Here is a 71,415-nt window from a genome sequence, read left to right on the forward strand (position 1 = left end):
GTATCATATATACTCAATAAATGCTTATTAAAGAAAAAAAAGTAGAGTGGGAACTTGAACCTGTGTCATCTGTTTTCTCTTGCCAATTCCCCTGTTCTTATTAGCTCCAATCTGGTGATTGTTACTAGTAAAGGTTTTAGGCGTAAATTGATTTTTCTCCTGGAATTTTAATTCCGGAGCCTCTTACTTTGTTTCCTGGTGTGTAAAAAGTACTTATTACTTTCATCAATAAAGAAATACAAATACATCAATAAAGAAAATACAAATGTGAAAGCATTTTGTAAGTTGTAAGCCACTGAGCAAATTTACATTTGAAGGCTAGTTAGATCGGCATTTTTTCCTCTCCAGTTAGGGGAACTACACTGAATTGGTAAGTGAATTGGTGAGAGACTTACCTTTGTTTCATTCACAGTAACTCTAACATATTGTTGGCTAAATGAGGGGGGTTCTCTAAAAAGAGAACAGTGACTGGAAGAAATCGTGGGACTAAGTCTTATAATTTGGGAACATTAGTGGATTCACAGTCTAATCCCAAAACCTATTTGACCTAGCTCAGAGAGGTATGAAGGAGTCTCCAATGTGTGGAGTATCAGGAAGGATCCACTAACCCTGGTAGCTGTTTACATTGATCAAAGATCCAACAAGGATTTCCTTCATTATGTTCAGGGTCCCACCACTCATTCTCCCGGATACAGAGTATTGGGAACAGAGCTTTCTCTCTCTCCTAAAAGCCCAGTGCTGTTTATTTGTATAGTAACATATACCTGGCATTCCTTAAGCTTTCTGTGTTATAATGAACTCAACAACTTCAAGGATACTCAATTGTTAACTTATAGAAAACTCCCAACTACTTAGAGCATGGCATTCAAGACCTTACACAACGGTTCATAATCTACCTTCTTTTTTTTTTTTTAAAGATTTTATTTACTCATGAGAGACAGAGAGAGAGGCAGAGACACAGGCAGAGGGAGAAGCAGGCTCTATGCAGGAAGCACGATGCAGGACTCAATCCTGGGACCCTGGGATCACACCCTGAGCCGAAGGCAGATGCTCAACTGCTGAGCCACCCAGGCATCCCATAATCTACCTAATAGTAACTTCCACTGTTATCAGGAAAGAACATTCCCCTCTAAATTGGTCTCCTCATTCCCTCCTGTGCATGTTTTATTTTTCCACCTGCACAACTTTCTCGTTGTCTGTGCTGTCCTTTACTGTTAGTCACATATGGCTAGTACGTGAAATGCAGCCAGTCCAAACTGAGATGTGCTGTTAGATATCCCCAGATTTCAGAAATCTAGAAACGGCAAAATGTAAAATATTTCGTTAATGATGTTTAAATATTGATTATAGGGACACCTGGGTGGCTCAGTGGTTGAGCGTCTGCCTTCAGCTCTGGTCATGATCCTGGAGTTCTGGGACTGAGTCCTGCATTGGGCTCCCCAGAGGGAGCCTGCTTCTCCCTCTGCCTATGTCTCTGCCTCTCTCTCTCTCTCATGAATAAATTAATAAAAATCTTTAAAAAATATTGATTATACATTCAAAAGTGACTATTTTGGATATATTAGCTAAAATACATTAAAATAATTTTTTAAAAAAGATTTTATTTACTTATTCATGAGAGACACAGAGAGAGAGAGGCAGAGACATAGCCAGAGGGAGAAGCAGGTTCCATGCAGGAAGCCCGATGTGGGACTCACTCCGAAACTTCAGGATCACACCCTGAGCCAAAGGCAGATGCTCAACTGCTGAGCCACCCAGGCCTCCCAACATTAAAATTGATTTCATATTTTTTACTTTTTCATGTGGCTTCTAGAAAATTGAAAATATATGTGGCTTGCCCCGTATTTTTAAATATATTTTTTTTAATTTTTAAATTTATTTATGATAGTCACAGAGAGAGAGGCAGAGACATAGGCAGAGGGAAAAGCAGGCTCCATGCACCGGGAGCCCGACGTGGGATTTGATCCCGGGCCTCCAGGATCGCGCCCTGGGCCACAGGCAGGCACCAAACCGCTGCGCCACCCAGGGATCCCTTGCCCCGTATTTTTAAATGGGCGGTGCTCTGCTAGATCATCAGCCTAGCTTCTTAAGCCAATGTAGAACAGGGCCTACTATTCAAACTCACCTTTGTATTTTCTCACTCTAAAATAATAAAAGTGGGGACGTCTGGGTGGCCCAGTGGTTGAGTGTCTGCCTTTGGCTCAGGGCATGATTCTGGTCCGAGGATCGAGTCCCACATTGGGCTCCTTTCGAGGACCCTGCTTCTCCCTCTGCCTATGTCTCGGCCTCTGTGTCTCATGAATAAACAAAATCTTTAAAATAAAACTGAAGGATGATAGAAAATTGTACTTGTGGGTTTATACATTGAAAGCAGGCTGTTATCAAATCAAAGCTATTACCAATCAGCTGACAGCTCAAGAAAAGAGTTTCTGCCAAAGACAATTTGCTCAGTTAAGTGTTAGATAACTTTTTTAGGGATCCACACTAAAAACCCCATGCCTGTGAATTTCATCTTTATCCCTCCTGTTTTTCTTCTACCTCTACTCACTAAAATATTAGCCTTTCCTGTGAAATTTTTCAACTTTGTTTACTCTCAGTCCGTAACTGTCTTGTTCACTTTACTTTTAAAATCTGTTTCCGAGTAGTCTCACAGCGTTTCCTATCCACATTCATTCCATTTTATATACTACAACTAAAATCATCTTCCGTAATTATTTTTGCAAATATCATTTTTTGCTCAAAAACTTCTATTTTTCCTACACTGCTGAGAGGAAGAATTCCTTCACCTAGCATCCACGTGAGGCTTTTTCATACCTTAACTCTTGGTATTCTTCATAAAACCTGAGCTTTAAACTTTTTTTTTTTAAAGATTTTATTTATTTGACAGAAAGCACAAGCAGGGGGAGTGGGAGAAACAGGCTCCCCACTAAGCAGGGAGCCCGACGTGGGGCTTGATCCCCGAACCCCAGGATCATGACCTGAGCTGAAGGCAGATGCTTAATCGACTGAACCACCCTGGCCCCCAACAACTGAGCTTTAGAGCAACTAGATTTGGTTTATGTAAAACACCTAGAACCACTTAGAACCAATGTAAAGGCTATGTTTTAGTTATTATCATCATTACTACACACTTTCATTTGAGTATGCCATATGCATTTCTACCTCTGGAACACCGCTAATTCCTTTTTCACTTGAATACCTCTATTGCCAAAGGGAAAAGGAGTTATTTCAACAGTCTGTGAGTGACTGGAACAAGCTAATTGTTACTCCTTGAGAAAAAACTTATCCTCCCTACGATGGACAGCAACTCTGAACCCTTATTTAACTATGAAATGTAATAAATTTAAGACTGGATGAAACCTAAATAAAAGGTGGTATTTCTTTTATACAATAGATGATAAACTTATGGAATGCGGTATTTAAAAAAACAAAGCGTGAAAACATATAGATGGGTTCTGGATTTAGGGCGACCTAAACTCGACCCTTCAACTTTGGCATATACTAGAACAACATGGGATGCTTTCAAAACTAATACAGATACCTGGGCCCCACTCCACAGAGTTACTTAATCTTTAATGGTAGGTTCTGGGCACACAAATTTTTTAAAAGCTCCAAGGTACTTCATAGACACCTTTTCAAAAGCTTGGCAGGTGATCTTCATGTGCACCTACATCACATCCAAGAATCATTGGTTTAATCAAGAGAAACAATTGGGTTAAGGAGGTTTGGTAATATATTTTCCCATGTTCTCGTAGTGCATGTTTTTGAAACAGAAACAATACTCAGAGAACTGATTTGCCCTGAATGACTTATAATGTTTATAAATAGTATTCTTAAAAGCAAAAAACAACCTCTCTTCCCCACCTTTCTACAAAACCCTCCTGCTGCAGGAAGTTGAGTTGATTTAGGGGATCAGAAAAGAAAAAACACATATATCCCAAATGCCACACTTGGTTTTTATCTAAAAGCTTGTCTGTTAGCCTGGTTTCTATTTATTTATAAATTTCAAAACAGAATTACTTAAGTAAATATATATTTAACGAGGTACAATATTTACAGCTTACAGATTTGACAACGCAAAATTATTCACTTAACGTGTGAAAAAAGTTGACATTTTAGTATACAATAGTTCAAAAATTTCAAAAACAACCTCACCTCAAAAATATTTTACACCAATTTTCAAAAGTGCTATCTTCACAGGCTCACTGTATGTCAACAACCCAGTTAGGTCACCAAATCTCCAAGCAGGAAGGAACCAGTAATCATACCCAGAAACAGCACTTTTCGTACCATTGTAGAGGGTGTAAAAATCTTGGGTCTTGAAACCCTATAACAAAGCCCCTTTTACCCTCCAATCCTGTGACAGCAGATCTTGTAGTTCTCCCTCATCATCGCTGTCAATATTCTCCTCTTCCTTTTTCTGCAGTTCCTTTATAGTCAGAACCTCTTTAAGCTTATTTTTTATTTCATCCTGGCGATTCCGAAGCTTTTCCACCCGACGGTAACATTCTATCTGCTCATCGATCTCCCCAATTTGCCGGTCCAACCGTCCCTCCTCATCCTCTTCAGCAACTATGGCTTCGGAAATGGTATTGACTTGTCTCATGGCCTTCTGAAATTCGTCCCACTCTTTGTCCATTTGATCCTTTGGGGCGTCAACCTTTCGTACCCTTGCATCTATCTCAGGGTCGTCAAAAAAGCCTTCTGGTAATGCTTCCGCTGTGTTTTCTCTCCTTTCCACTACTTTTTCGTGTATTTCTGCTTTTTCAATTGACCCTGAATGAGGAATTAAGGGGGCCTTGGGGGGATTTGTATCCGAGAAACCGCTTGGCAGCATACTACTTGTTGCCTCCCTCGGGGAGGAAAGCGAGTGGTCCTTGCCCTGTGCGTCGGGCGGCTGCTTGCTCGAGTCCCCTCCTTTCCCGCCTCCTCCCTCTTCCTCCTCCTCCTCCTCATCCTCATAATCAGGGAGTAAACCGAGTCCCGAAGCCTTACTGAGGGTCGCTCTGGTGGATTCCTTCCCTGCTTTGTCAAAGTTGGTGGGCAAAGCGGATGTGGAGGGTTGCACCTGAGGCAGCGGGGAGGCCTTGAGTCTTTTGGCCTCTTGGCCATCGGCGTCCGGCACCTTCCTCTTGGCGGACTGAGGCGCTGCGCTGGAGGACGGTCCCTGGGTGGCTTCCCTCGCGCCTTTCAGCTCGGCCACTTTCTCCCGGTGCTGCTTTCCCAGAACGTGGGTCTGCCACAGGAGCTCGCTCTTCACCGGCGTATTACACAGGGCGCAACTCAGCTGCCCCAAACGGTTGTACTTCGCAAATGGAGATTCTATCCGTTTCCGGTTGGTGCTCAGACGCTGCTTCTCCTTCATCAACCGCCGCAGTTCGTCCTGATTCACAACTCGCTTCCCCGCGGGAGCGCGAGCGGAGGCGGAGGCGGAGGACGCCATCTTGGCGCCCCGACCCGAAGCGATTGCGGCTTCCGTGCGGGCGAGGCCTGGCGACGTCACTTCCGGTCCCGGCGAGGATTGGCTGAGGCTCCGGCACGGGCTTCCTCTCGGGATCCCGGCTGAGGCTGTTACTCCCTGGCGGGTGGCGCGCCGGGTGATGCGATGGCTGCGGTCAAGGCGATCAACTCCAAGGCTGAGGTGGCGCGGGCCCAGGCGGCCTTGGCCGTCAATATCTGCGCCGCCCGAGGGCTGCAGGATGTCCTGCGCACCAACTTGGGGCCCAAGGGCACCATGAAAATGTGAGCCTGCGGGCGGTTGGAGCGGCGGTTAGGACCCGGAGTTGGCTCGGCCCGCTCGGGGCACACGTTCCGCCGAGAGCCTGGAGCCGCAGGAAGCGCCCGTGGGCCCGTAGTCCTCGTTGTCACTCCTGCGCGGAGGGCGCCCGTGGCCCGGGGCGGGCGGGCGGGTGCGACCCCCCCCCCCCCCGCCCCCGCCTTCCGTTAACGCTCCCGTGCCCCTGGTCTGGTCCCTTCGAAGCGCCAGCCGGGGAACTCCCCTGCGCTTTGACACTGTGTGTCTTTACTTGGGGATTTGTGGGGCCGTGTCGCAGCCGTAAGGGCACAGGCCTTGGGCCCGGCGGTGTGGGTCCAAATCCAAGCTCCCTTCCAGCTGTCCGCCCCTAGGCAAGTTGTCTGAACGCTCTGTGCCCACGCTGCTTCCGAGCCACCCTTTCAGCATCTCTACGTAGCATCACCATCTTCTTTAGAAGAGTGAGGAAAAGAGAACAAAAATGTTTAGGAGAGAGAGAGACGTTCTAAGAGGAGTAAGCAGAATTAATATAAACGGTAAAAGAGGGCGCTTGTATACTAACCGGATGCTGGGAACCCAGGTGATGAAGGGGTGGTACTTATGTGGCATATAGGCCAGGAATCCTATGATAGGACTGAGGGAGAAGGAGAAGCCTCCCAACAGGTTTTTTTTTTTTTTTTTTTTTTTTAAGGCTTTGTTTATTTATTCATGAGACACAGAGAAAGAGAGAGAGGCAGAGACACAGGCAGAGGGAGAAGCAGGCTCCATGCAGGGAGCCCGACGCGGGACTCGATCCCGGGACTCCAGGATCACGCCTTGGGCCAAAGGGAGGCGCCAAACCGCTGCGCCACCCTGGCTGCCCTCTCAACAGATTTTTGATCAGAGCCTTGAAAGATAAGTTAGAGTTCACCAGTTGGAGAAGGGACTAAAGTCCTAGTAACTTAAGGAACAAGAAAGCCCAATGGTGTAAATCCAACAGAAATGAAAACAAACATGATGTGTAAAAGGGAACCACAAGATATCATTGGCAGGTATGGCAGGAAAAACAGACATAAGCCAGAGTGGGAAAGGTGAACTACCTCATTGCTAAATAGTCTGGATTTTACCTGGAAGATGATGGAGAACATAGATTTTTTTTAAAATTTTTTTTTAAATTTTTATTTATTTATGATAGTCACAGAGAGACAGAGAGAGAGGCAGAGACATAGGCAGAAGGAGAAACAGGCTCCATGCACCGGGAGCCTGATGTGGGATTCGATCCCGGGTCTCCAGGATCGCGCCCTGGGCCAAAGGCAAGCGCCAAACCACTGCGCCACCCAGGGATCCCAGAACATAGATTTTTGATTAGGGAGCTGATAGGGTCACACTGTGTTTTAGAAAGATAAATATAGTGTGGAGGGTAGATTCAAATTCAGAGATACCAGGATGCTAAGTCCAGGCTAGAGTTGTTGACGACAGTGGACGTGGAGAGGAGGGAGTAGATTCAAGAAATATTTAGGTTGTAAAATCAACAGAACTTGATGATCTAATAAATGTGAGGGATGAGGGAAGACACTAAGTTGAGTGAATGAATGGTAACATTTCACCAAAATAAAAAGCTTGCAGGAAATTTACGATTTTGTAGTTTGTAGATTTCCAAGTATCCTTTTTTGACCAAACTGCTGTTCATAACTCATCAATTTCTCTCAACTTGTAAATGCTCCATTTCGAATGAAATCACTATAGCAGTCTATATGGGGAGAAGTGATTCTGTAGGCTGCACATGGTGGTGATTACCATGGTAGTGCCACATGGCACATGGGAAGTTTTGGGACTCAGTTCTTTTTTTTTTTTTTTAATTATTTATTTGTTCATGAGAGACAGAGAGAGGCAGAGACATAGGCAGAGGAAGAAGCAGGCTCCATGTGGGGAAGCTGATGTGGGACTTGATCCCAGGACCCTGGGATCACAACCTGAGCCGAAGGCAGACACTCAACCACTGAGCAACCCAGGTGCCCCGAGGCTCAGTTCCTTTTATTAAGGACAGTGAATGGCAAGAAATGAGAATGTCTTGCTTGACTCTTGACATATGAGGTTAATAATATCACTGTTTTCTGAACAGGCTTGTTTCTGGTGCAGGTGATATCAAACTCACCAAAGATGGCAATGTACTGCTCCATGAGATGGTGAGCTGACGCTGCTGACTTTAATAAATCTTAGTAAGCCTAGAACATAGTACAAATTGTATATGTTTAAACCAAGACTGTCACTTAAGTACTGCAGTCATGGGTTATACTTGTTTGGTTAAACCTTAATAAAAGATGATTTTGGTGTTTTTCAAATCTTTTTACAATTCAAATAATAGCTTAGGGATACTTCCAAATTACATCTTTTAAAGGGTTTTTTTTTTTTTTAATATTTATTTATGAGAGACACACAGAGAGAGAGACAGAGGCAGAGACACAGGCAGAGGGAGAAGCAGGCTCCACGCAGGGAGCCCAACGTGGGGCTCGATTCCGGGTCTCCAGGATCGCACCCTGGGCTGAAGGCTGCGCTAAACCGCTGAGCCACTGGGGCTGCCTAGTTACATTTTTTTTTTTTTTTCGTTGTATCTTTTAAAGGCACTGAGTTGTAATCATGAAAATATAAAAAAGCCTTTGCAATTTTAGTAAATATATTCATCTTAGAGATTGAAGGATTTGATCTCATTTTGGAAATGTCATTGCATTCTGAAACAAAGACCTTTTTTTTTTTTTTTAAAGATTTTATTTATTTATTCATGAGAGACAGAGAGAGACGCAGAGACACAGGTAGAGGGAGAAGCAGGCCCCATGCAGGAAGCCCGACGTGGGACTGGATCCCGGGACCCCAGGATCACGCCCTGGGCCGAAGGCGGGCGCTAAACTGCTGAGCCACCCAGGGATCCCCTGAAACAGACTCTTAGAAAACGTTCAAACCTCATTAGTTTTCAATTTAAATAATTTGATATTGACATTTATTAAGCATTGATAATAACAATTTGTGAACTTGTATAATGAAGCTTTTTTTTTTTTTTTAAAGATTTTATTTATTTATTCATGAGAGAGAGAGCGAGAGAGGCAGAGACACAGGCAGAGGGAGAAGCAGGCTCCATGCAGGATCACACCCTGGGCTGAAGGCAGCGCAAAACCGCTGAGCCACCCGGGTTGCCCTGAAGCTTATTTCTTAATTTTAGTATTGGCCCTTAGATTATCTTGTTTCATTAGACCAAAACTCATTCTCTCTTTTAATCTGTTGTTTAGGGCAGCCCGGGTGGCTCAGCGGCTTAGCGCCACCTTCGGCCCCGGGGCGTGATCCTAGAGACCCTGGATCGAGTCCCACATCTGGCTCCCTGCATGGAGCCTGCATCTCCCTCTGCCTGTGTCTCCTCTGTGTGTCTCTCATGAATAAATAAAATCTTAAAAAAAAATAATCTGTTGTTTACATTTTCCAGCAAATTCAACACCCAACGGCTTCCTTGATAGCAAAAGTAGCAACAGCCCAGGATGACATTACAGGAGACGGTACTACTTCCAATGTTCTAATTATTGGAGAGTTACTAAAACAAGCTGATCTTTACATTTCCGAGGTATTAGCATTTTATAGAATTCCTATTCATTTGAATGGGGGAATTTTTTCACTACTAAAATAGTTTAATTTTAGAGGGCAAAAGTAATTTTTATCAAGATACTTTTGGACAATTATAAAAGGAAATAATAATGTGCTTTTTGGCCAAAATAATGCCTTTCATTGGAATTATATCCCACTTTTTAAAATGAAATATTTAGGATATATAAGTAAAAAATTAGCCATGTAACCATGAATAATGGCCTTAAAAAGAAAACATCATTGATAATCTTGAAACTAAATTATACACCTTTTAAAAAAAATAACCGGAGAAAAATAATTGAAGGTTTTCACATTGTGAATTTACCTATCTTTCTAATTTTATTTTTCTTACATACCATCTACTCTAGCCAGACTCCTTCAGGCTACTCACAAGCCTCTGAAATCACTACACACATTTCTACCTCAGTGCCCTTGTTCAATCTGTATTCTTCTCTTGGTGTTACTTATCTGTCTTCTCTAATTAAGTATTTGGATTTTTCTTTCTTTTAAGGACTATTTTAGCAAAGCATTACCTGGTCAAAGTCCTAAAATTATTACTTCTTGACGTTTCATTTAGTATTGGGAATTGCTAGTAACTCAGTACCTGCAATGTACCTCATTTAGGATTCTTCTGGCTGTAAGCAATAGAAATTTGACTAAAAGTTACTTAAACAATAAATAATCTCCCATGACAAAACTTCCAAGGTTGGTTGATTAAAGAATTCTATTAGTCATCAAGTACCCTGGTCCTTTCTGTCTCTTAGCTTCTCCGTTTACATTGCTGTTTCATGATAAGGCTTATTTCTATCCTGATTATAAGACTGTCAGAAGAAATTAGGAATACCAGCATACTTTAGTAACACTCAACACGAGAGGGCAAAAGAAAGCCATTTGCCCAATTATGGAATATAAGTCCTTCCTTTATAATATGATTGGGTCAACTTTGGTTTGTGTCCATTCCAAATCAATAACAGGTTTTCAGGGAACTGACTTAATATAATCAAGATCCACCCCCAGAGCTAGTACAGAGGGTAGCTTCCTTTGAAGACTGGAGGAAGAGATACCTAAACAAAATTAGGGTTTCTTAGGGAGGAAAAAGTTTGGGAAGGGGGAAGTGCTGACAGACATTGACAAAATTATGAAACTGTGGCAGTATAGTGATAGAGCTAGGCACAAGATATGATAGAAACATTGAAGAGGGAAGGGTATCCTGAACCAGCACTTTGGAAATTGGTGAATTAGGAGGCACTTTCTGAAGGAGTAAGATCTGGGCTAAATCTTTTTTATTTTTATTTTTTATTTTTGAAAGAGAGAGAGAGAGCATGAGCATGAGCGAGTGGAGGGGCAGAGAGAGAAGGAGAAGCCGACTTCTAGCTGAGCAGGGTGCCCAATTAAACTGGAATAATCTTTACATTGTGTTTTATGACATTGCTACTTTTAGAGCACAGGTCAGTTATTTTGTAGAAAGTCCTCAGTTTCGATTTGACTATTTTATCATAATTAGGCTCAGGTTATGAACTTTTCGCACATATACCATACAAGTTCTAAGGTGTCCTTAATGCATTGTATCAGGAGGCACATGGTGCCTATTTGCCCCATTATTGTGTTAAAGTTTGGTGAAGGTGGTGTCTGTCTATACTTTTCTCCAAACCAGTGCTGGTTCTTTTCCTCTGTATTAAAAGGAGTTTTTTCTTTTGTGCCCATTCAGAAGGGTACCATATAACAGTGTGTCATAATTTTTGGAAATAAAGAGGACTTTTGTAGTTTTTTCTACTGGACTTACGATTTTTCTGTAAGTTTGAGGTTGTTTTAAATATGAAGCACTGAAAAATTACTTTTATAGATTATATACATAAACATATTTAGTGGCATTAATGTGGGTAATATTACTTTTTCTGGATATACCTATTAATAGGAGAAGATGATTACTTTTACTTTGGATGACTTACTTTATAAATTTTAGTTTTATGTTGTTATAATAGGGCCTTCACCCCAGAATAATAGCTGAAGGATTTGAAGCTGCAAAGATAAAAGCACTTGAAGTTTTGGAAGAAGTTAAAGTGAACAAGGAGATGAAAAGAGAAATCCTCTTAGATGTGGCTAGGACATCTCTACAAACTAAAGTCCATGCTGAATTGGCTGATGTGTTAATAGAGGTATGTGACTAAACTTTTGCATTCAGAATGAGTATAGAACGTGGTGATTTCTTTTTTCTGTAAAATAATCAACCATTGCATGTGGTTCTTTTGAACATGAAATAAAATATGGAAGACAAACATTTATAGACTTACTTAGAGACTAGACTTGATTGGTCAGAATAGTATGTGTAATTTTTTTAAAGTATCGTATTAAACCTCTTTTAAGTTAACATGTAAGTTAGGAGGAGTTTGGTTGCCTGTGAGTCATCTTGTGTGGATGTCATTAGGGTGATATACTGGTCTCTTAAACCTAGTGGTCCATATTTATTATGTGAGGTGACACATGAGGAACTTGTTAAGCTTACCACTTTAATGAAGCATGATTAATCTGATAGATAATATTCACATCTGGGAAGTACATATTTGTTTTGTTTATTTCTAAAGGTAACATATATGGAATATAAGGGCAAGACTGAGTATTTTGAGAAGGTTTTTATCAGATGGCTATCATTTGATACCATCACTGTTCCTCAGCTTAGTATTTTTTGAAATTTGAATATATAGGTTTATCAGGAATGACAAATTCATAACCAAAATCACAAGACATTGACATGTAAATCAGAATGCTGTCTTGCTAATTTACTTTCAGAAATATAAATGACAAATGGACTGGAATACCTGAGTTATTTCTGGTTGATTCCCCTTACTAATAGGAAAACCTACTTGGCAAATCAGATTAAGATCAGATAGTTTCTTGCTCAACGGAGTTCATACAAAGACTGCAGTATTTTCTCCTGTTGGGAGTACATATATCAAGTGATCCAGAATCTTCATGTTATCTGGTTAGGGCTCCCATTCTCTTCTGGTGTTCTAGAAACACTGATATTATCCAGGGGTCTTTGTCTTTATTTCCCATGAAGCCCCAAGACTAAATACCATGTGATCTCAAAGTTTTCTAAGGTATAGCTGTTTGCTTTATTTATATTTTAAGATGATTACACTGTAGCATTTAATTAATTGTTTTCATATTACTTTCTGAGCTAAAGAATAGTATATATTGCACCATGCTTCTCAAATTGTATATCCTTGGGGATATGTGGCAGAATAAGTAGGGCATGTCTTTCTAGAATGTCAATTTTACTTTACAGTTTTGGGGGAAAGCATTGCTTTACTACATTAAAACGAATGTACATTATGGCATGATGTGGAAACTTTTCATGATAAAGCACAAAACTTAAGAAATTCCATATTGGTATAGCCAGCAAATTTTGGCTCTTACCTTAGATTACATTTCCCTCTTTTCCTTTAATATGTTCTTTGGTGGAAAAGTTTGAGTAGTGTTGATAGTAGAAAGAGTAATAGGTTGACAGTTGAAGAGAACTGAATTCTAGTCCTGGCTTTGCGACTGTCTTTTAGACTGTTTTAAGACAGCAACTTTTGGGGCATCTGGGTGGCTCAGTCAGTTGAGCATCTGCCTTCAGCTCAGGTCATGATCCCAAAGTCCTGGGGTTGAGCCCTATTTTGGGTTCCTTGCTTAGTGCGGAGCCTGCTTCTTCCTCTCTCAACCTCTCCCTCTGGCACTCCCCCTGCTTGTGCTCTCTCACTCTTGCTCTCTCTCAAATAAATAAATAAAATCTTCAAAAAAAGGAAAAAGGACTGTAACTGCATTTGACAAGAGAGTGTAAGCTAGCAGGGTGGGGATTGGGGTTGCAGAGGGAGAGGGAGAGAGAATTCCAAGCAAGCTCCACGCCCAGTGCAGAGCCTGATGTGGGCTTGATCCCATAGCCCTGAGATCATGACCTGAGCTAAAATCAAGAGTTAGACACTTTACCGACCAAGTCACCCAGATGCCCCTAAGACTGTAAATTTTTTTTTATTTCTTGAACTTTTATTGGAGTTTACTTATCTGTAAGATGGAGGATTTGGGCCTGATAATCTCTGAAATTCCTTTAGGCTCTAAAGTATCCATTGGTATTGGTTATTATTAGTGTCCATGATAGAGTGGCCCTCTTTGGCCTTGCCCTGTATTTTGAGATATGAAGCCCTTTATCTGCTTAGTCTGGTGATACTTGAGTCAGTGGTTCCTTTTAGTAGACCACTAATTTACTGTTCTCATTCGCTTCTCTTTCAGGCTGTTGTGGATTCTGTTTTGGCTATTAGAAGACCAGGTTATCCTATTGATCTCTTCATGGTAGAAATCATGGAGATGAAGCATAAATCAGAAACTGATACAAAGTAAACCACATAAACTTTGACAATCCATAGATTCTAGAATATTTGGTTTAATTCAGATATTTTTCGTTAATTTCCTTAGTTACTTTTATTCAACATGAGTCTATTAATTCAATATATATTAATTGAATATGTACCCCGAGCCAGTCATTATTTTGGGTGGTAGGAATGAAGAATAAACAAAACAGAATTTCTTTCTCCAAGAAGATTATGTTTCTAGTTGAGGGAGATAGTAAATCCATAAGTGATAATAAATGCTGTGAAGAAGGTACAGTGACTATGTGAGAGCATGTGTGTGATTTTACAACGTTAAGAAAGGACCTTGTAATAGGAAACTAGAGAGCAAAGGAGGTATCTGAAGAAGTAAAAGGAGCTAGCCATGTGTGTATCTGGAGGAAGAGTGTTCTAAGCCAAGGGAATAATGGTTGAAAAGGCTTTAAGGCACAAGTGTGCTGAGATGTTCCAGTGTGCTTGGAGCACAGTAAGAGGAAAAAAGGATAGGAGATGAAATCATAGAGGAAAGAAAGGCCAGGCAATTGACATTGTCAGAGTATGTATGTACTCAGGGTAGGTAGCACCTTGTTGATTTTGGACTTAATGACTTTTAAACATTTTATTATGGAAATATAAACATATAAAAAAGAGAGAAAAATATAGTGAACTCCCACATACCCGTTACCCACCTTTATCAATTTCAACATATAGCCTATCTTATTTTTCCTTTTATTTCCCTTCTATGCTCCTCTTTCCTCCCTCCCTCCTCCTTGCCCCAAACCTGGATTATTTTGAAGTCAATCCAATACATTTCATTTGAAAATGCTTTCTTATTTATTTTAATATATATATGTGTGTGTGTTTGTGGGTATCTTTATTACTTATTTCTTGAAGTTTTACCTGGTTTTTCTTAAATTTGCCGTGGCACTTTCTATGGTGTCCTATTCCCGGCAGATCTTTCCAAACCTGCCTTATATTTTTTTAAACATATAGTTCATATCTGATAATTACAATATTTGAAGTTTTGGCTTGTCTATTTTTTGTGTTTATTCTGTTTTGTTGGTTCTCACTAATTGTATTTTGTTTCTATATGTGCCATTCATTGTGTTTGAAAAAAGTATTTGTAGAGATAATTTGAGACCTAGGATGAAGGTCCATTTTTGCATAGAGGGTTTGAATTTGCCTCTGCAAGGAGCCCAGGGAATATTTTATTTTATATTTATATTTTTTAAAAATGGGGCTTGAACTCATGACACTGAGATCAAGACCTGAGCTGAAATCAAGAGTCCAGATGCTTAACCACTGAGTCATCCAGGTGCCCCAGGGAATACTTTTTTTAAAAATAAATTTATTTTTTATTGGTGTTCAATTTGTCAACATATAGAATAACACCCAGTGCTCATCCCGTCAAGTGCCCACCTCAGTGCCCGTCACCCAGTCACCTCCACCCCCCATCCACCTCCTCTTCCACCACCTCTAGTTCGTTTTACAGAGTTAAGAGTCTTTCATGTTCTGTCTCCCTTTCTGATATTTCCCACTTATTTTTTCTCCTTTCCCCTTTATTCCTCAGGCAATACTTTAAATTAAATCCACAGCTTGGGGGCTTTTATTTTATTATTTTTTTTTTTTTTGCTTTTTGTTTTTAATCTCCAACTAATTCTTTTTTTTTTTTTTTTTTTAGAATATATTTATTTATCTTAGAGAGGAAAAGAGAACACATGCACGTGTGAGCAGTAGCGGGGAGAGGGAGAGGGAAAGAGAAACCTTAAGCTCTCCCTTTATGCTCCCCACTGAGCATAAAGCTCACTGCAGGGCTTGATCCCAGGACCCTGAGATCATGACCTGAGCTGAAATCAAGTCAGGTATTTAACCAACTGAGCCACCCAGGCACCCCTATCCAGTTAATTCTAACTGCTGGTTGGTATGAAGGCTGCTTGCTTAGTTCATCCTTCTGTTTTATACCCTGAGTATGTACCCCTTTGGGGTTCCTACTTAATGGGAAGAGCGTCTCCTATTAGACCCCCTACCTTGGATGAGCCCTGAGCTTTCAATTCTGTCCTCTTTTCATTGTATGAGCTTATTGAAAACAAAGCTCAAATGTTCCTGAAGTGTCTAATGACTTTAGGATAAGAGTGCCTGTAGTTCTTTTCCTATCTCTTGGAGTTTATGTTTTATTTACTATTTTATAGCTCTTTAATGTTTTTGAGTTTTTTTTTTTTTTAGGGATTTGAGCGTGTGTGTGTGTGTGTGTGTGTGTGCGTGCGCACGCATATGTGCCAGTGTGGGTGGGGTGTAGAGGGAGAAGGAGAGAGAAAATTTTAAGCAGGCTGTACACCCAGTGCAGAGCCTGTTGCAGGGCTCAATTTCACAACCCTGAGATTATGACATGAGCTGAAATCAAGAAATCAAGAATCAGATGCTTAACCAATTGAACTACCCAGGTGCCCCAGGGCTTTTGTTTTTAACCCAGAATTTTTAGTTGGTTTTATTATTTTTTTAATATATATATTTTTTTATTCATGAAAGACCCGGGGGGGGGGGGGCGGGTAGAGAGAGGCAGAGACACAGGCAGAGGGAGAAGCAGGCTTTATGTAAGGAGACTCCAGGATCATGCCCTGGGCCCAAGGCAGGCGCTAAACCACTGAGCCACCCAGGGATACCCCTTTAGTTGGTTTTAGTAGTAGGGTTGGTCCAAATTAGTCTGCCATTGCTGAGGGCAAGAGCAGTTCTTGATTTGTATTTCAGAAGGGTCTCTGGTTGTTGTAATATAGGTGAGGGATGAAAACAGTTTAGATCAGAGTATACTTAGAAGAAGGAGCAATAAGATCTGTTGATGGTTCAACATAGAATGTGACAGGTAAAGAGTCAGGGATGTATCTTGGGTTTTTGCATGGAGCAGCTGGAAAAGGGGAAGTACCATTTCTTGGGATAGAAAAGACTGAGAAAAGATTTGGGAAGGGCAGCCCTGGTGGCTCAGGGGTTTAGCCCCGCCTTCAGCCCAGGGTGTGATCCTGGAGACCCTGGGTCGAGTCCCATGTCGGGCTCCTTGTATGGAGCCTGCTTCTCCCTCTGTGTTTGTCTCTCTCTGTGTGTCTCTCATGAATAAGTAAATAAATAATCTTTAAAAAAAGATTAAAAAATAATAAAAAATTAAAAAAAAGATTTGGAGAAATAAGAGTTCAGTTTGGGAAATGTTATGTTTTTATGTGCCTACTAGGCATCCATGTGGAGATGTTAAGTAGTGAGTTGAAATGTGTCTGAAATTCAGAACAGAGGTCTGATCTGGAGACAAATTTGGGCGTCATCCATGTGTAGATGACTTAAAGCCTATGAGAGGTAATGAGATCACCTGGGAAGTGAAAATAAGTAGAAGAGGAAGTTTAAGGTTGAGCCATGAAAACTCCAAAGTTTAGATATTGAGAAGACAAAGAGAATTCAGCACAGGAGACTAAAGGGTGGTCACTGGTAGGAGGAAAGCCAAGAGAAGGTAGTGTCCCAGAAGCTAAGAGAGGAGTGTTTCAAGGGGATAATAATCAACTATCATATGCTGCTGAAACTTTGAGCCAGTTGTTATGGATTGAAAAATGACCATTAGATATAGAAAGCATTTAATGTTTTTGGTGGCTTAATGAGAACTGTTTCAAAAAAGGAGTGAGTGTGAACGTCAGACTGAAGGTGGGATTGAGAGGGAAGGGTTAGGGAAGAAGTGAGGATTTAAGTTTACACCACCCTAAGGAGGTTAGCAGAGAAATGGGGCAGTAGCTAGAAGGGAGTGTAAGAAAGGACTTGAAGGAGAAACATTGTTTTAAAGATGGGGATTACCAATGGCAAATCTGTAACCTGATGAGAATGCTCCTGGAGGCAGGAGGAATTGATTGGCTGGGAGGAGGGGTTGGATGGGGAGTGGGGACAATGCTGGAGCAGAGAGGAGAAATAGAGTACACAGGTGTAGAGGAGCATGGACAGTTCATTCATAGGAATAGGAGGTTTAGGTTCAAGTGCAGGTGGATTGGTGGAGTGATAGGACAGTATTTTTATTTTCTCAAAGCAGCAAGGTCATTTGCTGAGAGTCAGAGGGGGAAGTCAGGAGTTGAGTAATTAGATTAATTTTTGTAGTTAGATTAAAATCAGTAGTTAGATTAAAATTTTGAAAACTCCTTATAATTACATTTACTTAAAAATTATTTCTTTATTTTAATGTAGAACAAATACTGGTTATAAAAGATTCATAAGTAGAAATGCTATTCCATAATTGGGTATAAATGAAGTTTTAGAGGTTATAAAAATATTTACTCTTAAAAGAAAATTTGGAAAACAGGAAAAAAGCCTCTCCCACCGTCAAATTATCTGTATTTCTACCACCCAAGCATAACTTTACTCCAGGTTCCTTTTATTTTTTGTCAATAGCAAGGTGCTTATTTTTTAAAAGAATAGATATAATCATTCTTTATAGGTAGTTTGTTGTTCTGTGTTTATCAGCTACCTCTGTAAATATTTTTCCATGTCATTACATTGTTTTCATGACCACCAAATAGTTGGGTCATTTATTTGCTGAACAATGCCCTATTGTTGCACATTTAGCTTAACAATTTTTGGTTGTTCCATATAATTATTTTGAAAAAATGTTCCTAAGGAACTCATTGTATGCCCACTTTTCATTACTTGACCAGCTGTGTCATATGTGTGAGCCACATAATTTACAGAATAATTCTGGGTTGACTTTTCATTGTGACTTCACAGTCATACTGTGTTAAAGTAGATTTTCTTTTCTAATTTTACTAATTATGTGTTAGGCTTAAAGTTGGTGCAAGGAAGCAATGTGTGTTCTGATAGTTCTATTACAATTTTAAGAATACAATCCTTATTTTATAATAATTTAGAGTGTATATTCAGAGTAAGAAACATTACATATTTTTAATAGATTGATCAGAGGATTAGTTTTGGATCATGGCGCCCGTCATCCAGATATGAAGAAGCGAGTGGAAGATGCATTTATCCTTACTTGCAATGTGTCACTAGAATATGAAAAAACGTACGTGGCAGTTACTCTTTGTAAATTCTGAAATTGTATTTCTAAAAGTGTTTTTAAGTTTAGTTAATTTAGAGAAGGAGAGAGTGGGGGAAGGACTGAGGGAGAGAGAGAGAGAATCTTAGGTTCTGTGCTGAGCATGGAGCCTGACACAGGTCTTGATCTCAACACCCTGAGATCATGAGCTGAGCCCACACCAAGTTGGATGCTTAACAACTGAGCCACCCAGGCACCTCCTAGAAGTGTTTTTTAATCTCTTTCTTCCCTCCGAAATGTTTAGTGTAAACTCCTACCTTTATCTCCTTTTTCCTCCACTGTTACTAGCTTGTTTTTATTCATCTTTTATTTTATTTATTTATTTTTTAAAATTAATTTTTATTGGTGTTCAATTTACCAACATACAGAAAAACACCCAGTGCTCACCCCGTCAAGTGTCCGCTTCAGTGCCCGTCACCCATTCCCCCCCACCCCCCACCCTCCTCCCCTTCCACCACCCCTAGTTCGTTTCCCAGAGTTAGGAGTCTTTATGTTCTATCTCCCTTCCTGATATTTCCCAACATTTCTTTTCCCTTCCTTTATATTCCCTTTCACTATTATTTATATTCCCCAAATGAATGAGAACATACACTGTTTGTCCTTCTCCGATTGACTTATTTCACTCAGCATAATACCCTCCAGTTCCATCCACGTTGAAGCAAATGGTGGGTATTTGTCGTTTCTAATTGCTGAGTAATATTCCATTGTATACATAAACCACATCTTCTTTATCCATTCATCTTTCTATGGACACCGAGGCTCCTTCCACAGTTTGGCTATTGTGGCCATTGCTGCTAGAAACATTGGGGTGCAGGTGTCCCGACGTTTCATTGCATCTGAATCTTTGGGGTAAATCCCCAACAGTGCAATTGCTGGGTCGTAGGGCAGGTCTATTTTTAACTCTTTGAGGAACCTCCACACAGTTTTCCAGAGTGGCTGCACCAATTCACATTCCCACCAAAAGTGCAGGAGGGTTCCCCTTTCCTCTACATCCTCTCCAACATTTGTTGTTTCCTGACTTGTTAATTTTCCCCATTCTCACTGGTGTGAGGTGGTATCTCATTGTGGTTTTGATTTGTATTTCCCTGATGGCAAGTGATGCAGAGCATTTTCTCATGTGCGTGTTGGCCATGTCCATGTCTTCCTCTGTGAGATTTCTCTTCATGTCTTTTATTCATCTTTTAGAGAGGTGAGCTCTGGTTTCTTTTATAAGACTGCTGAAGAGAAAGAGAAATTGGTAAAAGCGGAAAGAAAATTTATCGAAGATAGAGTACAAAAAATAATAGACCTGAAAGACAAAGTCTGTGCTCAGTCCAATAAGGGATTTGTTGTCATTAATCAAAAGGTGAGAAAGTTCAGATTTTAACTATTTGTAAATGTTTTTCAACATTTCTTGGAGTGTGGTCTGTGGATTCTGAGGCGTCCCTAAGACCATTTCAAGGAGTCCTTGAGGTTAGAATTATTTTCATAATAATAATAATGCCTTTGACATTGTGTCCACATTTGCAATGGTCATGCAAAAGCATCGTTAGGTAAAGCTACTGATACCTTAGTACAAATCAAAGCAGTAGTACCAAACTGTTCTAGTAGTCATACATTCTTTATTGCCACACTACCACACATTTGCTGTTTTTTTTTTTTTAAAGGCAGTTTCTTTTGAGAACGTCTTTTGTTTTTAAGGATTTATTTATTTATTTGAGAGAGGATGAGAGAGAGTGCATGCGAGTGCAGGAGAGGGGCAGAGGCAGAGGGAATCACCAGTAGACTTTCTGCTGAGTGTGGCTGACATGGGGCTCAATTCCATGACCAGGAGGTCATGACCTGAGCTGAAATCATGAGTCCGATGTCCAACCAACTGAGCCACCCAGGTGTGCCTATTTGGGAATATCTTGAAGTGGTAAAACTTACTACTTTTATTAAATTCTGATCCTTAAATATGCATCCTCTTATAATTCTGTGTAATAGAGTATGACATCTGCATATCTAAATAGGATTGTCTTGGGGCATCTGGGTGGCTCAGTTAAGTGCTCCCCCCTTGGTTTCAGCTCAGATCATGAGATTGAGCCCTGTGTCAGGGTCTGTGCTGAACTGAGCATGGAACCTGCTTGGGATTCTCTTTCCTCTTCCTCCACCCCTCACCCCTGTTCATTCTCTCTCTCAAAAAATAAAAATTTAAAGGTATGGTTGTTTTGAGGGAAAACTCTTTATAATTGAACTAGCCACTTTTTTCATGGAATGCCATTTTTACTTTAAAAAATAATTGGCAGGGACACCTGGCTGGCTTAGTCAGTAGAGTATGTGACTCTTGATCTTGGGGTTGTAAGTGCAAGCCCATGTTGGGCAAAGAGATTACCTTAAAAAAAAAAAAAGAATAACTGACAGAAAAACTGTGGTTTTTTAGACATGGCAGGTTTTTCTGAAAAAGGAAGAAGCGGTTCTGTCACTTCAAGGAAAACAACTGACGGTATTTGTTGCCAATAAATTTGAGCTTCCAATCCAAAATTAAAATTTTGGAAAATTTGCATTTGCCACTGTGATCTTGACCACTTTCCAATACCTAAAGGATTTTTCTGTTAATATTAGTGGTGATATCAGCAAATGTGATATTTTTGATGCTATATATCCATGAAATGTATCATTTGGAAGCTCTGCTTAGCATAGCGAACCACAAAAAAACAAAAAACAGTGAACCACTGTTTTCTAAGTGACTAAAAAATATATGATTTAACAAAGTCATTCATGGGTGAATAATACAAAGTGTAAGATAGACAAATGGATTTTAATATGAGAGAGTATGAAAAGTTTATTGATAGGTTCCATATTTCACATTGAAATTAACCTTTAAGACTTTATTGAGTTGTGATACAGTATCAAAGAATATCCACATTCATCTGAAAAGGTTAAAAACATTCCTCTGTTTTCTAGTACGTACCTATGAGTCCCAAGGTTATATTTTAACCTGAACAACATATCATAGCAAATTGAATGCAGAAGTGGAGAGGAGAATCCAGATGTCTTCTATTAAGACAGATATTAAAAAGATATTAAAAATGTGAAATACTTTATATATTTTTTTGCTTAGGAAAGTAAAGTACATTTTCACTTAAAGATGTTCTTTATGTTAATATGAAATGGGTTTCTTATTTTGAATGGATTAATATTTAAATTTTTTCAATTTTGATTTCTAATATGCCATTTTTTAAGTCTTTTATTTTTATTTTTAAATTTAATTTTATTTAAAAAATATTTTACTTATTTATTCATGAGAGACACAGAGAGAGGCAGAGACACAGGCAGGAGAAGCAGGCTCCCTGGGAGAGCCCGGTGCGGAACTTGAACTCGATCCTCAGACCTGGGATTACGCCTTGAGCTGAAGGCAGATGCTCAACTGCTGAGCCACCCAGGCATCCCTTTTTTAAAGTTTTTTAAATTTAAATTCAATTTGCCAACATATAGTATAACATCCAGAGCTCATCACATTAATATGACAAGTATTATAGATACAGTTCACATAAACAAAAGCTTTTTGGGTTCTTAATAATTTTTAAGAATGAAGCAGTGCTGAGATGAAAAAGTTTGATAAGTACTGGCTTAAGATATGCTTATAACTTTTATGCTAATTTGATTTTAGGGAATTGATCCATTTTCCTTGGACATTCTTGCAAAACATGGCATAGTAGCTCTTCGCAGAGCAAAAAGAAGAAATATGGAAAGGTAAGCTTGCAGATAATTATATATCCTGTTTTTTAACAGATTGAGTTGAAATAATCCTATGATACTCGTTTTAGCTTATGTATAAGCATTGTTGAGCAAAATAGTAGCATACAAATTCAAAATGTTTTTGATTTCAATAAATGCAAGTGTCAAAAGTCAAGATTGTTGACCTACCTCAGAACTTTGTTGAAGTACAAAGAAGGTTTTTATCTTCTTAAAACAATTTTAAACAAACAAAAAATAAATAAAATAAAACAATTTAAAAAACAATACAACTCAGCGACAATGCAGTCTTCTATGTTAGGTATCTTTTCACTGTTAAGAAATTAAGTCTTTAATGCTTTTTATAACCAAAGTTATGGTGACATATGTCATTTCAGACTTTCTCTTGCTTGTGGTGGAATGGCTGTGAATTCTCTTGAAGACCTCAGTATAGATTGCTTGGGACATGCTGGTCTTGTACACGAGTGTACATTAGTGAGTATCTCTGTGGGCAATGGCTATAAAGTGAAGAGTAAACTTTTTCTAAAAAATCCTGAATCTTTTAATTCAGCCTTTAACATTTGATGTCTGAAAAATCCACAGAACAGATTTTACAATTTATTTATCGAAATGTTTGTTAAGAGTTCAAATATAACTTAACTGCTTTTAACACATATTTTAGTTAGTTTGATAAGAAAAACTCACATGAAGGTTGGATTCTTTTCATAATGACATTAAGCATTAGAGTTATATCTTCTTGAATTATCCTCTAGGGTGAAGAAAAGTTCACTTTTATCGAGGCCTGTGTTAACCCTCGTTCTGTCACCTTGTTGGTTAAAGGACCAAATAAGCATACTCTCACACAAATCAAGGATGCTATAAGGGATGGACTTCGTGCCATCAAAAATGCCATTGAAGATGGTAGGCTCTTTTTTGTGATGGATATAACCTTATGTGTTTTTAAAGTAGTAATAAATCTATCATTATATATATATATATGTATAAATATAGTATTTCAAAAGGTATGAATGATTACTATTCTTTTACTTCACTCTGGATAATTTATAGTTTGGATTGTGAAGATTTTTCTATTAGAATATTCTTAATAAGTATGCTGTGCTTTTTTTTTTTTTTAAAGATTTTATTTATTTACTGAGAGAGACTGAAGAGAGAGTGTGAGCACAAGTCAGGGGAGGGAAGAGGGGGAGGGAGAAACAGACTCCCTCTGAGTGGGGAGCCAGAAGTGGGACTTGGTCCCAGGACCCTGAGATCATGATCTGAGCCAAAGTCAAGTGATTAACCGACTGAGCCATTCAGGTGCCACACTATGCTGCCCTTTTAATTAACTTCTATTTATGAAATGAAAAAGCACTTAATTTAATGCTATAGTATCATTTTTTTATTTTTAGAAATTTATTTTTAAAACCATTGTATGGTTCTATTTCTGGGTTCTTATTCTGTTCCATTGATCTGTTTGTCAATTTCAATATTAGTATACTGTCCTGGTTACTTGTAACTTTATGATAAGTCTTGGAATCAGCAGTGTCAGTCCTCCCATTTTGTTCTTTTTCAGGTTCTTTTGATTATTTAAAATCTTTTTCAGGGCAGCCCCGGTGGCTCAGCAGTTTAGCGCCACCTTCAGCCCAGAGTGTGATCCTGGAGACCCGCCATCGAGTCCCACTTCAGGCTCCCTGCATGGAGCCTGCTTTTTGATCTGCCTGTGTCTCTGCCTCTCTCTCTCTCTCTCTCTCTCTCTGTGTCTCTCATGAATAAACAAATCTTTAAAAAAAAGCTTTTGTATTTTCATATGAATTTTAGAATCAGCTTGTCAGTTTCTACCAGAAGACTTGAGATTTTGGTTGGAATTTATATATTTATATTTTTATATATATTTATATAATTATATTTTTATATTGATATTTTAACAATATTGAGTCATGGTATATTTATTGATTTGAGCCTTATTGACTCTATTTCAACTATATATATATATTTTTATTTACTTCAGAAATATTTTGTCATTTTTAGTGGCATATGTTTTTTGGATTTATGTTCATGAATTTTGGTCCAATTGTACATGATGTTTTGAAAATTCAATTTCTGATTGTTGTTAACATATAGAAATACAGTTGATTTTTGTGTATTGATCTTGAATTCTGCAACCTTGTTAAACTCACTTATTGTAGTAGCATATAGAGTTCATTGAATTGTCTATATAAATGATCATGTTGTCTGCTAATAAAGACAGTTTTACTTCTTCCTTTCCAATACAAATATCTTTTATTTCTTTTTTCCCATTATTTCATGGGCTTGAAGCTTCAGTACATTGTTGAATGGAAATGGTGAGAGTGGGCATCCTTTCCTTGCTCCTGATCATAGGGGGAAAATATTCAGCCTTTCTGTATTATGTATGATATTTGGCTGTAGATTTTTCTAAAAGTCTTCTGTCAGGTTGAGGAAGTTCTCTTCTCTTGCTGAGAGTTTTTATTACGAATAGATGTTGGATTTTGTCAATTGCTTCTCTGGTGATCTATATGTTTTTTCTCTGTTGGATTATTAATGTGGTAAATAATCTTGATTTTCAAATGTTCAACCAGCCTTACATTCTTAGGATAAACCTTACTTATGATGTATTATCCTCTTTATTTTTTTAATTTTTTAAAAATTTTGTTTATTTATGATAGTCACACACACACACAGAGAGAGAGGCAGAGACATAGGCAGAGGGAGAAGCAGGCTCCATGCACTGGGAGCCCGATGTGGGATTCGATCCCGGGTCTCCAGGGTTGCGCCCTGGGCCAAAGGCAGGCGCCAAATCGCTGTGCCACCCAGGGATCCCCAGATGTATTATCCTCTTTAAAAATAGATTACAGCTTTTAAATTATTTTTAAATTGTGGGTATATATATATATATATATATATATATAATTCGTCATTTTAATCATTTTTAAGTGTTACAATTCAATGGCAATAAGTTACATTCTTTCACGTGTTGTGCATCACCATCATCCATCAACCACATTTTTCATCTTAAAATACTGAAACTCCAAACCCATTAAACAATAACTCTCAATTCCCCTCTCCTCCCAGCTTCCTGAACCCACCATTCTACTTTCTATCTCTATGCATTTGACTCTTCTATGTACCTCATATGAGTGAAATCATTCAGTATTTGTCCTTTTATGATTGGCTTATTTCACTTAGCATAATGTTTTCAAAGTTCATGTTGTGGCATGTGTCAAAATATCTTTGCTTTTTAAGGCTGAATAATAGAGCATTGTATGTATATATCACCTTATTTATCCATTGATGGAGACTTAGATCACTTCACCTTTTGGTTATTGTGAGTAATGCCGCTATGTGTATTATTCCTCCTGTATATTGTTGGACTGGATTTGCTAAAATACTGTTAAGAATTTTTACATCTATATTCATAAGGGATGTTTGTATTTTTCTTGTAATTCCTTTATCGTTTTGGCTGTTAGAATAATGCTGACCTCATAAAATGAGTTGGAAAGCATTCTCTCCTCTTTAATTTTCTGAAAGTGTTGAATTCTTGTGTAGAATTGATATTACTTCTTTCTTAAATGTTTGGTAGGATTCACCAGTAAAGCCATCTGGGCCTGTAGTTTTCTTCATGGGAAAAATGTAAACTATAAATTCAATCTTTTTAATAGATACAGGGCTATTCAGGTTATCTGTTTTTTTGTTTTGTTTTGTTTTGTTTTGTTTTTTGAGTTTGTGTCTTTCAAGAAATATGTCTGTTTTTTTTTTCTGTTGAGATGATCATCAAACTACTGCCCATGAGCTAAATCTTGTTTGCTGCTTGTTTTTGGTAAATAAAGTTTTATAGGAATATAGCTATACCCTTTCATTTATGTATTACCTTTGGCTCTTTTTGTGCTGCAATGGCAGATTCAAATAGTTACATAGGGGGTAATGTGGCCCACAGAGCCTAAAATATTTATATATGGTCTTTTGCAGAAAGTTTGCTAATTCCTGATCTAAGCTTTCAAATTTATTTATTTATTTATTTGTTTGTTTATTTACTTATAATTTATTTATTCATGAGAGACATAGAGAAAGAGCCAGAGACACAGGCAGAGGGAGAAGTAGGCTCCATGCAAGGAGCCCGATGTGGGACTCAATCCCAGAACTCCAGGATCACACCCTGAGCCAAAGGCAGACGCTCAACCACTGAGCCACCCAGGAGCCTCAGTTTTCAAATTTGTTAGCATAAAGTTGTTCATAATATTCTCTTACTATTATATATATATATATATATATATTTTTTTTTTTTTTTTTACTATTATATTTTTAATGTCTGTGGAATCTATAATGATATTACCTTTTCCATTTTTGACATTGTTCTTTTTTTGATGTTCATGTTTATTTCATTGATTTTTTTATTTGCTTTCTTCTGTTTACATTAGGTTTCATTTGCTCTTTTCTATTCTTTTTTTAATATATTTTTTAAAATTTCTATTTATTTATGATAGTCACAGAGAGAGAGAGAGAGAGGCAGAGACATAGGCAGAGGGAGAAGCAGGCTCCATGCACCGGGAGCCCGACGTGGGATTCGATCCCGGGTCTCCAGGATCACGCCCTGGGCCAAAGGCAGGCGCCAAACCGCTGCGCCACCCAGGGATCCCTCTATTCTTTTTTTAAAGATTTATTTTGGAGAGAAGGGAGGGGCAAGGAAGGAGGAAAGAGAATCTTTTTTTTTTTTTTTTTTAAGATTTTATTTATTTATTCATGAGAGACACACAGAGAGAGAGAGACAGAGACACAGGCAGAAGGAAAAGCAGGCTCCATGCAGGGAGCCCAATGTGGGACTCGATCCCAGGACTCCAGGATCACATGCTGGGCCAAAGGCAGGCAGAAAAGCCACTGAGCCACCCAGGGATCTCCTCTTTTCTAGTTCTTAAGGTGGAAGCTGAGGTCACTGGTTTGAAACCTTTCTTTTTTTCTAATATAGGTGTTTAATGATGCAAGTTTCTTTTTGGGTATTGCTTTAGTAGCAACCCACAAATTGCAATATGTTGTGTTTTCACAGAATGGGGTCAGGGAAGTTTTCACAGCTACTGGTAATGTTCTGTTTCTTAAGGTGGGTGGGAGGTACATGAGTACATTTATTTGTGCATTTATTCTTTATACTTTATGCATATAAATATTCTTTTGTGTATATTCAGTATTTCACAGGAAACTTAAAAAAGTTTTTTAAAATTAGTTTTTAATTCCATCATAATTAATGTACAGTGTTACTTCACAAGGAAGTTTTAGTGTGAATGGGAGACATGGGTACAGTCACCTTGTGGATAGACAACTCTTTCAAGCAGTTATGTTGTACAGGGAAGCAGAAGAGAGGGCGAATAATTAAAAAATTATGTAGGTTAAAGAGAGCTTCTTTCTGAGTTGTTTTTTTGTTTTAAAGATGAGTGATTCCAAAGCAAATTTGCTGATTCAAAGGAGAGTCATAAACTTTATAAAAACTATACTGGCAGGTATAAAAGTCATATCCTGTTGTGAAAATTGATGTTTTTAACCAGAGCTTTTATCTTAGAATAATAAGAACACCTATATTTTTTCCTCAGATGACAGTTTGGGTTTTGCTTCAGTACAGAAATTCTATACCAAAATAATGGCCAAATTACATTGGTCTAAAGTTTTTTTCAAATGAGCTACCACAATTAGTTACTTGTCCCTATAAATTATAGATAACTATCTTTTAGATATAGTCATGAAGAAATAAGATGAAGGTGGAAGAAATGCCTACTCTTACAAACAATGAGATAAGCTGCTTGCAGCCAGTTGTCTGTACCATGCCTAATTATTTAGTTGTGTATAATTGTGAAGGATTCTTCATAAGGCATCTTGAATAACCACTGGATTGTACTTTATTGCAACTGTACTTTATTTTTGTATATATTTAGATATATTTTAGGTGTTGGCAGTGTAATTGAACACACTTGGATAGCTAAAAGCTTTTTTCTTTGGTGTTTCTATCTGGCATGCCTTGCCAATCTTTTCCCTCGAATAGGCTGTGTAGTTCCGGGAGCAGGTGCAGTTGAAGTGGCAATAGCAGAAGCTCTTGTTACGTACAAGCACAGTATAAAAGGAAGAGCTCGTCTTGGAGTCCAAGCTTTTGCTGATGCCCTCCTCATTATTCCTAAGGTACAGCTATCCTAATGGCCAAAGAACAACTGGTTAGACATTACAGGTGTTGGATTATAAATTGTCTGCATTATCTAACACTACAGTAGAAAGACAGTTTTTATTTGCATTTCCCCACATAGTTCTCTTAAAGATATGTTAGAACTAAAGCAGGGAAACTTTTGGTTAATAGCTCAGAATCCTTGTCAGAGTTTCATGAAATAACTAAGTTACCCCCTTGCTTATCTCTGAGCACCAAAAGTTGAAGTAAGTCCAGAAATTTCCTTCAAAAATGATTCACGATTAATCATAATAAAAAAGTTTAGAACTTAAAATTTAACTAGCCTTTAGGGTAGATTTATATCTTGGTGGTATCCAGAGTATTATCATTACTTTAAATTGTAAGAAATGAGAACTTCAGGCTGTTCAGCACTCCTAAATACAAGTGTGCTTTTGTCATTTTCATTTTAGTACTTAGAAAAGGAGAGAAAGTGATGTTTTTTTCCACGTATTAACAGAAGGACAGAGAATTACTTCTGCTTTTCCTTTGCCTTAATCTGGTTTTGAACCACTTAGAAACACAGAAGACCATATCAAAGATGTTATTATCATGAATTAAAATATTAAGAACAGTGCTAGTGAAGTATCTTTGATAATTGCTTTAAAGTTACTCATAATTTGTTAAATCTTTGAGAATTGGATATCTTATTTTTCTCTTTGCCCAAAACAGCAAAGTCAGTTTAGTGATGATCCAGTAGTTGACACAAACTGCTAAGCCTGGTATACAGTGGTGGTTCCTTTTTACTTATAAGCTATTGGTTTGGTTTGGTACTACTTGGAAATAAACCTAGTTTGGAGTGCTGTTATCTCCATTCCTGTTGCCACAGGTTGTGACTGTCCTCATGTTGATGAGATACACAAAGATCCTGAAAATATGTAGGGTTCCTTTAGGAGGTGCCTAGGAAAAGCTGGAACTTGTGTGGCTAAAGGGGTGAGAAGAGATCCCTGGGTGGCGCAGCGGTTTGGCGCCTGCCTTTGGCTCAGGGTGCGATCCTGGAGACCCTGGATCGAGTCCCACGTCGGGCTCCCGGTGCATGGAGCCTGCTTCTCCCTCTGCCTGTGTCTCTGCCTCTCTCTCTCTGTGACCATCATAGATAAATTAAAAAAAAAATTAAAAAAAAATCTTTAAAGGGGTGAGAAGAAATAATACCATTCTACTGATTTTCTATTTTTTTTTATTTATTTTATTTATTTATTCATGAGACACAGATTGAGAGGGGCAGAGACACAGGCAGAGGGAGAAGCAGGCTCCATGCAGGGAGCCCAATGCGGGACTCAATCCCCGGACCCGGGATCACGCCCTGGGCCGAAGGCAGGTGCCAAACCGCTGAGCCACCCAGGGATCCCTAATTTTCTTTTTTTTTTTTAATTTTCTATTTTTTAAAAAATTATTTATTTATTGAAGTAATCTCTACACCCCTTTGGGGGGCTTGAAGTCATGACCTGAGATCAAGTGCTCAACTGAGCCAGCCAGGCATCCCTTTCCTTTTTTAAAGAAATCTTAAAAAAAAAAAAAAATCTTTTGCAAGGAGTGAAATTAATGTAATGGGGTGGAAATAGGGGAGGGGGAGTGTAATGTCCTCAGAATTTAGTGTGATGTACATAGGGAAGATGTTTAAGTAAATATAAAAACTGCTAGATACTTAAAATACATAGTTTGATTTAGATTAAGAAGGAATTTTTCAAAAGGAGATTATTACGGTATTATGAATGTTTTCACAAGACTAGAGAGCAGTGCCTTTTTATATTTGATATTCAAATATACATGGGAAGATATTTCAAAAATATTATTTTTATTCTTAAAGGTTCTTGCTCAGAATTCTGGTTTTGACCTACAAGAAACACTAGTAAAAGTTCAGACTGAACATTCAGAATCAAAGCAACCTGTTGGCATAGATTTGAATACAGGTAAGAAAGTAAAGAAAAATTACCAGCTCAGTAAAGAAAGAGGTTATACTACAGTGGCCCAGAACTTACAGTAAGGGAGTAGAGATTTGGGTGACTTCAATATTTAAATTTTGGATGATTTACTTTAATTTACTTTTGAACTTCTTAAAAGGAAATATTCCTTTAAGAAATAGTTTTTAAGTGCTTGTTGTTTGACTCTTGAGATTCACAAAGAACAAAAGAAATGAGTCCCTGCCCTTGTAAGCTTATATTATAGCAAAGAAGGATAGGCAGTAAACAATAACCTTAATAAATACGTTCCCTGAGTATTTAAGAAGTAATACATTCTATGAAAAAAATAAAAGAACCCTATAAGGATGATTGTGAATGGTAGCATGAGGCAGGGGTAGGGGTTTGCAATTTAAAGAATGTGGGCAGGGTAGGCCTCCTTGAAAATATGTCTATAGAAAAAAAGTCAAAGGAAGTAAGGAAGTAGCTATGTTGGGGAGCTGGGCAAAGAACATCCTGGGCAGAAGGAGCAGCCAATGGAAAAGCCAGTGTCTAAAGTTTTTGAAGAGGAGGAAGGAGATAAGAGAAGTAATAGATCACACAGGGGTGTGGGGTCATTCCAAGGACTTTGCTTTTACTGGTGGAATAGGGAGCAATTTTTAGCAGAGGTGTGACATGGCCTAATTATGTTTGAAAGGATCACTCTGACTATTCTGTGGAGAGGAGTTTGCTGAACAACTGGAAGATTGAAATAGCCATTAACCACATCAGAGAACTGTGGGGAGAGCAGGTTGTTGTGTGGGGAAGTCAGCATTGAATTTTGGCAAAGTTCTAAGTACCTGTAGACTTTCAAGTGAAATAGACAGTTGGAAGTATGAGTCTAGGGCTCAAGAAAGCTCTGGGTTGGAGATAAAAACTTGAGAGTTGTCAGAGTGTATATGGTTTAGGGATGCCTGGGTGGCTCAGTGGTTGAGCGTCTGCCTTCGACTCAGAGCATGATCCCGCATCTGGGAATCGGGTCCTGCATCGGGCTCCCTGTGAGGAGGCTGCTTCTCCCTCTGTCTGTGTCTCTGCCTCTCTCTCTGTCTGTCTGTCATTAATAAATAAATAAAATCTTAAAAAAAAAAAGAATGTATATGGTTTAAATCCAGAGTACTGGATATGAGATCACCTAGGAAGTGAGTATAGAGAGAGAAGAAAAGAACCCAGGACTAAGCCATTGGGTACTCCAACATTAAGATCTCTGGGAAGAAGAGAAGAACCAGGAAAGTCGACAGAAAAGGAGCCACTAATGCAAAAGAAAAAACCAGGCTGAGCGTGGTATTCTGGAAGACAAGTGAAGAGAGAATAGTTAGGAGGCTGTGTTATGAGAACACATGAGGCCTGAGAACTGACCACTGCATTGGATTTGATAACATGGAGGTCATTGTGACCAGGACACTAGAAATTTTGGTGGTATATTAAACACTGTTAGAGTATATAATCAGTATTAACAGAATATATCAAGGTTGTAGTGTTAAAATAGTTTGTTTTTACTTTGCAGGTGAGCCCATGATAGCAGCAGATGCAGGAGTTTGGGATAATTATTGTGTGAAAAAACAACTTCTTCACTCTTGGTAAATTCATACTAATAAAAGAGAGAAAGACTTTTTAGGTACACAATCAGTAACTTTAAAACCCATCTATTTTTACCACCTTATAGTGAGAAATGGTTAAATGTAAGAAAAGGTGTAGCATTCATTTACTAGTGTTAGCATCTGTCATTTTGCAGTCCTTTTTCCATTTTAATTCTAGGAGTATCAGATATAAGAAACATTTATCTTACTGTTTACTTGAGGGGGAAGGGAAAGAAGTTTACTGAAATAGTACCACATGCATAGTGGGGGAAAAGCAAATGATGTGGTAAAAATGAACTCAGTTTTGCTGGTATATGAAATCAAATTTATTTTATCAGCAAAGGAGTTGAAATTATAATACAAGGGGTGATGTTTGTATTTACGATAGCTCTGTCTCCTAAGATCTCATACCAACATCACTGAAGAACAAAGCACTTTTAGTAGCTGCAGATTGCTGGGGGAAAAGATGAAAGTGGGTGGTAGGCTTTACTCACCCTGTTATCTTTTTCCTCAGCACGGTGATTGCCACCAACATTCTCCTGGTTGATGAAATTATGCGAGCTGGTATGTCTTCTCTTAAAGGGTGATTGAGTTCAAAATCAACTCTTCTAGAAGCTGAGATTTAGTACATCTTACATCCAAACTACCATTATATAGCCTAAGCCTTAATTTTTGCACAATAAATGCAATTTATATTTGTTGGTCTTAGCAGTCTCAATAATACTTCATCAAGTAAGAAGAACATAAATACTTTCACCATGAAGGAATAATAATGAAAATATTTTTCCTTAAGAGTTCTAACTTCTGAGGTGCCTGGCTGGCTCAGTTGGAAGAGCATGTGACTCTTGATCTCAGGGTCACAAATTTGAGCCTCACATTGGGGGTAGACATTATTATTAAATAATAAGTGTAAGAAAAAGAGTTCTAACTTACTTTTATTGTATGTGTGATACTATGAAATGATAAGAAATATTTATTTGGTTTTCATCCCCAGTTCCTGGCACAAGAGCTTTTAAAACTTTTGTAAATTTCTTGAGTAACAGGGGCAATAGGAACATTGTTTTGGTTATAATATTTGGTCTTAGTCTTCACTTCCAGCCATAAAAGCTCCTAAGACCATTGGAATCTCTCGAATTAATGAATGTCTTTTTGTTTGCTAATTAGTGACTTTTGATGGGCCCTTAGGAGGGCACCTGGGTGCCGGAGGAACCAACCTTGTTATTAGAGGACTGTAACTTTTAGCCTCTTCCCATACCTTATGCTCTACCCCCTACTTCTAGTGTACTAATCAGTCATGTTTATGTGATGAAACCTCTGTAAAAATTTCTAAACTATGGGATTCAGTGAGCTTCCAGGTTAGTGAACACATCCATGTGCCAGGAGAGTTGGCACTCTCCAACCCTCCTAGGGGTAGAAGCTCCTGTGCCTGGGAAACTTCTGGACTCGTGCTATGTATCTCTTTATTAGATTGTTCATTTTTATCCTTTATAATGTCCTTTATAATAAACTGCTAAATGAAAATAAGTGTTTCCATGAGTTCTGAGAGCTGCTGTAGCAAATGCTGAACATGAGGAAAGGGTCATGGGAACCCATGATTTGTAGCCTGGTTGGACAGAAGTGTGATGGGTACCTGCTACTGGTGTCTGATGTGGGGGGCAGTCTTGTGGGACTGAGCCTTTGATCTATGGGGTCTGCCCTACCTCCAGGTAGTCAGTGTCAAAACTGATTATAGAACACCCACTTGGTGTCTGATCAGTTGGAGAATTGGTTGGCCTACAGAACCCCCGCATTTGGTGTCAGAAGTGTTGAGTAGGGGAAGCAGTATTCCCTTAGTAGGCCACTGCAGTTTTCATAAAATAGAATCTGTTAAGATTCTTAGACCTTTGAATAACTTTTAGTGAACAAAACATGGTGCACAGGTTTTGAGTACCCAAGTCAGTCTCCATTTTATCAGAGGGTATAAATGTAGCAGGACAATATTTTATTCTCTCTCAAAATTCCTTCAGTAATGGGGCACCTGTGTGGCTCAGTTGGTTAAGCATCTGCCTTTGCCTTTTCCAGGGTCCTGGGATGGAGTCCCATGTCAGGCTTCTTGCTCACTGGGAAGTCTGTTTCTCCCTCTCCCTCCTGCTTGTGTTCGCTCTCATTATCTCTTTCTATCTCTAAATAAAATCTTAAAAAAAAATTCCTTCAGTGACTTCTTGCTGCCCCTCATTCCTCTTATAAATATGATACCATTTTGTGATTATACCTTTGGGTTTCATTGAGACCTGGCAGTTTATTTTGTATGTAGTATATTATATTTTACCTGACTCTTTGGTATGTATAATCAGCAACTTATGCTTCTGTGCTAGCTCTCTGACCAGGTGGTTAAATGGAGCAGGTCTCATCTGGAAAGGGGAGGAGTGTTGGCACCAACACTGGGAAATAATTGCTTTTGGCTTTGAATATAGCTCTTCTGTCAGTATTATAGCAATAAGCTTTCTTGTTTGAAACACTGGAATTAATCTTTTGCACTGTTTATTATCATTAGTTTGCTTGTAGTTAATTTCTTTCCATGGATGCAAGTTGATAAGAGATTAAAATAAAGCAGGTGCGTTTATGGAACTTTGGCCTGTTAGTGCATATAGGAGATTTGTTTAACCATTTCCTGCCTTAGCTGAAAACCTATACTTTTATATCCCTCTTTCCCCTGACTTGATAGGTTGTCAACATCTTTCCAAGTTAATAACCATGGTTCTGAGCTGTAATTTTTTTGTGGTTACATGACATTTGATTGTATGGCTATTCTGTGATTTATTCAATTCTGTTTTCAATTTTTTTCCCCATTAAAAACAAACATCTCCTAAAAAAAAAAATCTCCTTTTTTAGCTTCTATTTTTGTTTTTTAGGATGGGCTTTTTAAGATGTGCATATTGCCAGATTTTATTCTACGTAAAAAGTTTAAATTATGAAATATTTTAAATATATTGGAAGGACAGAAAGAATATAAACCCCTTTGTACCCCCCACCTAGCTTTAACAAATAGTAACATTTTGTCATGTTTGCTTCAGATTTTCGTTAAAGAAATAAAGTACAGCTGTTGTTAAATTGCCATCCTTCCCCACCCACACCCCATCATATGCTTTTCCCACTCTTTTTCCCTAGAAAAAGACTGCCTAGAGGTAGTCTTTGATCTTTGATATGTATCATCCATATGCACTTGCCTGTAGCAATGTAAAATTACTCCTTTTGGTTTTTTAAAATGTAGAAAAAGTATATACTTTTGCTGCTTTTATTTCCTATTTGACATATGGTTTTGAGATTTATCCATTCATTCATTTTAGCTGTTTTTGAATATTCCCCTGTATTTTTTTTAAAGATTTTATTTATTTATTAGAGACACAGAGAGAGTGAGAGATTGAGAGAGAGAGAGGCAGAGACACAGGCAGAGGGAGAAGCAGGCTCCACACAGGGAGCCCGATGTGGGACTCGATCCCGGGTCTCCAGGGTCACGCCCTGGACCAAAGGCAGGTGCTCAACCGCTGAGCTACCCAGGGATCCCCTTCCCCTGTATTTCTATACTATAATGTATTGATCCATCAATGGACCTTTTGGTTATTTCTAATTTTACATCATTTTAAACACCATAGCATTGAATTTCTGTGTTCATGTCTTTTTATGTGCATTTATGAGAGTGTTTCTAGAGATTATACCTATAAATGGAATGGCTTGGTAGCATTTCTTATCTTTATATTTACTAAATGATTATACCAGTTGACATTCTCCCCTGCAATGTATAATAGTTCCATGCCCCTATAACATTACTAAATCCTAGTATTTTTAAAGTTTTAATTTTTGCCCATCTGAAGGGTATAAAATTGTATCTCATCCTAATAGCAATTGCCTTGATTACTAGTGTAATTGAACATATTTTCATAAATCTGTTGGCCATTGTCAGTTCTAGAAAATTGCCTATTCATATTATTGACCATTTTTTTCATTGGATTTTTCTTTCAGATTGGCATATGTGGCATATCCCTGTATGTCTATCTGTATTTTACAATATTTTCTCCCAGACTGAGGCCTTCTCATCTTGCAAAGTACATAGAATTTGATACACATATTTTTAGTTTTTAAAGATTTTATTTATTTTTTCATGAGTGACAGAGAGAGATAAGCAGAGATGTAGGCAGAGGGAGAAGCAGAATCCCCGATGAGTAGGTAGCCTGACGCAGAACTTGATCCCGGGACCCAGGATCACTATCCAAGCCAAAGGCAGATACTCAGCCACTAATGCACCCAGGTGCCCCACATATTTTTATTTTTATAGACTAAAATTTGTCATAAAAATTTTGTTTTTTTTCTTTTCAATTTTGTGTCTCTGAGAAATTCTTCTCTACTTCGATAATAAAGATTTAAAAAATATTTTTTGAGCTTTCACATTTTATCATATTTAGGCCTTTTATTTTTGTGTATAGTATGTGTTGTAGATCTAATTTTTTCCTCCTACATTGCCAACCAAGTGTTCTCAGACTGGCTGATTTATGTTATCACCTCTATCATATATTGCATTCCCTTGGATTGATCAAATTTTAAAATTTGCATTTGCTTCTGGTTTAAATATTTTGTTCCCTTGGTCTGATAGATCGTTATTATATCAATACTGTTTTAATTCTTAAAACTTTATAAAAAAGTCTTGATATGTGGTATGGTGGTTCCCCAATTCTTTTTTTTTTTTTTGGTTCCCCAATTCTTTCTTTATTTTCTTCAAAATTGTTTTGGCTATTTCTAGAGCTCATCTTTTCCTTCTTCCATATGAATTTTAGGATCAGTTTGTTGAGTTATGTGTTGTGATTAGAATCGCAATAATTTAAAGGTGATTCTGGGTTGAAATTAATATGTAAGTATAAATACACACCTCTCACTCTTAAGTATTTAATATCCCTTCATTTATATCTTACCAAGTGCTTTAGTTATTTTATTTCAATTTATTGATTTAAAGATTTTATGTATTTATTTATTTAGAGAGGATGTGAGTGGGGGGATTGGCAGAAGGAGGGAGAAAGAGAATTTCAGGCAGACTCCATGGTGAGCATGGAGCCCGACAGGGGCTTAATTCTATGATGGTAAGATTAAGACCTGAGCCAAAATCGAGAGTTGGATGCTTAACTTCCTGAATCACCCACCTGCTCAGTGCTTCAGTTGTTTTAGATTGGTAAATGTTTTGTTTTCAACAAAGCTTTAGATGATTCTTATAAAAATGCATTACATCTTTGGCTAGATTTATTTCTATAAAAACTCTCATTATGGTAGTAGTTTTTCTGTAGCTATGCAGGGTTAAGTTTATTCCTTTTTTTAAAAGATTTATTTATTTATTTGAGAAAGACAGCAAGCATGAATGGGCAGAAGGACTGCAGGAGAGGGAGAGAGAATCCTCAAGCAGACTCCTCACTGAGCATGGAGCCTGATGTGGGGCTCAGTCCTAGGACCCTGCGATCATGACCTGAGCTGAAATCAAGAGCTGGCCATTTAACTGACTGAGCCACCCAGGTGGCCCATCAGGTAGCATCACAAAATTTTCATCTATCCCTGAATATGGTGCAGACTTTGGGCTTTAATTTCTTGTAGGATCACTGAGCAGAGCAAGTTTCCTTACTGCTTCACTTGATAGGTGGGTGGAGTTTGTCCACCATCATGGAGAGGTGGCCTTTCCAAGACTCTTCTTTCATTTATGGTATTAAATGAAAGAAGTACAACCTCTTCCTTGTAGGGTGACCCTGTTTCTGTTTGGGCATCAAAAACTTGACACCTAAACTAGATCTTATGTCTAGTTTCTTATTTTCCTGGGCTTCTACTATTCACTTTTAGAGTTTATCACTGTGTTTGTTTATCAATAATTTTGGGTTTCCCCATGAGGAAGATCTCCCCCTCAGTTTTTGTTTTTTGTTTGTTTGCCTGTTTTTTTTTTTTTTAATTTTTATTATTTAGCGCCACTGGTGTAGTGGTATTTTGCAAGATTCCCCCTATTTTATTATTTACTTAAATTGTATAAAATATACATAAATGAAATTTACCATTCTATTTATTTAAAGTGTACAGTTCAGTGGCATTAAATACATTCATACATTTTACATCCCTTCCAACAGTGCACAAGAGTTCCTATTTCTCTACATCTTTGCCAACACTTGCTATTTTTTTTATAATGGTCATCCTAATGAGTATAAAATAGTATCTCACAATGAGCCATATAGTTTCAAATATGCTGCATTTTATCCGGCATTTTTCTGTGTTTGTGAATTGAGAGTGAGTGAGGTAGAGAGTTGTCTACATTAGCTAAATCTGTTATGTGCTATAACTAGCCAGACCTATCCTTTTTTAATGAAAATTGTTTAATTTTCTGTTTTCTGTAGAGTAGGCAACTTAAAAAAATATTTTATTTATTGAGAGAGAAAGTACATTCACGTGGAGGAGGGGCAGAGGGAAAAAGCAGACTTCCTGCTGAGCAGGGAGCTTGACTCAGGGCTTGACTCAGGACTCTGTCCCAGGATCCCGAGATCATGACCTGAGCCGAAGTCAGACAGTCTACCAACTGAGGCACCCAGGCACCACTGTAGAGTAGTCAATTTGTAAGTATGTAAAAAAAATTCATGACAGTACTCTTAAAATTAAAAAAAAAAAACAACTTTTTCCTAAGTTTGTTTCATAAACCTCTCAGTTTCAGTTAAAGTTTCATGAACCAGGAATCATGTTATCCCCATCTGCCATTCTCCTAACAGTTTGTTTCTTACCTATCTTTTATAAATAGTCCTTTCCATAACAATAACTCTCTCTTTGAGATCACTTTATTGCTGCCACCACTATTGCTTTATGTTTTGATCCTGTCTGATAGTCATACATTACTATCCTCCCAGCCTCCCACAGTACCACTGCTATCTCAGGGTTTTGGCTCTTGAACATAATTCAGTTTAGTATTTCTAAGTATTAAGGTCTTGTAACAATCCATTCACTCTTCCTTTACAGCTGCCTATATAATTGTCAAAGAGATCTAGGGGAACTAGAACATAATCATTAAGGACATCCCTAGTGACTCTGTAGATAGACTTACTTTCCTTAACCTATTCTAGATTGAGGTCTTTAAGCTTATCAGTGAAGAAATCAAGTGTCTCATGAATTAATCTTCAGGCATACAGATGTTTAGGCTATACAGGAAAGGGACAGAAATGGGAAACTGGAAGATCAGTGTTTTAGAGTTTGGAAGATCAGTGATTTAGTGCTTTAGTGAAAAACAAACATGCTGCTAAGCTATTTCTAAAGATTGCCTTGTACCATACATTTAATTATGGATTCTTGACTACACTGCTTTTTACTTATTTCATAAATATTAGCTTTTAAGGATTTAAAAAAAAAAGATTTATTTATTTTAGAGAGAGAGGCAATGCGGAGGGAGAGAGAGTCCCAAGCAGACTCTACGCTGAATGTGGACCCCAGCACAGAGCTCAATTTCATGACCCTGAGATCATGATCTGAGCCGAAACCAAGAGTTAACATGCTTAACCAACTGCACCACCTAGGAGTCCTAATATTAGCCTTTCTAATATTAGTCTAAAAAGGAGACTTGAGCATCTGAGTTGGAGCCTTTACTGAAGGGGCATTATGTTTGAGGATGGAGAGAAGTACTGGGGTGATAGATAATGTTTTCCCAGACTCTACAGATATTAAGAATGGCTTTCCCATGACCAGATTTGCCATCTTCTCAATGCTCAGTAGAGTTGGTGTAAGGAACTGAGCTGATGACAATCACAATGAGCAATGACTGCAGTCTCCTTCCTTCTGAGACTTTCTCAACATTTCTCATACACTTAGTTCCAGAATCAGCTGGCATAGCCCTGTGTATGCTCATTGCCTGGGTCAGGATGGAGCCAAGTGTCTTGTTGGACAAATAACCTGTGGGCTTAAATCTGGCTCCTGCCCATGCCTTGGAGATAAATCTAGATGCAGAGGTTGAAGAACAGGTTTGCGCCATATGCTTACCTGGCATGTGCTTCATGAAAAGATGCATGGGGTAAGGCTGCAAAGGCAGTGAGGTTAAAAGAATCATTCTTCTTGCCTCTTTCTTCTGTAGCCCTTGAGTTATACGCAAGGGCCAAGAGCTGTATGCAGTATTTGTTACTGGAGGTGCTGTTGACATATGGGAGACATCATTCATTGAGCTATCCATTGTAGGATGTTTCACATTCCTGGCATTCAGGCAGTATACCCCCCTTTCTTATGACAACCAGGAATGCCTTTGCATTTCCAGATATCCTCTGGAAGATGGTACAACTGAAGAAAAACTTGAACCGTTCAGGAATCTACCTGTTTTTTGTTTTGTTTTGTTTTGTTTTTTAAAGATTTTATTTATTTATTCATGAGAGACACACAGAGGCAGAGACACAGGCAGAGGGAGAGGCAGGCTCCATTGCAGGGACTCGATCCCGGGACCCCGGGGTCACTCCCCGAGCCGAAGGCAGACACTCAACTGCTGAGCCACTTAGGCATCCTGAATCTACCCATTTATGTATTGTTTTTATTACGTGGTTCTTTGTCTTCACTAAATTTCAGTCCTAAGAAGTACTCTTTTCTTCCTCACTCCTGATCTGGGTCAGAGAATGTAATGGGCTATCCTATGGGGAGGACAGTGTTAGAGACTCCCTCTGTCATGAAGTTGTCTTTGTGGAATGGGGTTGTGCTGGCAGTTAAGAATGCTGGCTCTGGAACTAGAGTGTGTGGGATCATATTCTATCTTGACTGACCATCTATTAGCTGTGTGATCTGGGGCTAGTTAATTAACCTAAGTTTTCTCATCTGTTAAAGGGGGATAATATTGTATCTATCTTACAGGATTGTTGTGGGGATGTTAGTGTATATAAATTGCTTTACCCAGTGTTTGGTCCATGTTTTGTACTTAATAGCTGTTTAATTATTCTCATTTTTATTACTATCAATGGTATGTATAAAAGAAGGATAGTTGGTGACATAAATAGAGTAAAATCAACTAGTGACAGTAATTCTGCAAGCTTCTGGCTTTAGCTGTCGGAGCTTAAGAAGTGTCAACATTGCTTCAATGTTTGGACCAAGATCATGCTGCCTGGAGGCAGGTTGGATGCTTGAGAGTATGCCAAAGGGATATGTCAAGTTAGTGTTTTCTTTCCTGTTCCCCTGTTTGACACACTGTTAGTCTCCACCGCAGACTATGACTGATGAAACTTATGTAGACTTTTTTTTTGCGGGGGGGGGGGGGGCAAATGTTGCTGAAAGACCATAAAGCCTATAAAGCCATTTTCCCTACAGTGTAGGGGAAATATTTCTGCGTAAGCACTGTGTGACATGAGATGAGAATTCTTTTCTGTCACTCCAAATTAAATGTTCTAGAATGTTCTAGAGATACAGGCTTGACATACATACATGTGGGTAAGCTGAATGAGTATGATTTCAAGGCACCAAGAATATTTTGACACTCAAACCTTTCTACTTCCGGGGGCTAAAATTCCAATATTAGCACTCAGTTCTTTTGTATTAAGCATTATCTGCTTTCTTGGTTTTTGTTTGAAATGCAAGTGTCCAGAAGACTTACTATAGCAGGCCTGACTCCTGCTATACTCCTTTGATAGGCCTGCTTCTAAGGTTGGGTCCTGATTGGCATCTGGTCACTTGGATTTTGGGAGTGTTCCCACTACTCTGACTGATAAAAAGTGGCTCACTGTGCCTCAGCTACGCTATCAACAATATGCTTTATGCTGAACATTTGCTTTCCTTCGGGGAGTCTAGAGCTTGGGTTTATCTCAGGCATGGGTTGCCCATGTGACCAGCCTCCGAGAGAAACCCTGGGTACTGAGTCTCTGCTGTCCTTCCTTGTTTGGCAGCATTTCATGCATGTCAGTTTCTTGATGGGGAATTCAGAGCATCCTGTGTGACTCCACTGAGAGAGGGCCTTTGAAAACTTACACTTGGCTTCTTTTGCTGATTTTGCTTTGTATTCTTTTTCTGTAATAAGTTATAGCCACAAGGAGGACTATATACGGAGTCCTTTGAATCTTACTAGTGAATCATTGAACCTGGTCTTGGGGTCCCCCAACATAATATTCTTGATATCACAAGAAAATTACAGAACAATATCTGAGCAAAAATCCTCAATGAAATATTAGCAAGCTGAATCCAATATCATATAAAAAAGATATTACACTATGACCAAGTGGGATTTATCCCAGGAATGAAAAGTTGTTTTTACATTAAAAAATCAATTAATGTAATACACCATATTAATAGAAAAAAGGACAAAACCCATACAATTATCTCAATATGCACACACAAGGAAAAACATTTACAAATTTCATGACACAACTCAATAAACTTAGAGTAGAAGGAAACTTCCTCAACCTGATAAAGGGCACCTATAAAAAGATAACTATTTAATGATGAAAGCCTGGATGCTTTCCACCTAAGATCAGGAATAAAAGAAGTGAAACAAAAATGTCCACTTACATGTTTTTGATTTAATAATGTTAGAGGAAGAGGAAGAATTTTGTTCACAGACAACATTATCTGGTCTCTAGAAAGTGTTAAGAATTTGAATTAATAAACACAAGTTGTCCTTAGAGAAGAGTACATTGTCAGGTTTGCATAAGAATGAGTCTAGGGGACTTTCTTCCTGGAGTCCTAAAGGAGCCTGGCAACTCCGGAGACTGAGGAGGTGTAAAATGGGAAATTAACCATCTGCCTGCTGCCTGGTATGTGGTTAATTTATCTCCTAGAGTACATAGGTAACTAGGAAGATAGTCTGCTCTGATGTGTATCCCTAAGACAAGAGCAGGAAATGTAGGGGTTGTCGGCTATTTAAAATTCTGCTGTAATGCAGATCTGCTGTAATGCAGATCTGTGCCTTCTCATGAATTACTGAGAGTGAGCAGGGCTCTTACCAAAGGGATGAGAGGGGCATGACTTTTGGAACCAGACAGATTCAACTTTGAATCCTACTTCTTTCCCTTACTTAGCTGTGGGATTTGGGACTATAGGTCAACCTCAGTTTCCAAATGGGGATGATGGTAATAACTACTGTATCTGTTAAGATGTGTGTTTGACTGCCAGCAACCGAGATGAGGAATCATAGTAATTTAAGCAATAAGTTTATTTCTCACTCATGTTCAGAGGCAAGGAGATCAGGCTTGGAAAGTGGTTCCTCAGTATCATCTGGGACCCAGGACCCTAATTTTTTTGCTCCACTATTCTGAGCATAAGATTTCCATCCTCAGAGTTGCCTTTATGATCCATGATGTCTGTTGGAACTTTAGCCGTCATGACTGAGTTCCAGGCAGGGAACAGGAGAAAAGGGCCCACCTTACGAGGCTCTTCGATTTAAGAATCTTTTCTAGAAGTTCCACACAGTGACTTCTTTGACATTTCATTGGCTGCAGTTTAGTCTTACGGTTATACCTAATTGCAATAGAGACTTTAAAATGTGATCTTTAGGGGATCCCCGGGTGGCTCAGTGGTTTAGCGCTTGCCTTTGGCCCATGGCGTGATCCTGGATACCCAGGATTGAGTCCCACATCAGGCTCCCTGCATGGAGCCTGCTTCTCCCTCTGCCTGTGTCTCTGCTTCTCTCTCTCTCTGTGTCTTTCATGAATAAATAAATAAAATATTAAAAAAAATAAAATGTGATCTTTAGTTAGGCTCATTGACACTCTCGATAAAACCAGAGTTCTCATGCTCTAGAAGTAGGGAAGCATGGCACTCGATGGACAAAGCAGTCCTAGCCACATATATCTTGCTGGGCTAGCTGATGGAAACTAAGCACAGAGCAGGAGCTCATGAGTGTCCTTCCCCACCCCACCTCCTGGCTCTGGCTAGCTGTAGTCAGCAGTAAGATGAATGTTCCTTACGGGGCTGAGTGGAGGATGTAGGTGACAAGGACACTAACAAAGGGCTCCTAAGGGCAGTGCCTTTCCCCATATTTGAATACTTCGTTCAGTGCCTGCCACTTCACAGGTGCCCTAAGTGCTTTTGGATAAATAAAAGAGCATGGGATTTGGGTTCGGACTTGAATCTTGTCTTTGCCACTTCCTGGTAAGGTTACTTAACCTCTTGAATCTCAGTGTCCTCATCTATAAATTGGGAGTGATGATAATAGTTCCTTCAGAGCCTGTGAAAGGATCAAAAAGGAAAGCACTTTGTGAAATTGCCGAGTCCTGAATGGTTAGCAGCATCACTGCATTTCATGGGGAGTAAAATAGTATGGGAGGCAAAGTTCATTCCCTGAGCTCCCTCCCCCTTAGGGACCTGCTTCTCTTTAAGCCACCTATGCTTGGGTTGGGCATCATCCCCTGGCCCAAGGCCTGCTCAGGGCCAGACTGCTACACCCCTTCCCAGCCTCGACATTTTGCTGCAGGCTATTAAGGGCCCCCATCTGCACATCTCTCGTTAATTAAAAATGCTACAAACCATCTGTTTGAGAGGAAGCCTCAGAGAGGGGCTGCCTGCCCAAGGCTGGGTTTTCTCATACCACTCACCTTTAATTGAAAACTTAATTTTAGAATAAAACCCAGGCCCATAAACCCTTCTTGCTGCTAGTGGCAGTGATGATGGAGAGGGTGAGCCAGGGGAGCGCATAGGAAACAGAAGCTCTGGGCTCCCAGGGCGGTGGTGCTGGGCAAAATTTAAGAGCTTGTGTTAACCAGCTTATCAGAGAGGGTGGAGAGAGGGGCAAGTTCCAGAAGCCAGGGGCTAGAGGAACAAGGCCAGAGATGCAGGGGGGTAGCCCAGCCTAGAGGAATACACCTTGGGCATGAGGGGAGCCAGGAGGCCCAAAGCATCTCCTAACTGTCCTGACGGTGTGTGGCCAGGCCACTTCCCCAAGTTAGCTACTTCCCCTCCCTGGGACACTGGAGTCCAGATGGGTCCTTGGCTTTGTGCAACGGGATGGTTTAGGGATGAGGACCTTCTCAGGGAGTAGGGACAGACCTTGGCTTTTATCCTGCTTTTGACTGCTTCCTTCCAGCCTCGGTCTATCTTCCCATTGCCCCTGCCCTGCCTATTTCCATGGGACTTAAAGGCTTTGAGGTCCTAGTTTTATGAGGTGAAGGAGATTTCAGCCAAGGCTTGATCCCCTGGATACTCAGGTCCCATGACTAGATTTCTTGGAGATGGGGAAGGCAGCTCCCTTGCAACTGAATAGATGGCAGTCCTTCTCCGTCAACATACAAAAGTCCCTCTGGTTCACTAATGACATTCTTTTTACTTTACCCCCCCAGCAAGAGAGAACAGGAATGTTCATCCCACTTCCCCATTTCCCAGGAAAGGAGACTGGTGGCTAGGCACAGAAAGTGACTTGCCCAAGTCAGTAACATGACAGTTAGAGCCAGAGCTGGCTCCAGAACCCAGGCTTGACACAAGGCCAGTTCTCCTGCCCCATTTCACTGTTTCTCTGGTCCTCCCCCTGTGGGTAATGGAGCAGAGGGGATAATGGAGGCAGGCAGTGTACTCTGAACTTGATGCAGAGCTCAGTCCATGGTGAGGGTGATTATAAGCCATTCAGGAGAAGCTAATTTATACTTGTGTCCCCAGGGCCAACTGCAAAATCTACAGGTCCTCAGTCATATATACTGAGTGCAGAGGTGAGTGAATGAATGGATAAGGGAAAGAAGGAAGGAAGGAAGCTTGTTTCCTCTAAGGCAAGCCATTCTGACAGCCTCTGAGACTTAGAAATTGGAGTGATGCAGGCCAGCAGAAATCATTGGTAAACCTGGACTAGCCCAACCTGCGCATTTTATTTTATTTTTTAAATTTATTTTTAAAAAAGATTTTATTTATTCATGAGAGAGAGAGAGAGAGAGAGAGAGAGAGGCAGAGACATAGGCAGAGGGAGAAGCAGGCTTCCTGCAAGGAGCCCGATGTGGGGCTCCATCCCAGATGCCAGGATCATTCCCTGAGCTGAAGACACTCAACTGCTGAGCCACCCAGGCATCCCCCAACCTGCTCATTTTAAAAAAGGGCCCAGGGGCGCCTGGGAAGCTCAGCTGGTTGAATGTCTGTCTGCCTTTGGCTTGGGTCATGATCTCAGGGTCCTGGGGATCTAGCCCTGCTTGGGCTCCCTGCTCAGTGAGTGCCTGCTTCTAACCCGAGCAGGTGCCCCTGGGCCCTTGTGGGTTTTTTTGTTTTTGGTTTGTTTTGTTTTGTTTTTATCTCTCTCTCATATAAATAAATCTTTAAAAAAAAAAAATAAAGAGGCCCAAGCAGGAAGTAACAGTTCCAGGGTCACAAGCCCACTTTTGGAGGGCCAGGCCTGGAACCCACATTTCCTGACTTTTTCTCTTTCCCCTCTTGCCCTGGATGGGGATCAAGGACAGGAAGATCTGAGCTGCTTAGAATGGGCTTCACATCAAGTCGAGCCAGCCTTTCTCCATCTAATCTTCCCAAATCAATTTGCAAAACTTCCATTAATACTGTCAGGAAATCTGCAAGCTGTTTAAAGCCTGGGCAGTGCAGTAACTGCTGGCATAACAGCTACCTGGGGGAGACCAGCATTAACGGCATAATTAAAGATTAGCATGGCCTTGGGCGATTCAACAAATTTTACCTTTCTCAACAACTGCTGGTAGAAGAACTTTGAATGGTGGGAGAGCCCCACACTCACTAAGGGCTGGGCCAGGGGGCTTTAACCACTTTTATTTATTTTTTATTTTTTATTTTTTTTTATTTTATTTATTTATTTAAAAAAAATTTTTTTTTTATTTATGACAGTCACGCACACAGAGAGAGAGAGAGAGACAGAGACAGAGACACAGGCAGAGGGAGAAGCAGGCTCCATGCACCGGGAGCCCGACGTGGGATTCGATCCCGGGTCTCCAGGATCGCGCCCTGGGCCAAAGGCAGGCGCCAAACCGCTGCGCCACCCAGGGATCCCTATTTTTTATTTTTTATTATTATTTTTTAATGGTAAGAGGGCATCGGTTTTTGTTTTTCTTTCTTTCTTTCTTTCTTTCTTTCTTTCTTTCTTTCTTTTCTTTTTTTTTAAGATTTTATTTATTCATGAGAGACACAGAGAGAGAGAGAGAGAGAGAGAGAGGCAGAGACACAGGCAGAGGGAGAAGCAGGCTCCACGCAGGGAGCCGACGTGAGACTCGATCCCAGGACTCCCAGATCACACCCTGGGCTGTAGGCAGCGTTAAACCACTGCACCACCAGGGCTGCCCTTGAACCACTTTTATTAACACTGTGCTTATCCCCAGCAGGCCGGCATCTTCTCAGGACAGGGACAAGAGCAGCATCCTGTCTTGCCAGGTAGAGTGAGGTTGATCCAAAAAAATACTGTAGAAAGGGCTTCTCAAACTCTGGTGGGAAGCCACATCACCTGTGGCATTCTGTGAATGCAGGTTCTTAACCACAAAGGTTGGGGGCGGGGCCTAAGACTCTGCATTTCTAACAAGCTTCCAAGTGATGCTTGTGGGCTAGTTCTTGGAGCACAAAGTGACTAGCAATGCCATAGAGATAAAATTCAGATATGAGGACAGGAGCTATAGCTCAAACGGTCATGAACACAAGAGGAAGTGGCCAGACACCAGGTTGTTTCATTGAGGTTTCCAAGCCAGCCCTGAAAGGGGTTTTTTTCTTAGGCATGGCACAGGGCTTAAGACAGATAGCTCTTGAAACCCCAGCTGCCCCAGTTCAGAATTCTGGCTCTAGCCTTTAGTTCCTAGAAGATGGAGATAATAACTGTACCTACTTCATGGAGTTATTTCAAGGGCTAGATGAGATCATTCATTTAAAGTGTTAGATTGGAGCATGTAGGAAGTCCTCTGTATCACTGTGAGATTTCTTTCAAGCCTCAAGACAGTTTGCACACAAAGGATATTCAGAGGATACTTTGTTTTTGAAAGGACTATCTAATTCATTAAAACCATGAATTTTATAAAAATCTAGTTCTTAAATTTTTTTTTTAAAGATTTTATTTATTTATTCATAGACACAGAGAGAGAGGCAGAGACACAGGCAGAGGGAGAGGGAGAAGCAGGCTCCATGCAGGGAGCCCGATGTGGGACTTGATCCCAGGTCTCCAGGATCACACCCCAGGCTGCGCCAAACCACTGCACCACCGGGGCTGCCCTAGTTCTTAAATTTTAAGATTCAGCTTGTCATTTTTCTTTTTATAAGTTTACCCAAATTTAAGTTATTTATTTATTTATTATTATTATTATTTTTAAAAATTTAAGTTATTTAAAGGGGCTTTTGGATGATATTGGTTCCATTTACAGAGTTAGCCAGACACCCTCAAATACTTAAAATATCATGTGATAAATTTAATATATTTCATTTTATTTTTGCGTTCTATGATTTATTATCTGACAAATCTTCCCAAATAATTAAGTGATTCCTGTAAATGCAAGGGAATCTTAAGTTATCTTAAGTGTTCCAACATTTAGCACATATACATTTTAAGATGATTTTTTCACCTTAAAATCACAAATCTAACTCAATTATTAAATTACAATTTACATGGAACTAAAGGCCAACTTGCTATTCAAATAGGCCAAATTCTCAAAACATTGCAAATACCTAAGTTGCCAATGTGCACGGACCCTTTAACATCTAAAAATATTCATCCTGTGGGTTTGAATTTCTATCCTTGAGGATACTTCTAAACATTTCTATATTTGAGGATGGGGATCCCTGGGTGGCGCAGCGGTTTGGCGCCTGCCTTTGGCCCAGGGCGCGATCCTGGAGACCCGGGATCGAATCCCACGTCGGGCTCCCGGTGCATGGAGCCTGCTTCTCCCTCTGCCTGTGTCTCTGCCTCTCTCTCTCTCTCTGTGTGTGACTATCATAAATAAATAATAATAATAAAAAATTATATTTGAGGATGGAAGATTTTTACCCACTCAGGAGATAATTGTACCTTCCTAAGTGGTTTTGGGGGTCACCTTCTCAGAGAGTTGAGGTTGCATAATAATCAGAGTTATCGGCCATGATGCTGGCTGGATTCTTATCAGTGGCCTTGATGGAACCCACTAAGCTCCATATTGAGAAGCTCTGTCAGGTACTCCGTAAAGTAAAGAAGGAGGTGGATACACAGTTTGCACCCAGGATGGGAGGCTTTCATGATGCAGTTCTTCAGTCCACTATGTAAATGTGCAACCCCTCCTAGGCCACCACACCATATGGTCAGACTTTGCATTTGTTGGCCTCTTGAGATATTGAAATATCCTCTTGTCCCCAGGTTTTTTTTTTTTTTTAAGATTTTATTTATTTATGAGAGATGCAGAGAGAGAAGCCAAGACACAGGCAGAGGGAGAAGCAGGCCCCATGCAGGGAGCCCAACGCAGGACTCGATCCCAGGTCTCCAGGTTCACTCCCCGGGCCGAAGTCAGGCGCTCAACCGCTGAGCCACCCAGGGATCCCCATTGTCCCCAGGTTTTGATAACCTTTGATCTTGAGGAGATGTTGCAGTTCTGTTTATATTCTATATTTTAGGTTTACACTTCCTTAGATATGAAAATGGCATTCTTTGGAATTCTGGTTCTCTGTTTTGATTTGGTTTAACTTTGTGGTTGTAACTCCTAGGGTTGTGCTCTGATAAATCAGTGTTAGCACTAAATACTGATTATTGAAACTGATCATCTTAAAAAGAAGGTGAGAGGGGGTCTCTGTGCAGATCCCTATGATATCCAGGAGGAGGCCTCACGGTGGCCCCCAGCTCCTCAGGTCCTGAGCATTTGCGGTTGCTCCTCTTCTGGACGTTGATGGTGCAAAGGAAGGAGCATGAGCTCAGGGTCTGGACAGAGACCTCCTAGGCAGTAGCTTTACCTCACTGAGCCTCAGTTTCCTCTTGTGTGAGATGGAGATTGTGGTATTTCCCTTGGTAGGGTAAAATCAGGAGAAGCCAATGAGAATAAATAATACATACTACCTGGTACATTGTAAGTCCTGCAAAAAGTTATGTCCTTGTTCTTTTTCTTTCAGTCCGTTTTCAAAATAGCAGCTGATTTCATATATCTCCAAAATTATAGGCAAGAGCAAATCTAAGCTGACAGACCAGACGGTGTTGTCTGCAAAACACTAACCATGGCCACTGTCCACTATGGCTGTCTGGCTGAGTGAGATGTCACCCTGATGGCAAAGGCTTGCTCAGTTCAGACCTCACAATGTGTGTGGATTGGCCTGGGTCTGGGGATGGCAGCTGGCCTGTTTCAGAGAGCCATGGCCATTTCTTCACAATCCTCCTTAATCCCACCTTGGACCCACTCTACTCCCGCTGCCTCCTTTGTAGCACCCTCCTCCTGGGGACAAACTGGCATCCCTAGGGTGGTAGAAAGAGCACAGGTTTATGGAGTCAGAGAAACCTGAGCTTGAATTCCAGTTTTTTTTTTTTTTTTTTAAGATTTCATTTATTTATTTGAGAGAGAGAGAGAGAGAGAGAGAGCACAAGTGGTGGCAGAGTGAGGGTGAGTTGCAGAGGGAGAAGAGGGAGAAACCGATTCCCTGCTGAACAAGGAGCCCAATGCAGGGCTCAATTCCAGGGTCCCAGGATCATGACCTGAGTCGAAAGCAGATGCTTAGACTGCTAGACCAGGCCACCCAGATGCCCCTAGACTTGCAGTTCTGCCATTGACTGGCTGGAGACCTAGACAAGCCGTTTCACCCATTCCTCCCGGGCCTCTGTTTCCTCATCCGCAGAGTGAATGTAATAGCCTAAGCCCTGCTTCACAGGGATGGCCTGGGATGTACTAAGATGATGAGAGCTTTGCAAACTGTAAACCCCTGTACATTGTTTACTGTGAGGACCATTGCAGTATTAGAATGCCATTATTAAATTGACTTTTTTTCCTCCCATGTCACCTGCCTTTCTGAGGAGCAGCACAAATGCTCTGTCCACTGCAAAATCTTCTATAGGCAAAGTGAAGCCTCTTCTCCTTGCTCCCTCAAAGCCCAAACTTTCCCCTATTGTGGAATGCTGTAATCTATATAGCTGTGGCTTATAGGTTAGTGTCCCCCATTACACCGTGAATCCTGGACTGTGTCTTTTTCTTTTCTGTCCAACATAAAATGGGGCATGCCTCAATGGATACTAATTGAATGAAAGCATGATTCATGTACTGAGTATAGTAGAGCAAGCTATGCCGCATCTCCCCAAGAATGTCTTCTCCAGCCATCTTCCTCTGAGTCTCTTCCTGGACTGCATTGGCCCTCCCTCAGACTCTCCCTGGGCTTCTCCACCCCTTTTCATTTCAATCCTGGAACCAGATGTGCAGCTCCCTCCCATTCCTTGCCTGAAGGATTAAATGCAGTGATGAGTGATGAGTGATGTCTTTTCTTATTGTTTTAGGAAGCCCAGTAGGGTGGCAGGGGCAAGGGAGGGAGGAAGGGAATAAGAGGCAACAATTTATCTTGTGCTAAAGGATCGACCAGGGTTCCAGGAAACCGGTGCTCTTACTGCACACCTCTCCCCCAGTGCTGACCCCGCCTTTACTGGGAAGGTCATTGGCTGGGACAGCTGTCAGCCCAGGTGTGCCTGCCCTTGCACCTGAGGGGATGGGGTTCAGTGGCCCTGAATAGATTTCCGATTCTGCTCAGGGGCTTCTCCTTATTGTAGGAGCAGGCAGGGGGGCCTGTCAGCGCCTTTGCCTCAGCTTCTCAGGCATTGATGTGTCACAGAGAGGAAGTAGGGAGGAGATAGGAGGCAATTGCCTTTGCTGGGTATGTCACCTCATGCCTGTTTGCCTTTCTGGAGTAGGGATAGGACAGAAATGTGTGCCTCACATGGGCTGGATGGGTCCTATGACCTGGCCTGTGCCTCCTGAGCTCCAAACCCAGTTTTATCCCTGTGCTCAGGAAGGTTCTGTCTTTGGGGCTGATTCATGATGACAGGTACGTAGAAGAAGCAGACACACACACAAGCCAGCATGCTACCCTATGGTTCATAAACAGAAATACAACTGCCAGAGGGACAGGATAACTGCCTAGGCCAGGCTGATGCAACTGAGACCCAGGCCCAAATGTGGGCTCTGCCACTTGCCTGCTGTATGAATCTCTTCAAGTTGGGGCCTCAGTTTACTGTTCTCTAAAATAGGAAGAATAGGGGCAGCCAGGATGGCTCAGCGGTTTAGCGCTGCCTTCAGCCCAGGGCCTGGTCCTGCAGTTCCAGGATCGAGTCCCACATTGGGCTTCCTGCATGGAGCCTGCTTCTCCCTCTGCCTGTGTCTCTGCCTCTCTCTCTGTGTGTCTCTCATGGATAAATAAAATCTTAAGAAAAAAAATAAAATGGGAAGAATATTAATATCTACCTGATAAAGTTGTGTGAGGAACGAGGAACTATTATATGGTAAATGTTTAGCTCTGTTTGGCATTTAGAGAATACATCAGAGCATGTTAACTGTTACTGTTATTAGTTGGCCTTAATTAAGCAAGGCCATTGCTTGGGGAGATTTTCCAAGAAAGAAGGAATAGATCTGTCCACTTAGCCAAAATGTTCACAGGGCAAGAGCTGGGGTGGGCACTTCAAGGTTTGCTTCTGGGAAAGTCTTTCTATCTGTTCCCATTGCTGACCAAGCTGCTGTGGATGTTGGACAGAACACAATGACTGGGGACCCCTGGGTGGCTCAGTCAGTCGAGCAACTGACTCTTGGTTTTGGCTCAGGTCATCATCCTAGGGTCCTGAGATTGAGCCCTGCCTCAGGCCCCATGTTCAGTGGGGAGTCTGCTTGGGTTTCTCTTCCTCCCTCCTGCCCCTCCCCTTACTTGCACACACACACTCACAAACAAACAAACAAACAAACAAACAAACAAACAAACAAACACTGGGTTTCTATTTAGTTATAGTTGCAATCTCCTCTTGCCTGACTGAGATTTTCCTAAGGGAAAATACTGGGCAACTTAGCCATTCCCAAAATCCTCACTCAGAGATCAGAGTTAGTCTCCAGGTGGGGCCCACTGGTGACAAGATTAATTATAATGATAACATGAATAGTAACACCTGGTGAGCACTTACTAATAATAGGTGGCTGGCTGCTCAGGAGACTTTATATAAATACATGACACAGCAACCTCTGAGGCAGGCTCTAATTTACAGATGAGGAAACTGAGGCCCAAAGGTCCTACATTTGGTTAATCATGCACACTGGTGTGGGATTTATTATACAACAGTGATATTTTTGTTCACAAGTCATTTTGCATGTGTGGAAAGATATTTGTAGGGTGAGATTATGGGAGTGCTGGGTCAAATTTTGCCAAATTGGGGTGCCTGGGTGGCTCGGTTAAGCCTCCAACTCTTGGTTTTGGGTTAGGTCATAATCTGGCAGTGGTGAGATTGAGCCCTGTATTGGGCTCTGTGCTCAGCGTGGAATCTGTTTTAGATTATTTCTCTCTCTTCCTTCTCTTTGGCTCGTCTCCACTTGCTCTCTCTCTCCCTAAAATAAACAAAGTCTTAATTTTTTTTTTGCCAAATTGCCTTCCATATACATTTTGTCAATTCACCAGCAAAATGTGACATTTCCTGCTTCTCCAAGAGTCTTCTCAAACTGTAAAGTAAAAAAAAATTTTTTTCCAGCTTTACTGAAGTATAATTGACCACCTTTTTTTTTTTTCAATGATGGATAAAAAGCCATAGGTATCATGTTCCAAGTTTTATGTGTTTCCTTGTTAATGAGGCTGAGGATCTCATGTCATATGTCTGAGAACTATTTTTGCTTCCTTTTCTGTGGATTGTCTGTTCTTTTTTTTTTGGATGGATTGTCTGTTCTTTACCCATTTTTTCAAGCTGGGTCTTTGTTATTTTCTCTTTCTTCGAATTCTTCTCTAAGAAGTGAGGCTTTTTTTCTGAACTATGTATTGAAATATGTTCCCTTGACTTTATCATTTATATTTTAATTTTGTTTAGAAGTTTTTTCATGAAAATAAACAACTTTATGTAGTTAAATTGATCTGTCTTTTATGGTTTCTGGGTTTTGTGTCCTACTTAGAAAGGTGTTTTTCCCACTTTCAGATTCATTTTTTGGAAGTATATTTATGGTTTCATTGTTTACGTTTAAATCTGGGATCCATCTGGAATTTATTTTGGTGCATGGAGTGAGGTAAAAATCTAACTTAAAATATTTCCCAGATGGCTAGCCTCAAATAAGAAGAAATGGAAGTCCTTCTTATTTGAAATCAAACCCAAACAATCAGAGGCTGTGATTTGTTTGAATTTGTTTGAATTGAGCCCAGACAAATCAGAAGCTGTGATTTGTTTGGGTTTTCACAGATGATAGGACCCACAATAATCCTGGATCCATACTGAGCATTGAGAGGCTACAGTGATGGAATATGTCCAAAAAGTGATCTCCCAGCACAGGTATTTGCTCCAGGAGTTTTTCTGGGGGCTGGCAAAAGCTGACTTTGGGATGAAACATCCCTAGAACCTAACAGTAGTTGACACTTAGCACTTACCATGGCCCAGGCGGTGTTCTAGGTGTGTTCTAGGTATTCATTCATTCAGTGCTCACAGCACCACTGGGAACTATTGTTACACCATGTTGCAGACTGAGGTTTGGAGGGAGGAGAAGTGACTTACCCGGGCTCTCACTGCAGAGGGGTGCCCCAAACACGCTCTGCTGCCTTTCACAGGGTGTGAGCAGTGATACACCCCAGAGTCTGAGTCTGGAGCTTCCCAATTGAGGGTGATGGGGTGAGCAATGGAAGCCCTGTCCTCCTGCTAGAGCACATCAGAATCTCCTGGGAGTTGGGAGGAGTTAGCATGTGATAAAGCAAATTTGGTGTTAGGATCTTTGGAAATGGATCTTCTCACTGAAAAAACAAAGTTTTGTTTTGGAAAACAAAAAGTTCTCTATATTTTTCATAGTGTAGGTCACAGAAAGGGCATGAGATCTTAATGTTGCTTAAGCAGAGGTGTAGGGCAGCCCCGGTGGCGCAGCAGTTTGGCGCCGCCTACAGCCCAGGGTGTGATCCTGGGACCGGGGATTGGGTCCCACGTCGGGCTCCCTGCATGGAGCCTGCTTCTCCCTCTGCCTGTGTCTCTGCCTCTCTCTCTCTCTCTCTGTGTCTCTCACGAATAAATAAAGTCTTAAAAAAAAAAACAAGAAAAAAAAACAGAGGTGTATATTTAAAAATACATATTGGAGTGCCTAGGTGACATAGTTGAGTGTCTGACGCTTGATTTAGGCTCTGGTCATGATCTTGGGATTGTGAGATCGAGCCCTACATTGGGCTCTGTGCTCACCGGGGTGTCAGCTTGAGATTCTCTCCTTCTGCCCCTCCCGTCCACTTGAGCTCTCTCTCTCTCTCTCAAATAAATAAATCTGTTAATTAATTAATAAAATCTTTAAAAATATATATTAGGAAACATTGGTCCAAGCTGATTTGCAGATGAGAAAACAAAGGTCAATGAAGTGTCCAAGGTGGTAGTTGGGAAGCATGCCAGCTTTAGAGTCAGGCCCATGAGAGGTTCAATATCCTGTCCTACTAACTGCATGACTTTGGGCCAGTCCCGGGGCCCCTCTCAGACATATACTTTCCTGTAAAATGGGAAAAAAAACCACCCAGCTCTCACGGTAGGGAGTCAGGAGTAAATGTGATCTTGTGAATAAAGCAGCCAAGCTTGGGATGCACGGTGGGCTCTGTCACTGTTACTGTGTATTAGAGGCAAGGCCAGTACTTCAGCCAGGGTCATGACTCGTGCACTCTGACATCTGCTGAACAGGTGTGGGTGAGTGAATCTCGAGGGACCTGCCATTTGGTTCTCTTTTCTGTCTCCTACTGTTGCTCTGATCCCTTCCCTCAGTAGCATTGCTGACCCTGGAGTGAGAATGGGGGGTGTTTCCCCTCTTCTGCAGGGGTGGATTTGGGGCTCTATGCCAGTGAGGAGATGGTCAGTGGGGGCTGGGAAGCTGCCTGGGAGCTGCTCAGGAACTGCGGCTCCTGCTTGGAAATACAAATTGCAGCAGATTTGTCATCTCTGGAGAGAAATTGCATTTGGTAATTTCAGTGTTTTTCGCGCTTTGGTGCTCCCGTCTGTTTAAAGGGAGGGGAGAATGTGGAGGGCCTTGGTGAGGGGGATATGCAGGCTGAAAAGTGAGCAGGAAAAACAACCTATGGCCGTGATGTATAGAAAAAGGCTCCTCTCCCCATTGTGGCAGATAGTCTGCATTCTGGGGCTGAGCTCTGTGGTGTGGGCCATTCTCCAGCCCTGGTCCTGGCTGGGTGGTGGCCTGGGCATACTGTGGCTGTGTTTACAGAAATATCAACCAAGAGCCAGACCAGATTCAGACCAAGAGCCAGGAGTCTGGGACTGTCACTGCCCCTTGCTGGTGGCTCTGCCTACAGGTGCAGGTTTGAGCCACATGATATAGTAAAATAATACACCAGACTGGAAAAACCTCAAGCCTGGTGATTGGTCGATAAGAGTAGCTAAAAAACACATTGATAATAGCACTTACCCTGTGCCTAGTGTTACTCTTAAGGCCATGCATATATTAACCTGTGAATCCTCATAGCAACTCTATGAGGAGGGTACTATGATTTACCCCATTTTATAGATGAGAAACCTGACACAGAGAGGTTTACTCACTAGCCTGGGGCCACACAGCAAGTTGGTGGCAGGAACTCAAGTCTCTTGACTCATTGTCCTGAATTTATTGCCAAGTGTCACCTGTGAGGTCAGTTCAAGTGCTGACCCTCTAAGACCTGGTGTTGGGGATAGTGGTGGGAAAGGACCCAGAGTGTCTTAAACCAAGTAGGATTGTTGGGGTCCACCTGGTTAATCATGGGTGCTTCCTGGAGCAGGTGAGGCTTGGGTAGCAGTTAGAATGATCTGGGAGCTTGATGCCTATGTGGTGGGCACCCCAGGCATACAACCCTGCATAGGCAAAGGCTAGGAAGCTGGATTGGGATGATTAGGCAGAGGGGACTTTGGGCAGCCTAGCAGTCTGGGAGGCTTGTCTGAGGAAGCAGGGGAAGAGATATCAGTAGGCAGAACACTAGCACCTGGGCTCATTCATTCATTCATCTATTCACTATTTTTGAAGCCTCTTCTTCATAGCAGTCCTTGGGTGCTGGGGATACAGAAACAGGTAAGATCCAGTCCTGGCCCTGGAGTTGACTGTAGTCTTTGCAAGACATGTTGGTAATAAATTCAGTCATAGTACTATGTGCTAAGGGCTTTGGTATTATGTGCAAGTGGGAGGTACTGGGGATCCGGGAACTCAGACGGGAGGCACCCAGCCCAAGCAGGGAGTGGAGGGATGGCTGGGGAAGGCTTTGGAGAAAAGGTGACTTCCAGGGCTCAGGTATGAGGATAAGGGGCTGTTCCACTAGAGGCCCTCACATTGGCCCCCTTCTCCCTGACAAGCTTTTAAAATATTCTGATTCCCAGGCCCTGCCTAGACCCATTGAATCAGAATGTCTCCTCATGATTCAAATGTGCAGCCAACAGTGAGAGTGGCTGAATTGCAGGAAGAAAGGAGGAACTGATGATGGGGAAGGGGAGAACAGTGTGAGACAAGGGATGTCGTGGAGGTGGAAGAGAAGGTAGTATGTACTGGGGGCTGCAGACCAGATAGGAGGGGTGCAAAGTGGAGGACAGGAGGATGAATGCAGGGAGAGATGCGAGGGCTGCAGACCCCGCCAGGGTGGGCACACATCCAACAACACAGCTTCTGGTGTCCTGGGTAGGGATCTCCATGCTGTCAGCCCACCCCATACTCTGCACCCGCCTGGGGTGCTGGCTGCCACAGTGAGGGACAGGCGTTCAACTAATACCTCTGTTCCCATCGCTGTTCCCATCGCTGCCCCTCCATGAGGCTGCCAGCCATGCTGCTAGCTGTGTGCAGAGCTTACCTCTCAGAATGGTGCTGGTTCAGTAATAGAGAGCCCTTGGCTCCCAGAGGCAGCTCAGGGCTGCCAGAAGGGCATAGAGGCCTCATGGGGTGGTTGGCCATTGCCTGTCAGAGACCTTGGGACTTGAAGGAAACCTCAGAGGGGCCTGATAACTCATCAGAACCCAAGGCTACTGGGGAGGGGTTAGGGGGTGATGGGCTGCACTGATTGGTTTAAGCCTCGATTGGCTCTGTGGTGCTGGGCACTCTTTGAAGGCCTATTTCTTTTCTTTCTTTTTTTAAAAAAAGATTTATTTATCTATTTATTCATGAGAGAAAGAGAGAGAGAGAGAGAGAGAGAGAGAGAGGCAGAGACACAGGCAGAGGGAGAAGCAGGCTCCATGCAGGGAGCCCGACGTGGGACTTGATCCCGGGTCTCCAGGATCATGCCCTGGGCTGAAGCCCCTGCTGAGCCACCCGGGCTACCCCTGAAGGCCTATTTCTGAGCAAGCTCTCTCTCACAGACTCTGGGTACCAGCCCTGAAATTCCAGTGTCCTGGGGTCAGACAGATCTGAATTCCCTCCCCAGGGTTGTCACATATCTGCTAACCATGGGCAAGGGACTTCTCTCCTCTGGCCTCAGCTGCTTTATTGGTAAAATGAGAGTTGAAGTCCTAACCCAACAGTATGTGTAAATTGCTCAGCACACAGTAAGTACAAGCTCAGCAAATGCTTCTCCCTTTCCCTGCTCCACTCTGGCTTTCCCTAAACATTGGTCCCTGGCATTAAACAGCTCTGGGTTTTCACACCTTTGTCTTCTGAGAAGTGTTCTCAGATGGCTCTAGATCCTGCTGGGGTGTCTCAGAAGGGTGGGCTCTGCTTAGGCCCTGGATGGGACTGTGGGCTTCTTCCTAGGCCCTGATCCTGCCCAGCCCAGGCTGGCTGCCCCATGGAACACTTTGTCATCGAGGTCCTAGCAATGCTTCCTACATTGTCCTAATCCTGAGAAGTGGGTGCAGAGGATGCATGAGGTGTGGATTTCCAGGCGAGGGCAGCTCCTGCCTGGAGGGAGGGTGATGGGGACTTATGGGAGGCACTGTTGAGAAGACTCTCAGTGATTTAGGAAGGGTTTGGGATAGATGTGTGTTGCTAGGTGACCAGCAGGGGCCGGTTGGGAGAGGTGAGCAGGATTGCTGCGGAAAACCCAGGTCTCTTATTGTTAGCTCCTAGGTGAATTCCTACCCCTTTTCACATCTGGTCCTTCTGTTTCCTATTCTCTCTCTTTCCTGTCTCCCTCATCCAGTGCCATCAAAAGCAAATGTGTACAAGGATGAGACAAAGTCCCAGGTTGTTGGCTTGAGGTTTTAATTTTTCTTCCTTTTTAATATTTGCAGTTTGTGTTGTGTATGTTTGTTTGAGTGGGCATGTTTGTGTGGGGAGTGTGTGTATGCACATGTGCACATACTGTGTGTGTGTGTGAGAGAGAGAGAGAGAGAGAGAAGAGAATATAAAACAGTTCATAGAGGGGTAGTCGTGGCAACTGCTTCTCCATATTGCATGCTCATCATGTGCCAGGCACTTGCTACATCCTTTTACCTAACTCATTTCCACTATCTCTCTTAATCTTCACATCCACTGGTGCAATAAGCAATTATGCCACCATTTTACAGATTAAAAAAAAAAAAAACCTGCAGAGGCTCAGAGAGCTAAAGGGGGTTTTTCTGAGGTACCTGACAGGGAAATGGGAGAGTCAGACTTTGAACTCAGATCTGCCTATACACGTTAGCACTGAGTAACGCTCTGTAGAGACAGGGGTCCCTAGTTCAGGGAAACCATTCCCAGCCTCAGGAGAAAGGTGGGTACAGGGGAAGCACTCCAGCCCAGGACTAAGGAGGCCTGAGGTCTGCTCTCAAGTTTGTCACTGATGACTCACTCTTTGACTCTTGTCATCTCTGGACCTCTCCTGTGAATGGCCCCATGGCTCCCCTCCTAGGAGGGGTCTGGGTCTCCAGCCAAGGCCTGACTTTTGTAAATATAGGGGTTTGGAAGGACTGTCTTAGCCAAGGGCAGGCCAGCTCTGGGGGATCCCCAGAACAGAGCCCTGAATGGAGCTGGGCAGAAGCCCACTCTCTGTCCTTCTGGAGGTTCTTGGGCTCAGGCAGAGGAACAAGTGGTTGCTGATAGAAGTGGTCCCAGAATGGAAGCTTGGGGCAAGCTCACCACTGTGTGAGAGCCCCGTGATGAAGACAAGGAGCTGACTTGTCCACATGACACGAAGTGAACCAGTGGTGATCATCACCCATCCACAGGCACATCTTTTTGCCTCTTCTCCAATTGAGGGATTCTGACCCAGAAATCCTGGGCCTTAAAACACTACAGGTATGACTGCTGAGAGGGAGGAAACTCAGCATTGGAGGGGCCATCAGGAACTCCTCAGCTGGCTTCAGAATTCCCTTAAAAATGTCAGAGTTCCTTGCTCTGTCCCACAGTTGGTTGATGGCATCTGGTTACCAAAGATTCTGACTCAGCACAGACATACTATGTGCCAGGAACTTTTTACACATGGTGCCTTATTTAAGTGAAATTGCAGCCCTGTGGTGGGTATTGCTCTTCCTGCTTTACAGATGAGGGGACTGAGGCAGAGAGGTTAAGTTGCCCAAGATGGCTGCATAAGCTGGCTGAGATGATCTGGGATCCAGTTGAAGCCATCCCTAGAAGGACTTGTTTTTAAAAGAGTATGGGGCACTGAGTATATACCTGGCTCTGTGTTAAGACCTTCCGAAGCAATACTCTACTTAAATTCTTTCAAATACCAAATGAGGCAAGAATTATTATTCTTCCTAACAGGTGAAGAGACTGGTTCAGAAGGGAAGTGGTAGAGCTGGCATTCAAACCCAAGAAACTGCTGCTGTGTCAAAGCCCTGACCTGGCCACAGTGGTGGGCACAGGCTAGCCCTTGCATGCTGATTAGTGGTGTTCCTGTTGGTGTAGGCATGCGCTCCTTCCTACAGATGTGTTACAATTAGGCGAAAGAGCAGTGAGGATGTCTTTATGGAAATGGGACTTTGGGACGTAGGAAGCGGAGACATCTGTATTAAGGAAACACTCTGTCCTTGGCTTTGCTGCCCTTGTCCTGAAGATTTCCCCGGGGGCTTCCCAACCCCACTGGTTCCCTGCCAATACTTGTTCTGCCTGCTTCTCTACTCTAGACAGCCCTAAGAGTGCAATGCTATGCCCACTCATGTATCTCTCCAATCCTGGACTGACCAGGACCAGAGAATTTGGGCCTGGGCTTCAGTTGCAGCAGGAGGGATTCCAACTGGATCCAACTGGAAGCACTTCTAGACATTTAGGAGCTGTGGGAGGGTACATTTTTAAGGCCCAGAGCCAGCAGTAGGGACAGTGAAAGGGGTGGGCTGGGGGAGTACATGTCCTCTGACTCTGCTCTTGGGGAGGGTTAGATTCCTGATTCAGGGATTATCTCCCCACCTCCTTCCCTAATCCTACATCCATGTGCTGGACTTGGAATCCCATCACCCACACTCTCTATCTGAGCTGCCTCCTAATATCCTTTTATTTTTATTTATTTATTTTTAAGGATTTTATTTATTTATTCATGAGAGACACAGAGAGAAAGGCAGAGACATAAGCAGATGGAGAAGCAGGATGCCAGCGGGGAGCCCAATGTAGGACTCAATCCCAGGATCCCAGGATCATGACCTGAGCCAAAGGCAGATGCTCAACCACTGAGCCACTCAGGTGCCCCCTAATATCCTTTTAAATGGGTTTTCCTCAGCTTCAGGGTTTGGAGGTGAGGCTCAGGGTCCCAGCCACAATCTAGCAAAGAGACTGACACCCCACCCCCAGTTTACAGAGATTTCAGGTTTTCTGAACAAAGCAACCTCCTCCCCTAACTGCCTGTGGGGGGCAGCCTTACCCCACGCACCCTCTGTTGAGCCCTGGAGAGCCCAGTTGCTCTAAGGGTTAGGTTGGGGCTCCTGGAGCTAGAGGCAGAAGAGCTGGACCCCCTTCTCCCTTCTCCTGGGTCTGTGAGAGGGGAGAGGAAGGAAGATGGCACCCTCAGGATAACCAAGGGCACAGCTGGGCATGTGGGTGGGAACATCTAGGGATTCTGAGGACACCTCAGCCTGGTCCAGGGGGACAGTTCTCACCCCTAGTCCAAAGTTCTCTAGTGCCAAGCTGTGGCCATGCCAGGCCTCCCCTCGGCAGGGCTCTTCTGGATGCCGTGGGTAGGATGAGTGGTTCAGATGTGGCAACAGGGACGGAGCCCAGCAGGTGGCTACCTGTGCAGGGAGAGATGGACCCTGTGGCAGAGGGTGTGAGGCAGGGTGTGGCCCATGTCCAGCCTCTAGTCACCTAACTGCCCATCCCCCAGGGCGCCCAGCCCCTGGAACTCAGAAGTTCGTGGGGGATGGGAGGGGACTTGGGCTCCAGAAAGCAAGGTTGGGGAAGAATGGAAGTCAAAGGCAAAGGGCAATGAGAAGATGCAGCTCAAATCCCTATCAGCCAGGAGACCTTGGGCTTTCTGGCCCTCAGTTACCTGGGGTGCAGGGTGGGGTGGTGGTGGTGGGTGGTGGGGACAGGGGTGGGCTAGAGGATGAGGATGCCTTTTCTCCAGGGCTACTGAATTAGGTGAGAAGTGAGGAAAGTGCTTGGCACATGGTAGGTGCCATCTCCCCTGGCTATCTTGTCTAGAGAAGCTGACTTCCTGATCTTTCTTCCCTGAAAATCTCAGTTCTGGAGAGGCAGCATGGCCTAGTGATTAGAACAGAATTTAGAGCCAGATTGTCCTGTTTCACACTAGCGAGGTGTCCTCAGGCAACTTCTTTAACCTCTTAGTGCCTCAATTTTCTCATCTGTAAAATGGTTAATAGTAATTCTTAGTACAATTTATACTGAGACTAAAATTAGCTTTTTTTTTTTTAAAGATTTTTTTGTTTGAGAGAGAGAGTGTGTGAGCAAGCGGGGGTTGGGGAGGGGCAAGAGAATACCAGGAAGACTGTGCAGAGTGTGGAACTCAATGCAGGGCTCAATCTCACGACCTTGGGATCATGATCTGAGGTGAAACCAAGAGTCCGATGCTCAACTGACTGTACCACTCAGGTGACCCTAAAACGAGTTTGAATGTATGTAAAGCACTTAGGACAGTGCCTGCTCCATGTGAGGACTCTGTAAGGGTGTGAACCATTGTTACTATTGTCACAGTCCCATATATATGCATGACCCTGGGCTCCCTGTAAAGCTTCCCCTGAGTGAGCTGTTTGAATTCCCCATAGCAGCATCTGAGACAGGTCTGTTAGGAGTTGCACCCATTTTACAGGTGAACACGTGGAGGCTCAGAAGATAAAGGGATTTATTTGCTCAAGATCAACCATCCCCTTCTTTTAAAAATGAGTTTTAAATTCTTTTCAGTGTGTGCTTGGCCCCAAGTAGCCTCTAGCTGCCCTCCAACCTGGGGCCTCTAGTGAGCCAGTCCCTGAGCTCTGGGATGGTGAGGGTGTCTCTTCTCCCTCATGGTTGCCCATCCCTGTTGGACAGTTTGCTTAGTAGCCAATTAACTGCAAGTAAAGTTATTTGTTAGCTTTGATTTAATCTTATATGTTAGTATCTTTTCCCACTCATCAAAACAAACTAAAAAATAATAAAGATAAAAAAAAAAAAGCACACATGGGACGTAGGTTCAAGGCTCCTGGTTCAGGAAGGGGACTGGAGGCTTGAGTGGCTACAGTGAGGGGAGGGCAGGCTGAGGTGTGCCTGTGGGGTTTCAACTGCCTCTGAGATCCTGGGCTTCCCTTTAATTATGATTTGCAGGTGGCCGGGTGCCCGGGGTAAGGCTTTCATCTGACAGGTGAGGCTTATCTCCTGGAGCCGGAGAATTGACTTTGTAATTGACCAGGATGTTTTACCTTTGATGGTGTCCCCTGGTAGTCTGAGTCTCTGCACAAGGGACTAGGGGGTGGGGGTTTGGGGCGGATGGGAGGTGGGGTGGTGCCGGGGTGGCACTGTCTGTTTCGGCCAAGCCTCTGGTTCCTTGTGTGAGGGACTCAGGGAGCCTAAAACCCAAATGAAGGTGAGGGGCGGGGGCACTGTGTGGTGAGGTGGGATATGAATGCCCTGAGGGCTGGTGTGGATAACAGCCTGCACTCCAGAGTCAGACAGGTCCATTTTGAGTACTGGCTTTGCCACTAAGTAGCAGTGTCACTCTGGGCACCTTAATTAACCCTCTGATCTTCCATTGTCCCATCTGAAAATGGGGCTAATGGTATCCAATGTGACATAGTTATTGTGAGGAGTAAATAGGATAATGGGTATAAAGTGCTTACTGCAGCAACCAGCACTCTTGTAAGTGTCCAATTAAATGCTAGCTTTACTCATAGTCTCTGCATGTAGTATGCTGTGAGTCTGTAAGCAGGGCCCGACTTCAAGGGCATTCTGCCCTGGGCCCTCTCATAAGGCCAGATCTACAATGGCTTGAGGTCCACCCTTCTGAGGGCTCCCATCCCAGGCAATGGGAAAACCACACCACCACCCAACCTTTACTGAGCACCTGCTGTGTGCTGGCACTGTGTGCACCTTGCTAAGACCCTGCTGTCAAGGAGCCCAGTCTCTTGGCTCTACAGTTCTATCACTGGGGATGGGGATGGTAAAAGCGGGAGTGTCATTGTGGGCACCTAGTGGGGAATGATGAATCCTGGGTGTGATTTGTGGGTGGCTTCACCACTCTGTGGTTACTCTGTGCATTGAAGGAGGATTTTGGGGCAGTGTGAGTGGAGGGTTTTCCTGAAGATGAAATAGCATTTACAAAGGCCTGGGGACAAGAGTCTAGGCAGCTCCCCCACTTTATCAAGAGCACTCAGAAAGGTTCCAGCTACAGTGAAAAGACACATCCCAGGCTGGGGGATGCAAAATTGAGGAGGCTGTTCAGGGGAGTCCTTTTTTCTTTGAAGGGGCAGTGGGAAGCCAGGTTTGAGAGATTGGTGACAGGATCTGGGAGCTCTAGAGGGCTCTTCTTTCTGGCGGAAGGGAATTTATTTAAACAAAACAAAACAAAAACAAAAACCAAAAAAACCAAAACAGAAACAGGAGGGTGAGGGTAGAGGAGGAAAGTGAGACCAGTATCTGCTCTCTTTCCTCCTGTGCTAGGGTGAAGGGTGAGGGTTGAGCAGCTGGTGTACCCAGCCCCTCACCTCTGGTTGGGACTATCGCCCTGGGGGTGAGGGTGGGCAAGATGCTGAGGAGACCCTCACCACATATGGCAGAGGGGTATCTGCCAACCTGAGCCCAGGAGTCTGTTTTCAGGGGAGTGAAGGATTCGCTTGTCAAGCTTGGAGGACCTTTTAATTAGTTTTACAAGAGGCCTCCATCTCTGTGCGTCTCTCTTCACCAATATTCCCTGGGGAAGGAACCGAGTGGAGGGGAGACGGGTGCAGCAGTTCAGAGAATGTCTCCAAACCCTCATGCCTGCAGCATTTGTCTGCCTAATTTTTTCTCTTGTCTCCCCTAGAACAGACCCCCACCCACCCTGCCACACCTGGCCCCGGCCAGAGCCAGGGGAAGGGAGAGGAGGTAGGGGTGGGACACCTGCCTACCAAATTGAATGCTGTATGTTTGTGGAGAGGGGATGCTGGGTGGTAGGAAGCATGAGGACAGGTTGCTGTATATTTCCTAGCTTTGCCAGTTACCAGCTGGGTAAACCTGGGCATGTCCTATACATTCCTGAGCCTCACTATTGGAATTTACAAATGGGGCAATAATGCTGACTGTCTGGAGCCATGTTAGGGATGAAATAAGATGTAGATGAGGCATCTAGCACAGACCTGCAAAGGTCCAGTGTTCAGTTTTGCCACAAGCTGGCCGAATGATATCTAGGGGAAGTATTAGGTGAGGAGTCAGCCCTGCAGAGGTCTGTTAAGGCCATCAGGTATATTCCCCAGCTTCCAAATCTGCAAAATGGGGTTAATAATAGTATTTACTTCATAGGTGGTATAAAGACGAAATGAATTATATGTATAGTGTCTGGCTATAGGGCTTAACATATATTAGCCATTATTACTGATTTTATTATTACTCTTAGCTACTGAGGGAAGCTCTGCAGCCCAAGGATGGGGTCACAGGTCTCAGAATGGAATGGAACTTACCCTTAAGAAGGAGGTGGGATAGAAACCATTAATTGGAACCCTGGTCCAGGTCAAAATTGGAAGCCCTAGGTCATACAAAGGCCCCAATGCATCATCTAGTCTGGGGTGTGTGTGTCCAGGGCTGGTGTGTAATCCCCTCCAGGGCTCACTGTAATCCCCTCCCACCCCTTCAGAGTTCTCTCAGTGTATTGCCTTCTCACCTTGGGTGCCAGCTGGGAGGGCTGGGTTAAAGCTCCCAGGCCAGGAACACATGCATCTCAGCCTCCTCCACACTGGGCTTCCATGTGGCTAGGCTTAGAGAGGAGCAGGCCTGGCTCTGAGGGAGAGCTGATGTCGGAGAAGTGGGCCTTTCATCCCTCCTAGAGCTTCAGTGGCTTTTTCTCACACAAGGAGCCATGCTGGGAGAGGAGCTGAGAGTCAGTACCAAAGAGGGAACAGCAGACTTCGGGGTGGGCCAGCTTCTGATCTCATTGGCAAGTGAGATCATGACCCTTCTTACCCTAAGTATCACTGCATTTGCTGATTCATGGGAGAGCAAGACTTTTGGTAGGGGAGAGGCATCCAAACCCTTAACTCTGTCCACAATTTGGGTTATGTATTTAGAGTTGTGTCTGCTAGACCAGTGGAAGGGGCAGTGAAAGCCAGGATGCTGGGGTCCCTGAAAGAGAATTCATCACAGGAGGATGAGGAGGTCCAGTCTTGAGGTCTGGCTGTTGTACCTGCCTGAGGGTTGGAGTAGGGGTGGTTCTGGGAACAGGTGCATGGCTGGTCGTCAAATCCCTTTTAACTCCATGACAGTGGTAGCCTGAGTGTCCCCAGAGAGAATAAAACTATGTCAACTGAGTCATTTAATTTACTTTCTAACCCATTGGGGCCCAAACAACACTGAGCGGGGCAGGGCAGGGGGCCCTTCCTGCCAGTATCTGAACATAACACAGATTGTGGAAATGTTCTTCTCCTGCAGGAAGATGCTGAGTTCTTAGCATAGTGCCTGCTACAAAGTCAGTGCTTAAAAATACTTGGTTAAATTAATGATAAGATTAAAAAAAAAACCTCATTTAGTGAAGGGTTTTGTAGCTAATTTGCAGAGCAATCAAGAGCGTGGAAACCCAGACCTATTCGTGAGTGAGATACCCCTTGGGGCTCCCAGATGTGGGAAGGAGTTGGCAAAGGATTAAAATCCCTGAGTTGGCAGGTAGGTGCTTAGAGCTAGCAATATTTGAGTGTTGTTAGTTCCATTCATGCCCAAAGGCTGGTGAAGGGGCCATCTTAATGTTTTCTGAATGAAGGAAAAAAGTAGTTTGTCAACAGGGGAGATGGGATCTAAGTGGGGAAAATGGAAGCCATTTGGCAATGCTGGCACAGGTGTTACACCGTCATGACTCACACATTTATTATTTTTTCCTTTCTCTTCCCTGCTCATCATACTGATGCACTAACATGTTCTCAACGTGTTCCTATAGCTTTTGACATTGAAGTTGTGGGGCCCCTGTGAGGAAGGATCCACAAGTCTGCCAGTGTCCAGATTATGGGAGCTTGTCTCTGAGGGAGACCTGATGGGCTGGAGAGCCTGGGACAGGGTCATAATATTTCCTTTCTCATCTTCTGGTGCCTGGTGCTCTCATGGTCTTCTCCTTTCCTTCTTAGCAATGTAAGATTAAAGACTGTTAATTATTCATTCACAGTTGAGTGGAGCACATTTCAAAGTCAGGGCTTCTGGGCATCTGTCTCAGAGTTGCTAAGGGCAAAGGCCCACATTTTTTTGGGCCCATCATCTCTGTCAAGTCAAAGCCCTGAGTTCCGGAGCCAGCCCTACCTGAACCCTGGCCGTCACACCTGCCTGATTCTTCCCTAGTTTTTTCCTGGTCAGATTTCTCTGCCCTATCTGACCCCCAAGGAAGCTCAGGGTCAGTGTTACCACCTCCCCTGGGCATGTAGTTGTGGCTTGTGGGCTCCAGGGTTACTGTTGCCCAGGGCCCTCAGGCTGTCCCTTCCAGTGGGAGCAGGGAGCCTGCACATTTGAGAGGAGGGCTTAAGGTGTGCCAAGCACTAGACAAGCAACAGTGCTAGCAAGCACTACAGGAGATGCTCTGAGTTTCAGGCATTCTTCTTAGCACTGTGTATGCAATGTCTCTATTGAGCCCTACAACAACCCTATGAGATAGGTGCTGTTTCTACTCTGATTTTGCGGATGAGGAAACTAAAGCTCAGAGAGGTCAAATGACTTGCCAAAGGCCACACAGCCTATGGGGAACCATGCTGGGATTTCGTAGCCAAACAATCTGATGCCAGAGTCTGCACAATGTGCTGCTCTGTTAGTTTGTTTATCCTTACAACGACCCCAGGTAGAGATGGGGAAACTAAAATTTTGAGAAGATAGGTGACCCATTCCAGTTACAGCTTGTGAGTAGCAGAGCCAAGATTTGAATCCAAGGCATTCTAATTTAGAATCTGGCCTCCTTCTCCTGCTTTCCCGGAGACCAATGGATAAGCCGACTTTCTAGACACCCTTAAGAAGGGAGGAATGGAAAGGGCAGTTGCAGACCCAGGGAACTTCTGCCTGTATGCTTGAGTGGGCGTGGAGGTAACAGGGAGCCCTGGCTGATGGATCCAGCTCTTTGGAATTTCCTGAGAATGAATTTCAGTATATGTGTTTGTGATACGGATTCAGTCTCACATCACCACCATTTAAAGATTCAGAGCTGACAAAGGAGAAAAATACAGATGCCTCCTAACTGAGCCATTGCTTATCATCGAGAGTTTATCTCCAAGAATCAGAATAATCATAACACATAGCAGCCACATGTGGCTGATTAGCCTTGTTGTATGTTTTATTTTATTACAATGTGAAAGTCTCTTCATGACTTAGGGCACAGCTCTATGGCTGGCTTGCTTACAACTGAGAAGTAGGAGTAGAGGCACCAGTAGGGTCCAGGAGCATCAGATACTGAGGTTGGTTCTTTTAGAACGTGTTAGTTGACAGAAACCATTGTGCAGTCCTTCTGGTGTGCAAAGCCATTCCTCATGTCCTCTTCATGGGCCATCACAGCAACCTGGGGTTTTCTTCTCACGGAGGCACTGGTCAGAGGTTTGGGCCATTCACAGGGGGTTGGGAGGAAGGGATGTAGGATGAAGGCAGTGTTTAGTTTGTGTGAAAACTGTGAATGTAGGGGTATGGAGGGTATGTTTTTAAGACAAATTAAAAAAAAACCCAATCTTGTGCCTGAACCCAAATAATACTAATCTTATTTATGGCTTTGTTGTAATTTTTTTGAGTACTTACTATCTGCTGGGCACCATGGTAAGTATATACAGCACAATCTTATCAAGTAGGGAAAATTATTGACCTCATTTTACATATGAGGGAAGTACCACTGAGAGGGATGAAGGGAGCTGCTACTGTACTACTGACAGTAGTACAGTCAGTAAGGGAAGGAGCCAGGCAGTCTGATTCTGGAGCCTGTACCTTTCTTGCATGGCTGTTCTGCTGGACAGCGACTCTCAGCAACCCAGACTTCCCTTCCAAGAGCTTAGTGGACAATGGGAATGAAGGGTCCTCCGACAGGAGGTGGTACCTATTGGTGGTGGCCTCAGTCATCCCACTCAGCCTCTCTGGGAGCCTCTGGGAGTGAGCAAATGATACATTCTCTCGAAGGGGCGGGGGTTGTCTGGCTTGTCCCACACTATGTGTCACTCTATGTCTCTAAGGCACACTTTCCACATATCTAAAGTAATATTTTCCTTATCTAGCTCAGAGGGTGATTGTGGCAGAACTCCTTGTTGCTTGTCACCTTACCAGGTGAAGCACTGTCCCCTATTCATGGATAGGAAGTAGTGGTGAGCAGGGCAGACAGAAACCCTCCCAAGGAGAGATGAGCTGGGGCAATGGGGGAGCAGGTGGCTTGAGTCCTGTGGTCCAGGCCTGGAGTCTTTGCACATGTCGTTCTGTTGTTGGAAATGCTCTCCTCTCTCCTGTTCCCTTGATTGGGTCTCTTTAAACTTTCGGCTGTCAGCCTCAATGCCATCTTCTCTGAGAGACACTCTCCCCTCCCTCCTCTGATGGACTGGCCTCAGCTCCTACCTCTGGTGGTCCTGGGGGCTTTCCCTGGCTCCTCTAAATCCCAAACCTTCCTACAAGACCCAGTCCTACTACCTGGGTATGAATTATTCAGGTAGAGGCTGAGGGCTTATTATGGGGACAAATATTCCAGCAAAAGCCATCTGGCTGGAGCAGAGAAAGAGTTGGGTAGCATTTAGTGTCAGGAAGTGATTTCCCATGGTAATTAAATGTTCACACCAGTGTGTGTGTGTGTGTGTGTGTGTGTGTGTGCACATTTGGGAGATGTATTTTATCACTGTTTCCTCACAGAGTCTAATCTAGCCTGTGTCACACCAGACTCCTGGGTCTAAACAGAGCACCATCCCTCCCCCTGACTCGAGGGGGATTGATGTTTTCAATTAAAAAAAAAGGAGGAAGAATCAGGGCCTCTGTGAGGTTCTGTGAGAAATGATGGGAGCAGTGGGGTCAAGGGGAGCTGATTATGTAGATGTATTTAAGCTCTCAGCAGGGAATGGATGGTTTCCATAAACCTGCTGGGGGCCAAGACCCCCCACTGTGCTTACTGGCTCAGATGCAGCTGGGGGTTGCTTCTCAAGTTACAGGAGGAAGGGGATGAGCAGGTGCTCTGGATGAGGGGCTGTCTGTGAGGTGGGGGACCCAGTGGTGTGTGGAGAATGGAAGGAGGCACCCTTTCTCTTATGGAGCACACACTCAGCCCCCATCCCCATAGGAGTGTGCCTCTAGGTGACACTTCCCTGGGACGTCTTGGTCTCTGCTATAGAGTCTTGGTCTCTGCTAGAGACATGCTATGTAGTTCTGCTCTGGTCCTCTTGTCTTTCTGTTTTTCTGTCCTCTAGGTTTTTAGTGTGTAAAATCAGGTGATGGTTGTACAACAATGCAAATGTGCTTACCTATATACTCAAACATGGCTAAAATGGGAAATTTTATGTATCTTTGACACACACACACACACACACACAGACATAGATACAAAACTCTAAAAGAAAAATTAAGTGTATCTGAAGTTTCCTTCCAGCCTTAATGCTCTGTGGATTGATGATCCTGGATTCAAAGAAATGCCAAGAGCTTTATCATAATTTGAGGAAAAAGCTATGGGACCTCTGCTAAGTTCATTCCCCCCTCTGATTCTACCTCCTTTGGTGGTGGCATA

The 71,415-nt window shown here is 42.2% G+C and overlaps 2 protein-coding genes across 3 annotated transcripts; one reads left to right on the forward strand and one right to left on the reverse strand.

The window, feature by feature from the left end:
- Positions 1–3,954: 3,954 nt before the first annotated feature.
- On the reverse strand, positions 3,955–5,520 carry ZNF830 (zinc finger protein 830). Its single transcript, XM_025996147.2, has one exon. It carries the CDS (start codon positions 5,441–5,443, stop codon positions 4,328–4,330), a length of 1,116 nt encoding a protein of 371 aa, XP_025851932.2. The 5' UTR covers positions 5,444–5,520; the 3' UTR covers positions 3,955–4,327.
- Positions 5,521–5,605: 85 nt separating this feature from the next.
- Positions 5,606–33,729, forward strand: CCT6B (chaperonin containing TCP1 subunit 6B). 2 transcript variants are annotated; one of them, XM_025996148.2, is made up of 14 exons: positions 5,606–5,742; positions 7,854–7,917; positions 9,204–9,338; positions 11,341–11,514; positions 13,628–13,731; positions 18,644–18,754; positions 19,973–20,132; positions 22,419–22,501; positions 22,882–22,978; positions 23,257–23,404; positions 28,524–28,657; positions 30,502–30,604; positions 32,136–32,208; positions 32,723–32,916. In XM_025996148.2, exons 1-14 carry the CDS (start codon positions 5,606–5,608, stop codon positions 32,793–32,795), a joined length of 1,596 nt encoding a protein of 531 aa, XP_025851933.1. In that variant the 3' UTR covers positions 32,796–32,916. The 2 variants fall into 2 exon arrangements, with proteins under 2 accessions (XP_025851933.1, XP_072603819.1); XM_072747718.1 differs by lacking the exon at positions 18,644–18,754 and having other exon boundaries at positions 32,723–33,729.
- Positions 33,730–71,415: the final 37,686 nt, after the last annotated feature.

This window comes from Vulpes vulpes, chromosome 2 (assembly GCF_048418805.1).
Source record: "Vulpes vulpes isolate BD-2025 chromosome 2, VulVul3, whole genome shotgun sequence".
NCBI lineage: Eukaryota > Metazoa > Chordata > Mammalia > Carnivora > Canidae > Vulpes > Vulpes vulpes.

What these genes read in the sequence shown, in the direction of transcription:
- CCT6B (XM_025996148.2), top strand. Translation starts at nt 5,606, where the DNA reads ATGGCTGCGGTCAAGGCGATCAACTCCAAGGCTGAGGTGGCGCGGGCC. An exon ending in CAAAAATGCCATTGAAGATG is followed by an intron (nt 23,405 to 28,523) that starts GTAGGCTCTTTT and finishes TCCCTCGAATAG; the next exon opens with GCTGTGTAGTTCCGGGAGCA. An exon ending in AAACAACTTCTTCACTCTTG is followed by an intron (nt 32,209 to 32,722) that starts GTAAATTCATAC and finishes CTTTTTCCTCAG; the next exon opens with CACGGTGATTGCCACCAACA.
- ZNF830 (XM_025996147.2), bottom strand. Translation starts at nt 5,443, where the DNA reads ATGGCGTCCTCCGCCTCCGCCTCCGCTCGCGCTCCCGCGGGGAAGCGA.